Raw genomic sequence first — 68,491 nt, forward strand, 5'->3', positions numbered from 1 at the left:
TATACAGAACTGAAGAAAGACAGACGTGCTCATAAAAATTTGGCAGACAACATAATATACACACAGCGATGATAAATAACGAGAATGAGTGCAATCGCCCAGTTGCCCACCACCCCACCGCCACAAAGCTCCTTCCACAGGGTGCAGAGGTCAGGGTTGGGGATCCATGTCCATGTACAGCTGCCTGCGCGTAAAACGGGGAGGGCTTGTCTCCAGCCCTTGCCTCTGCCCCCACTGCATCTATTCAAGGAGGGTGATACCATCCCGCACGGTCCTCCCGTTAGCTGGTGTCATGAGGGGCAGGATCACTGACTATATCGGGGTGCGCGGTGCTGACCAGGTATCCTGCGACGGTACCGGTCACCCGGGTGTTTTATAAAAATTACGGTCGCAGGCTCCCTGGTAGATGCCGTTGACCAGCGCCCACTCTCTAACAACCCGGGTGCCCTGACTGACCGTACCCGATTGCGGGCGCCGGTGTAGATCCCACTCCAGGAGGGTGGGGTATCGGACCCTCACAGCGGTCACCACCCGATCCCACAGGGTAGAGCCTACCCGGATCTTCGGCTGCGGCGCCCGTGGGGCGTTGTTGATCAGACAGACTCCCCGGGGCGCTCGCCTCTTGATCAGAGAGGCTCATGTTGGGGCCCCCCTCATCCCACAGCCGGAGCAGCCCCGCGGCCAGGTGCTCGCAACGTGGGTCCAACTGCTCGGGCCAGTCCACCGGTTTACCGTGGTCCGCCAGGCCTCAAATCCCTCTCTCGTCGGTCCAGCCGGGAATCCTACGCTCGGTGCCTGTACTGGCCATTTTGCCCCTGTTCCAGAACACTTTCCCCACGCAGCGCCAGTGAGGAAACAGATTCTGCAGGTCTCAAAGTCAAGGGCTCTGGGCTCACAGTCTGGGTTGTGAAGGATTTTATTTACAGAAGGCAAACGGGGGAAAATGGCAACGGAAGCAACACGCGCACAACTTACAGTAGTCGGATCAGCAATAAATCAGATTAAATCGCGTGGGGAAAAAGTATACAACCACCCTTGACTTTGTGCAGGCGCGGCTCTTCTGCTTAGGGACAATATCCACACTCCCAACCCTATTCAAAGCACAACTCACGGACAGCAGGGTGGTCCCTCGGAGGCAGCACAAAAGAGAGAGGGTCACGCACACGTGGGCTGCTTTATAGGTCTGGAAGGTCCAGCCCAGGTGATTCACAGGGAAGCCAATGGCTCGGTGCCAGCAGGGTTAAACTGATTACAAAGGCCAATTACCCGAGGCCAAGTACAAGGCTAATTAACGAGGCCAATGGTGAGGTGTGCATTGATGGGCGAGGCGGGGTCAAACCTTGATTGGCAGGTGACCTGTTTCCGGCCAGGTAAATGGGCAGAGCCGTCACGTGACGGTCCCGACCCCCCCCCCCCCCCCAGTCCAGATGCCAACTGCGTTTCATTGGCTTTGTATCTGGAGTCGGCACAATGACAAAGCTGCGTCCGGTCTGATCTAATCACTCAATTCAGACCCAAACAGGAAATGTGCAGGTTTCATTTAAACCCCTCCATGTGTATGAACACTCATTTCTATTCACATTCCTCCAGCCTCACTGGACAGGAAACATCAAGTGAGAAACAGCAGGAGGTGGCCATTCAGCCCCTCTAACCATCAACAAGATGACGGCTGCTCTCCCATCTCAGCCACATGTTTCTGCCCGATCCTCATTTCCTCGATCCCTCCGGTCTCCACACATCTGCCGGCCTCTGTTTTATGTGAGGATGATCACTGAGTCTTCACTGGCCTCTGTGGTGGGGATTTACAGACATTCACCATCCTCGGAGTGGAGACATTTCCCCTCATCTCAGTCCCGGACAGTCCACCCCCTTTTTCAGAGACTGGGATCCCTGGTTCAGCCAGTAATGATGTTGTGCATTTCAATGTGTTCACCTCTCAGTCCTCGATTCTCTAAATGAAAGGGTTATCACATTTGATCTTTCTTCACATGATGACTCCACCACTCCAGGGATCAGTCTGGTGAATCTTTATTGCACTCTCCATAACAAATACTCTCTAACCTCTTTGTTAATCCTCTATGGAATTAATTTCCATCTTCTGCAGCCCCGTGTTGCCCCAACCACTCACCTCCCACCCCCGTCACTATTTCCACCTTCCCACCTCCCCCTCACCTGGATCCACCTCTCACTCCCCAGCTCTTGCCCCATCCCCACCCCTCACCTCTTTTCTCGGACTATTTCCCGTCCACTCTCAGTCCAGAGGGAGGGTCTCGGCCCGAAATGTTGACGGTCCATTTCCCTCCACAGATGCTGCCCGACCCACTGAGTTCCTCCGGCAGTTTGTTCTTTGGTCTGTGTGACCCGTGTTAGTGTGGGGAGCGGGATTTTACACCATATTCCCGGTACAGTCTCAACAAAACACAAATAATTGTCACTTTGCCCGGACCATCGGCCCCGCTTGCAGGGCAACAGTCTGCCGGTGTTTGCCCCCCAATGTGGTGAATCGCCACCACCGTGGGCTCAGACATTTCCACAGATGAGCCCCTCCTGTCCCCACCGGGACAAACATCCTGTCCGCCCCCTCTCTCCCCGTCTTCATCCTCTCCCTCCCCGGGGAACCGGCATCAAACCGACGGGCCGAGCGGTCTCCTCCTACCTCTCAGCGACACATCAGACTCCGGCCGCAGGAGACGCTTCACAAACGCCCCAACTTCCCTCGGAGGGAAATGGAAATAAATCAGAAAGCGGACATTTACTTTGACGGTTGTCCCGCCGTGACGGAAAGTTCGGGAGACGGAGTCAGCGGGGGTAACGCCCTCTCGGCTGGTCCGCCTCCACTATTGGTTGTAACCAGTGATTGACATCGTTTCGCACCAATGGGAATGGCGGAGCTCCAGACTCCTCTGTTGACAACGATGGGGGAGGGGCTGGTCACGTGATTAGTAGCCCAGCCGTTAAACCGACCAAGCTCGAGCTCACCAGCGCGCGGGGACGTAAGACACCGCGCACGTGCTGACAGATCCCGGTGTGGAGGACCCATGTGTGACGTCAGGCGCGTGGGTGCGCCTGTGTGACGTCACCTGTGGGGGAGGGCTCGTATTTAAAAACACCTGAATGGACGTTTCTTATGATTTCGGTGGGACAACAACATTAATCACGGGTTTCATCACTGAATCCAGTGTTGTGAGATGTAAAGTCCCCTGTTATGTGTCCGGCTGTGCCGTGTTGTTGGTGGAGTGGGCAGCCTGGTGTTTGTCTCGATTCGGGTCACAACACCAGAATTGCCAGCGGGGTCCACACACAGTGTATTAGTCAACAGAAAACCTCTCGTCCCTGCAGTCTCTGTCTCCTGGTAAACTCAACACCCTGACAATGTGGACCATAGACACCCCTTCCTCTCAGAATCAGGGGATCACTCAGACAGCTGATCACTGAGAGGAATTATATTTATTGGTCATTAAAGTTCACCCAGATTCGTGTGGACGGATTTGATGTGGAGTTCGGGGTGTCACAGTGAAAGGGCCGGACGGCCGAACTCTCTCCGTTGTCCAAACATCCTTCCAGGTGAGGCGACACTGCACCTGTGAATCTGTGAATATATATATGAATAGGGCTTCTTACAATGTCAAGCACTAAACCAAGATGAAAGAAATTTATGAATTCCAGAGCTCCACAGAAATGTAGTGATAGTTAAGACATTAACAAGATTATAGCCTATCACTGCATTTCAGTGTGTAACTGGTACAATAAAACATATAATACTTAATTTAATAATATGACACGGTTGCACTCACTAATTATCACAAAATATAATTAGCAAATAAAGTAACGTTGTTTGCTTAGAAGCCATAGGGTTGTTGGTGAAAAAATTTTACTTTTGTATTAGCGAGTTCTATGTCAATGCATCGGATGACAGATTTACGAGTGAAGTCGAATATTGAAAGGAAAGGACAGAGAGGTCGTGGAGGGCTATCATCTAGTTATCACAACGCCATAAATACAACTTAAGTATACCAACGATGGGCTTGCTCTGCGGCTTGAGATACTAAACAGAAGAACGGCACTTTATTCACAAAATCCTCATAGCCCACAGTGACTGTGCACTGATCCCAGCAATGGAACCCGCCACTGCAGCCCCACAGTGCACTGTGTACAGATTGCAAAACTACGAAAGAGTATGTGAATAGCCTCCCCTCCCCCAACTCCGCTCTTTCTGCGTCACCAGCAGACTGGGACATCTCACGTCTCGCTGCCTCCGCCAGGCCATTAAACTGTGAAGAACTGTGGTCAGGGACTGATTTCTGGGGTACTCCAAACGATACCTCCTTCCGGTCTGAAAACGACCCACTCATCCGACCACACACAACCGGCAGTTTATCGGTCTCCAAAGAGAAAACCTAATCAGGTACTCCTGAGGGTCAATACCATTGCTGGCTCCTAGTTTACCACCGTCAAATGCCAGGAGGGACATAATAATCAGAAAGTCTCCAGTCAGAGCCGTGTAAATAAAATGTGATCTTAGTAGGTGTGTGGCACATGCTCAGAATGCAAAGGAGACAGACAAACTGAGCCAAGTCACAGACTGAGGAAGGGGAGGAATGATCCATTTTGATACCGAGAGGGAAGCAGAACGTTTCTTATTGTGCCTGATGCCGGAACTGTAGCTAGTTAGAAGATGAAATCTTGTTCCTCCAAATTGTTTTGAGTTGTGACAGTGTTTTACCAGAAGGCACCATGGAGACTAAAATTATCTCAGTTGAAATGTCCTTCACCCACTGACGTGCTTTGTAAACTTTTAGCAGTGTAGAAAAGTCAAAGGATTTGTGTATGGGAATCACAGCCACAACAGGTACTTACTGTCTCTAGTGAGTTCACAATAAATAGAGGCCACATTTCTGTCGAGAGTGAGCAAAGAGTTTTACTCAATCTTCACAGCTGCTGCAACACCAGAAACTTCACATCAGGGAAGAAGTTCAAATTAGCTCCGTGTTAAATGTTTAACCATCACGGTGACTGAAGGCAGCTGCAGGTTCATGAGGGACTGTTACTGTCAGAATCTGCAGTTCTTGCGGCTGCTCATCGCACCCAGGACTGAACCCTGGTCACTGAGCATTGGAGGAGTTCGTTCTGCTGATAATTTGCCTGAAAGTAGACTGATGTTTAATGTTGTGGATCTGTGAAAGATAAATCAGTTCTGTATCAAATCCCGTGTCTCAGGTACTTACTGTCTCTACCACACTCACAATGTACACCAGAGAGGCCACTCGGCCCATCTGGTACCTGCCCATGTTTCTGTTCCATATCAGTATTTTAAAATCCATCCCTGCCGTTCCCCTCTCACTCTCCCTGTGATGACAGATTGCAGCTAGTCACCACTCCGTGCGATAGGAGACTTCCCTTGAATTTCATAGAATCATAGAAATCAATAGCACAGTACAGGCTGTTCGGCCCACAGTGTTGTGCCGACCATGTAACCTACTCTCGAAAGAGCCTAGAATTACCGTCGCACATAGCTCTCTATTTTTCTAAGCTCCACGTACCTATCTAAGCTCTTAAAAGACTCCATTACATCCACCTCCACCACCGTCACCGGTAGTGCAGTGCATTCCATACGCCCACCGCTCTGACTTCTGTCTTGCAACTACTTCCAAACACCTTAACGCTCTGCGCCCGAGTGTTCGTCATTTCAGTCCAGGGAAAAAAAGCAACTGGCTATTCCACGACCAATGCCTCTCATGATTTTATACACCTGTACGAATTCCCTGCATGATTTTCACCAGTTTGAATCAGATGATGAGCTCACTGTAGCTTTGACATTCCCCAGGACTCTGGACTAAAGAGGTTAAATTCCTTCTCCGCTGCTCTTTTCAACATTTCGTGTCATTTTCAGTAATTACAAAGACAGCTGGGTTGTTGCAATGCACCTCTGAAGTCCGACAGCAGACTAGCGAGTGAATGTTCGATGGAGCAGGGTCAGAAACTAGAGTTGACATCCTGAGTCAGGGCTTTGGGGCTCCAAAAGGAAATGGGGCCTATCATTTACAAGGACGAGGAGGAAGTGAATCAGACCGGCAGGATGTGGCTACAAATGAAGGATCAGAAACATCTGGAAACTGGTTGACTGAAAAAAATGTGGTTAAATTCTGCAAATTACTGGTGGAAATCAACAGATCAGACAGCAAATGTGGAGAGGAATAAATAGACAACGATTAGGCCGAGCTCCTTCAGAACGCCTAGACTGTGTGCTCTTCTGCTTAGTTGCTGCCTGAACTGCAGAGTTGCTTCAGCATTTTGTGTGTGTGCGTCTCTGCATTTCCAGTAACAGCAGAACCTCTTGTGTTTTATATCTATATTTGTAAAGGATTGTACTTTGGCATTAGATACACGTTGATATTGAGTATATTGTTCATGGGAGCCGCTTTCTGCGTTAAAACAGTTGCTGAGTATTCTATATACACAAAAAAACTGAGGTGGACATGGAACTAGTGCTTGCAGAAACTATTAATGGCACCGGGATTACCCATAAGGCCCTGCGCTAAAAATTTCGCCGGCACTGAAGCATTGATTAAATGCGCAGGCGTCAAGGTTGATGACGTTTGAATATCAGGCATGCGCGTAGTACACAAAGGCTCGGGATCACGGCTCCAGGATCGGGCGCAGGTAAGCGAGAATCTCGGGGCGATGTTGTGACTCCGGACTCCGTGACCCGCAATCCCGGGACAGTCCTGCTCTCTTCCCTCTCTCTCAGCCCCACCATCCGTACACGGGCCCCGGGGAGCTTCCGGCTGATGAGGGAATGGGAACCGATGGGTCTCTCAGACAGAGCTGAGCTCCAGCTGTCTAAATGCAAGGATCGGGAACTCGGAGAAAGGGAACAAAATCTTTTACATCAGCTGTTGTGAAAATCACCTTTGTTCTGCCTCCAGTCACAAACCAGAGAAAATCTGCAGATGCTGGAAATCCGAGCAACACACACAAATTGCTGGAGGAACTCAGCATTAGTACTCTTTTCCATAGATGCTGCCTGGCCTGCTGAGTTCCTCCAGCATTTTGTGTCTGTTGCTTGTTCCACCCCCTCTTGTTCTGGACTTTTCTACCCGTGAGAACATGTTTTGACCCACTCTCTCTGGGTACATAATGATATCAAACACCTTTGCCCTGGGCAACAAGTAGCTTTCACATCACAAATGTGCCAGACTCCAATGAGACAGACTACTGCCCTTCCGTTCATATTCATTGGCATTGCCATCACTGAGTTCACCACCGTCAGTCACCTGGGGGAGGGTTCAGGGGAAATATTTGTGTACAATACAGAAACTGGTGTTACCTGTGTGTATTGTGATGATGCAAAAGTTGCTGGAGAATTTACAAGTGGGAAGAAGTAGAGTGATATTTGGAAATCTGACTTTTTCAAGCATCATTTAGCAAGAGAAACACATATGGACAATGTGCAAAGGTTCTGGTGAAAAAAATCCATCATTACCCATTACAGGCCTGCTACATAGGTTGTGTGTGAGAGTGCAGATGACCTCGATTGAACCCAAAGGAGATCAAACTTCTTACTGACAGTGATATGCTAGCTGTTGAAAGGAATACCCCTCTATATAAAATTCACAGTGCACATGTTGTCACTGGGTAAAAGAATGTACAGTACAAGATTTATGTGCACACCGGTCATTACAAATTAGAGGGGACATTGGTGGGAAGGTGGGGAGACCTCCAGTATCCCTGATGCCCTCACCTACAAGATTTACATCCAGCTGCAGCTTGTAGCCCTGCATTTTAAGGAGCTGGAACTTGAAATGGATGAATTTTGGATCAGCTGGGCATTGGAGGGGGTGATAGATATGACATGAAGAGAGGTGAGTTACACCCAAGGTGCAGGACACAGGAAACTGGGTGAGTCAGGAAGGGGAATGAGGTTAAATAGCCATCGCAAAGTACTCTTGTTGCTATCCCACACAACAGCCGGTGGACCACTTTTGAAACTTTTGGGGGGAATTACCTGGCAGAGGAAAGTCAAAGGGGTGATAGGGGATTCATTAGTGGAACAGAGCAAGAGGGGACCAATATCCTAGTGATAAGGCTTGCTAGTGCTAGAGTTGGGAGAGTGGGGTGATGTGGTTAAAATAAGTTGTAGGGGGAATGGGAGACAGAATGACAGAACAGATAGTGGAGAGGGTGAATTGAATTGACTTTATTACATACATCCTTCATATACATGAGGAGTAGAAATCTTTACGTTACGTCTCCATCCAAATGTGCAATGTGTAATTTATAGTCATTTATAATAAATAGTTTGTACATAGGACAGTCAATATAACATAAAAATGCAATTGTATCAGCATGAATTAATCGGTCTGATGGCCTGGTGGAAGATGATGTCCCGGAGCCTGTTGGTCCTTTTGCTGTGGTACCGTTTCCTGGATGGTAGCAGCAGGAACAGTTTGTGGTTGTGGTGAATTGCGTCCCCAATATCCTTCGGGCCCTTTTTACACACCTGTCTCTGTAAATGTCCTGAATAGTGGGAAGTTCACATCTACAGATGTGCTGGGCTGTCCGCACCACACTCTGCAGGTTCCTGCGATTAAGGGAAGTACAGTTCCCATACCAGGCAGTGATGCAGCCAGTCAGGATACTCTCAATTGTGTCCTTGTAGAAATTTCTGAGGATTTGGGTCCCCATCCCAAACTTCTTCAACCATCTGAGTTGAAAGAGGTGCTGTTGTACTCTTTTCACAACACAGCCGGTATGTACAGACCATGTGAGATCCTTGGTGATGTTTATGCCGAGGAACTTAAAACTGTTCACCCCCTCAACCCCAGATCCATTGATTTCAATAGGGGTTAGCCGGTCTCCATTTCTCCTGTCATCCACAATCAGCCCCTTTGTTTTTGTGACAATGAGGGAGAGTTTGTTTTCTTGACACTAGTCAGATGTTGTTCAGACCTCAGATAGATTCAGCAATCAAATGGTTGAGCATGGTGCGATGAATGTGCTGAGCTGTGTATATCACAATGCAAGAAGCATCGCAGGAAAGCCAGATGAGCTCAGGACAGGGAATTATGATATTGTAGCCGTTATTGGGACTTGGTTGCACCGAACAGTCTGAGGGATTTAGAGGAACCAATTTGTAGAGAGATGGCAGACCCTGCCAAGAAACAAAGGTTGATTCAGTAAGTGATTTTATCTTTCCATATATTGACTGGGACTCCCATATTGTAAAGGGACTAGATGGGGTAGAGTTTGTCAAATGTGCCCTTAATCAGTACGTAGAATTCCTGATGTAGAAGTGTTCCTAAGCTGTTAGGAAATGATCCAGGGCTGGTGACAGAAATTAGTGATCATAATGCCATGAGATTCAAAGTAAGTATGGGAAAAGAGAGGTCTGGACCATGCGTTGAGGTTCTAAATTGGAGAAAGGTCAATTTTGATGGTATCAGAAAGGATCTGACAAGTGTGGTTTGGGACAGGCTGTTTTCTGGCAAAGGAGTACTTGGTAAGTGGGAGGCCTTCAGAAGTGAAGTTTTGAGGGTGTCTAGTTTGTATATGCCTGCCAAAATAAAAGTTGAAAGGTAACTGATGCAGGGAACCTTGGTTTTCAAGAGATATTGAGGCCCCGGATATTTTGTTCCCCTAAATGCCTGAGACTGTCGGGTGCCACCAAGACTCATTAATGACTACAATGTCATAATTCCACACCCTATGCTCATCTGACTTTTTTTTTAAGTCATCTTCTGTTGGTTTCTAAAAGTTTCCTAATAGTTTTTGCTCTTTTGTTTGCCCTCTCTTTGGCTTTTATGTTGGCTTTGGCTTCTCATTTTAGCCACGGTTGTGTCCTCCTGCCTTTCCAATGCTTCCACTTCTTTCGGATGTATCGATCACTCAGCTCCTGAATTGCTCCCAGAAACTCCAGCCATTGCTGCTCCATTGTCACTCCTACCTTTTCCCTTCCAGACAAGTTTGGCCAGCTTCTCTGTCATAGGAACATGGAGGACTTCCGTACAGAAACAGGCTATTTGGCCCATCTAGTTAATGCTGAAAAAACATTTAATCTGTAACGCAACTATCTGCACCGGGACCATCGCCCTCCATACCCCTGTCATCCAGGCTCCCATCCAAACTTCTCTTAATTGTGAAAAAGAGCTCATATTCACCACTTGTGCTGACATCTCATTCCATACTCTCACGAGCTTTTCCACATGTTCCCATTAAATTTTCACCTTCCCTACGTACCCATGACCTCTGGTTGTCATCCCACCCAATCTCAGTGGAAAAAGCTGCTTGCATTCACCCTATCTATACCCTCATAATTTTGTATACTTCCAACAAATCCTCAAAGCAATGTATAATTTCCTTGTTCATGATTAGAGCCTTTTTGAGGTGTATAAGATGATGAGGGGCATTGATCACGTGGATAGCCAGAGGTTTTTCCCCAAGGTTGAAATGGCTAACATGAGGGAGCATAGTTTTAAGGTGCTTGGAAATAGATACTGGGAGATGTCAGGGGTAAGTTTTATTACACAGAGAGTGGTGGGTGCGTGGAATGCACTGCCAGCAGTGGTGGTCGAGGCAGATACAAGATGGTCTATTAACAGCCTCTTTGATAGGTACATGGAGCTTAGCAAAATAGAGGTCTATGTACTAGGGAAATTCTAGGCAGTTTCCAGAGTAAGTTACATGGTTGGCAGAATATTGTGGGCTGAATGGCCTGGAATATGCTGTAGATTTCTATGTTCTATGTTGAACAGCGAAATAACTTTGGCTATCCTACAATCCTCTGATAATCCCCTGTCACTAAGGATGATTTAATTATCTCTGCTAGGGCCCCGACAATTTTTGCACTTGCCTCCCATAGGGTTTGAGGGAGCACCTTATCATGCCCCGGAGATTTATCCACCCTAATCTGCCTCAGGATGGCAAACATCTCCTCTTCTTTATTCTGTACAGGGTCCACGATTTTAATGCCGCTTTTCCACACTCCTGCAGACCCTGTGTCCATCTCCTGAGTAAATGGGATGAAAAATATATTTGAGATCTCCCCCATCTGCTTTGCTTCCACACGTGGATTGCAATTCTGGTCTTCCAGAGGACCAACTTTATGCCTTGCAATCCTTTTGCTCTTAAGCTATTTCCAGAATCCCTGAGGATTATCCTTCATCTTTTCTGTGAGGGGAATCTTATGCTTTCTTTTAGCCATCCTGATTTATTTCTTATGTGTTCTCTTGCATTTCTTATACTCCATAAGAACCTACCTGCCTATCCCTGTTCTGCAACTCCATTTTGTGCTTCACCAGGGTCTCAATATCTCTTGAAAACCGAGGTTCTCTACAGTTTCTATCTTTACCTTTTATTCTGACAGGCACATACCCGCCTTGTACTTTCAAAATTTTGCTTTGAAGGCCTCCCATTTAATAGGCAAACCTTTGCCATAAAGCAGCCTGTCCCAGTCCACAGTTGCCAGATCCTAGTATCTAAATTCCAGCTGTTGATCCATGCCCTGAACACATTCGCCTTTCCTACGCTGCTCCTTGTATTGAAATGTACAGGGCTCAGCATATTCACTGCACCATGCTCAACTTTTTCATTCCTGTCTTTGTCTGAGGTCTGAACAACAACTGTCTCCACAACCCCTCCACTATCTGTTCTGTTATTCAGGCTCCCATTCCCCCTGCAACTTTAGTTTAACCCCCCTTACCCCCACCTCACACCATGCAGCTCTATCAGCCCTTTGTGCTTCATCTCCCAGATCAATAAAAAAGAGGTGCATACCAGGTACAGGCAGACTGGAACAAATGGGATACTTATGAAGTACAGGAAATTCAAGTGAACACTTATGAAAGAAATAAAAGAAGGCATGAGGTTGCCCCAGCAGACAAGGTGAAGGAGAATCCTCGGGGATTCTGCAGATATGTTTAGAGCAGAAAGATTGCAAAGGAATAAATTAATCCTCTGGAAGATCAGAATGGTAATCCATATGAGGAGACTAAATAGATGTGGGAGATTTTTTTCTGCATCTGTATTTACACAGGAGATGGACACAGAGTCTATAGAAGTGAGGCAAAGCAGCATCAACTTCATGGACCCTGTACAGATTACAGAGATGGAGGTGTTTGCTGTCTGAAGGCAAATTAGCGTGGATCAATCCCCAGGGCCTGACAAGTTGTTCCCTGGGACTCTGCGGCAGACAGGTGCAGAAATTGTCGGGGCCCAAGCACAGATATTTAAATAATCGTTTGTGACAGGTGAGGTACTGGAGGATTGGAGAACAGCCAATGTTGTTCCACTGTTCAAGAAAGGCTCTAAAAATAAACTAGAAATTATACGTTGGTGAGCCCATCAGTAGTGGGAAAGTTATTGGAATGTGTGTGCAGGAGCCAGATATAGAAGTATTTGGATTGATGTGGACTGATTAAGGATAGGCAGCATGGCTTTGTGCACGGTAGGTCATGTCTAACCAATCTTATAGAGTCTCTCGAGGGAGTTATCAGGAAATTGGATGAAGGCAAGGCAGTGGATGTTGTCTACATGGACCTTAGCAAAAGCACTTGACAAAGTCTCATATGGGAGGCTGGTCAAGAAGGTTTAGTCACTCAGCATTCAAGATGAGATAGTAAATTGGATGAGTCACTGTCTTTGGGAGAAGCCAGTGTGTGGCAGTAGATGGTTGCCTCTCTGACCGGAGGCCTGTGACTAGCGGTGTGCCACAGGGATCAGAGCTGGATCTGTTGTTGTTTGTCGTCTGTATCAGTAATCTGAATGTTAACATGGTTAGCTGGATCAGCAAATTTGTGGATGACACCAAGATTGGGGTGTAGTGGACAGCGAGGAAGACTGTCATGGCTTGCAGTGCAATCTGGATCAGCTAGAATAATGGGTTAAGAAATGCAAAATGGAATTTAATGGAGACAAGTGTGAGGTGTTGCATTTTGGTGGGACCAAGGTCTTACACAGTGAGTGGTCAGGCACTGAGGAGTGCTGTAGAAGGAAGGGATCTGGGAATACATGCCCATAATTCACTGAAAGTGGTGTCACAGTTAAATAGGGACAGAAAGAAAGACTTAGGCAAATTGGCCTTCATCAACCAAAGTACTGAGTACAGGAGACGGATGTTTTGTTGACATTGTACAAGACAATGGTGAGGCCTAATTTGGAGTATTGTGTGCAGTTTTGGTCACCAACGTGCAGGAAAGATGTAAGAGATGTTGAAAGAGTTCAGAGAAAATTCACAAGGATGTTGCCAGGTCTGGAGGACTTGGGTGAAAGGGAAAGGTGGAACAGGTCAGGACTTTATTCCTTGGAACGTAGAAGATTGAGTGGAGATTTGATGGAGTATATGACAATTATGAGGGATATAGATAAGGTAAATGCAAGCTGGCTTTTACCACTGAGATTGGGTGGTACTACAACCAGAGGCCATGGGTTAAGGGTGAAAGGTGAGATGTTAGGCGCACATGAGGGGAAACTTCTTCACACAGACGGTCATCCGGGTGTGGAATGAGCAGCCAGCACAAGTGGTGCATGAGAGCTCAATTTCAACATTTAAGAGGTTTGCATAGGTACCTGGATGGTAGGGGTATGGGAGTGGGTAGTTTAAATAGTTCAGCACAAACCAGATGGTCCAAAGGGCCTGTTTCTGTGTTGTAATTTTCTGTGACTGTGACAAGAACCTGAAATAATACAAAAATTCACTCCAAGTCCTTTTAACAGCTGTGCAGACCAACCATTCATCTCAGCAGGAATTGTTTATATGACATTAAAACTGTGGCACTTTAAGTTAATAATACATAAAAGAAAATCCCAGATGCATGTCAAGAAAGACTATTTGCGTGAGACTGTTTCAGTTACTGTGGGGCCAGGCACCCATGCTGCTCAGCAGGAACAGGGAATAATACCAATGGAGAGAGTCAAACTGAGCCAAGTCACAGATTGGAGACGGCAGAAATGCCCCATTCTGATAGAGACAGGAAGAGCATCAGGGAATTGATGGTCATTCCAGATACCAGCACTGTGCCCAGTCAGAAGATGATTTCTCTCTCCAACTTGGGTTGAACCTCACTGTAACTGTGTGATACCAGATCAAACCATGGCAACTCAAGTAATCTCTTCTGAAATGTTGTCCTACACCGACTGATGGATTTTGTAAATCTTCTTACAGGTTAAAAACGAGAAGGAATTTGTCTCCAGGAATCTCAAACACAACACGCCAGTTTTGCTGTCTCTGTCTGGATATTTAAGAAGTGGAGCAAGGGATTCAATCGGCCATCCTTCCAGCTCAGACTGTGGGGAGGGATTCACTCGATCATCTGACGGACTGGCACTCCCGTCATTTTACACAGTGGGAATGGATTCAGTCGGTTATCTCAATTCAAGGTACATCAGCAAGTTCACACCGGACAAGGCCATTCATCTGTTCTGTGTGTGAGAAGGAATTCAGTCAGTCTTCCCACCCTTGGACTCACCAATCAGTTCACACTGGGCAGAGGCTGGTCATCTGCTGAATTTCTGGGAAAGGATTCACTTAGTTATCTGACCTAATGGCTCACCAGCGAGTTCACACTGGGGAGAAACCGTTCACCTGCTCAGTCTGTGAGAAGAGATTCACTCACTCTTACACCCTACAGAGACACCAGCGAGTTCACACTGGGGAGAAACCATTCACCTGCTTAGAATGTGGGAAAGGATTCACTCAGTCATCCCACCTACAGAGACATCAGCGTGTTCACACTGGGGAGAAGCCGTTCACTTGCTCAGTCTGTGGGAAGGGATTCCCTCAGTCATCCACCCTACAGAGACATCAGCAAGTTCACACTGGGGAGAAGCCGTTCACCTGCTCAGTCTGTGGGAAGGGATTCACTCAATCATCCAACCTACAGAGTCATCAGCGAGTTCACACTGGGGAGAAGCCGTTCACCTGCTCAGAATGTGGGAAGAGATTCCCTCAGTTATCCCACCTACAGAGTCATCAGCTAGTTCACACTGGGGAGAAGCCGTTCACCTGCTCAGTCTGTGGGAAGAGATTCACTCACTCATCCAACCTACAGACACATCAGCGAGTTCACACTGGGGAGAAGCCGTTCACCTGCTCAGTCTGTGGGAAGGGATTCACTCAGTTGTCCCAACTACAGAGTCATCAGCGAGTTTACACTGGGGAGAAGCCGTTCACCTGCTCAGAATGTGGGAAAGGATTCACTCAGTCATTCAAACTACTGGCACACCAGTCAGTTCACAGTGGGGAGTGGCCATTCACCTGCTCAGAATGTGGGAAAGGATTCACTCAGTCGTCCAAACTAATGGCACACCAATCAGTTCACACTGGAGAGAGGCCATTCACCTGTTCAGACTGTGGGAAGGGTTTCACTTGGTCATCCGACCTACAGAGTCATCAGCGAGTTCACACTGGGGAGAAACTGTTCACCTGCTCAGACTGTGGGAAGGGATTCACTAGGTCATCCTACCTACAGAGACATCAGCAAGTTCACACTGGGGAGAAGCCGTTCACCTGCTTAGAATGTGGGAAGGGATTCACTCAGTCATCCCACCTACAGAGTCATCAGCGAGTTCACACTGGGGAGAAGCCGTTCACCTGCTTAGAATGTGGGAAGGGATTCACTCAGTCATCCACCCTACAGAGACATCAGCAAGTTCACACTGGGGAGAAGCCGTTCACCTGCTCAGTTTGTGGGAAGAGATTCACTCAGTCATCCACCCTACAGAATCATCAGCGAGTTCACACTGGGGAGAAGCCGTTCACCTGCTCAGAATGTGAGCAAGGATTCACTCAGTCATCCCACCTATTGGCACACCAGTCAGTTCACAATGGGGAGTGGCCATTGTTATGAATCCCTAGATTTTGTTTGCTGTGGACTGTCATTTTGAGAGAGAGAGAAAGAGTAAGAATGGAAATCAGTCTGACTTGCATCTTGTTCACATCACTCACAGCTTGTTTAGTTTTAACCGAGGACACAGACACTCAGAGTCAGACGGAGATGAAGGAGGAAAAATGGAAGGATCGGAACAAGGGAACCAGTGGCCAAGGGTCACTGTTTCGAACTTTCCTCTGCCCACAAGGGTGGGTCAATTATTGATTCAACATACGTTGAATGTGTGGTTGTCACCTCATTTGATCCATAGGAGTGGATCTGATTTGGGGTATCCTGTGAAGACCACTTATGTGTTAACCCTTGCCTGGGTGTGGTGTGGAAATTCACTTGAAGACGATACCCCTTGTGAAAAGTCACTTTTGGTGATAATTTGTATGTGGATTTGGAACAACGATGGATAAAATCTACAGCGACTGTTCTCTCGTTTTACCACCATGGATGCTGTGGAATTCAACGTTATTGCCTTCTCTCAACATTTACCCTGGATTGCAAATATCCCTCTCTCCTCAACTATTCTGTGGTTGAACTGAACTTTCATAGTTTACCATCTGAACACTCCAAGCCTTGAGTTATATTTACCCACATATATACACATAACAGTGTTCACTTTTGTTTAGGACTCATTTCTAAAGCGTTACAGGGACAAAATTGGGGCCTGCATCCGATATAGGAAAAGATTTGGAGGCGTATAGATTAATTATCGATTTCATTGGAGAAATCCCTTTTGATTTATTTGTGTGTGGAAAATCAGCAGCAATGGATGTTGATAGATTTCTGGAAGCACCAACCTCTGAGGCATTAAAGGACACCAGAAGGATTGAATTGTTGAGTATTGCTAAAAGGTTAAAACTTGCTAAGGTGAAATCGACAATGAGGAGGTCACAGATGCAGAGGATAATAGCTGAACATTATGTATATGAGGGTGTGTTTAAAGTGGAGGAGTTGGAGGTGTTTCCTGAAAGTAAACCTAGTGAGCTTGGGCTCCCGTACAAGTTAGAAAAATTAAAGATGGAGGCTGTGGAAAGGCAGAGGCAGGTTGAGGCTGCAAAGGCAGGAAAACAGAGAGAAGAGGCAGAAAAACAGGAAGGAAGCAGAAAGACAGAGGCTGTTCGAGCTGGAAAAGATAGAGAGATTGCAGCAAAGGGGTCTAGCGTTAGACTCTGGCGATAAGTTTGAGGCCAGTCGGGAAGTTAAATTGGTACCTCCATTTGACGAGGCAGAGGTTGATAAATACTTTCAGTATTTTGAGAAGGTTGCTCAGGGTTTAAAATGGCCAAAAGAGGGTTGGCCTATTCTCTTACAAAGAGTAATTAAGGGGAAGGCTCAGCAAGCCTATTCTGCTTTGACAGTTGATGAAGCAGCTGATTATGACATGGGAAATAGGCTGTGCTCAAAGCTTACGAGTTGGTCCCAGAAGCATACAGGCAAAAGTTTAGAAATTTGAGGAAATCTGTGAACAGGACTAATATGGAATTTGCTTATGAGAAGTTTGTGTATTTTGACCGCTGGTGCACATATAAAAATGTAAATGATGATTTTAACAGCTTGAAAGAGTTGGTTTTAATTGACGAATTCAAAATGTGTGTCCCTGATGACATAAAGATGTAATTAAATGAAAAGGATGCTGCCACTTTGCAGGAGTCTGCTAGATTAGCAGATAAGTTTGCTTTAACTCATAAGGTTAAGTTCACCCAGAATAAGAGCTTCCAAAAGAGTAGCAGGGATAACCAGGGTAAACCAGAAATTAAAGCTGGGACTAGTGACGAGACTAAGGATGAAGGGAAGCAGTTGAAGGAGAAATATTCTGGTCTTCCTTGTTACTATTGTAAGAAAGCTGGTCATATGGTGGCTAATTGTTCTGTCCTGAAGAAGAAAAAGGAAAAGGAGGCAGTCCCACATGCCTGTGATCAGTATGTTGAAGCACCTATAAACCCACAGGGTTCTGAACATTCTGTTGAGGCTCAGTTAAGGACTGAGAGGTCTGACTGAGTTAAGAAGGGATTCGATCATTTTATGTCAGATGGGTTTGTATTAGTAATGGAAGGGTCAACACCGCTACCAGTGAAAATTCTTCGAGATACTGGGACTTCTCAGTCACTTATATTAGTTCGGTGATGAGACTGACACTGGTGAGGTAAATCTTATTAAAGGCATTGGGGGCAGCATTGTTTCTGTGCCATTGCACAAGGTAACTTTACAGTCAGGGTTTGTTTCGGGACCTGTTAGGATCGGATTATGCTCCAGTTTACCGGTGGAAGCTGTTATTTTGCTGTTAGGGAATGACCTGGCAGATGGTAAAGTTGTTCCTGCAGTGCAGTTGACAACTAAGCCAACCACTGACGACCCACAGATGGATTTTAACATTTGTCACAGTAACTCAAAGTATGGCTAAAATGTCTGCCAATGCAGACGGTTCTGTGCAGCATGATTCTGATACCTCTGATTGCCAAAATCAGGTTGACCAGGATTCAGGTTATGATGACTTGTCAGGAACCTTTCAGCCTTCATTGTTCCAACAGGATTCAGGTAGTAAGTCTGATGAGAAAGATTTATCCCTGTCTAGGAAGGAGTTTATAGCAGAACAGAACCGAGACCCTGAGATTGAAGCTTTATAAGAAACATCTCTCTCAGATGATGAGATTAAGAAAATGTCAGTAGGGTATTATCTCAAGGATGGAGTGTTAATGAGGAAGTGGAGGCCACCTGCTATACCTGCGAGTGAGGAATGGACAATTATTCACCAAGTTGTAGTTCCTGAATTTTATTGGACTGAAATTTTAACTTTGGCCCACAGTATGCCCTTAGGTGGCCATTTTGGAGAGAATAAAACTGTAAACAGGATTATGAGAGAATTTTTCTGGCCTAATTTGAGGAAAGATGTTGTGACCTTTTGCAGATCCTGTCACACTTGTCAAGTTGTGGGTAAACCTAATGAGGTCACCCCAGTGACCCCACTCCGGCCTATACCTGCATTCGGAGAACCCTGTTCCAAATTTATAGTGGATTGTGTTGGCCCATTGCCAAAGACTAAAGCTGTCCATCAGTATTTGCTAACTATTATGTGTACTGCATCCAGATTCCCAGAGGCAATACCTCTCAGAAATATTAAAGCTAAAACTGGCGAAGGCTCTAACAAGTTTTTTACTTTATTTGGTTTGCCTTAAGAAATCTAGTCTGATCAAGGAAGTAATTTTACATCTGGATTATTCCAGCAGGTAGTTTATGAACTGGGAGCTAAACAAATTACATCGTCTGCGTACCATCCAGAATCACAAGGGGCTTTAGAAAGATTTCATTCTACCCTCAAAACAATGATTAAGACATACTGTGTTGAAAATGAAAAAAAAACGGGATGAAGGAATACATTTGATTTTGTTCACCGTAAAGGCTGATTTATACTTGTGCATTCGGGATACGCTGTATCCTACACCATAGGCCTGATTTAATTTTTGCGTAGCCCTACGCCGTAGCGAGCATGCGTAGTTGTGTCTGCATCGCTCTGCACTTCACCACCAAAACGCAAGTTGGCGGTGGGGTTTCTCTGACACTGTTGAGCTTCTTCGTGAGAGACATGGACGAGTAAATGCATTTCAAATATTTTCGGATGTCGGCAGGTAGATTTGACGATTTGGTTCATTGTCTCCAACCATTTATTTTGCATCAGTGTACAGACATGGCGGAGAAAAGCAACCGGAAATGCAATGCTACCAAGCGAACCAATCACAGTTGTTGCGGTCTGCATCGCCGCGACGCGTGAGTTACTTTTTTGAGGAGGTTCACGTTACCCTGTGGCGTAGGGTACAGCGTGGGGACGGCGTAGGGTACATAGTGCCTATGGCGTACACTTGACGCACAAGTATAAATCAGGCTTAAGAGAGTTGGTACAGGAATCACTGGGCTTTAGTCCATTTGAACTTGTATTTGGTCATAGAGTGAGGGGACCTTTGACCTTGTTAAAGGAACAGTGGATTGATGGGGATGTATATGTTAACTTGTTAGACTGTGTTTTGAAGTTCAAAAATAAACTACACCAGGCCTGTAGTCTAGCGAGACAAAACTTAGATTTCTCAAAACAAAGTGAAGTGTTGGTTTGATAAGCGGACCAAAACAAAAGAAAATACAAGGTGGGGGATAATGTGCTTGCCTTATCTCCAATGTTGATGATTCTACTTCAAGCGAAATTCAATGGACTGTATGAAATAGTCTCTCAAATTAATGATGTGAATTATGTTATTAAAACACATGACTGACGTAAACTAACACAGGTGGTACACATCAATATGATAAAGCCTTATTCTGGCAAGCAGGCACCATCGGTGAGTGTTGTCAAACATATAAATTTGACAGCCCTGAGAATGAAACAATTGACTCGTCTGAGACTTTTCACAAGCCAAACATGGTCCCAGTTAGGCTAATGAACTCGGTCGTTCTCAAAAACGTGGACAACAAGTTGGCTCATCTGCAGCCAAAGCAACAACAACAGCTGAAGGAATTAATTCTGAGTTTTAAAGTTTTATTTCCCAATGTTCCCAAGCAAACCACGGTCGCAGTACATGACGTAGATATTGGTCAAGCCAAACCGATTAAACAACACCCATATCGCATGAATGTAGAAAAGTGTAAATTGGCTGAGCAAGAAATTTAATATATGCTGAAAATGGTATTATCAGGCCTTCAACATCAAATTGGAGCTCACCCTGCGTTATTGTGCCCAAACTTGACGGTAGTGTTAGATTTTGCACTGATTATAGGAAGGTAAATGCAGTAACAAAAACAGATGCCTATCCTATCCCTAGGGTGGATGATTGCATTGATAAGGTTGGAAAAGGTAATTTCTTACAAAGATTGATCTGTTGAAAGGGTGTGGTGTGTTCCATTGACGGACTGAGGTAGAGAAATTTCTGCATTTGTGACACCTTCTGGGTTGTATGAATACAATGTTTCGCCATTTGGAATGAAATATGCTCCAGGAACGTTCCAGAGAATGATTAATTCTGTAATTCAAGGGTTAGGACACACAGATACCTATATTGATGACTTAGTCACAGGGAGTGACACTTGGGAAGAGCATATCTGTGTAGTAGAAGAGCTGTTTGACAGGCTTTCCAGGGTCAGCCTTACAGTTGACTTAGCTAAGAGTGAATTTGGCCATGCCACTGTGATCTGTCTTGGCTGTGTTGTAGGTCAAGGCAAGTTGGCTCCTGTGCAGGCAAAATTCAGGCAATTTCTGAAGTTCCTATTCCGACTGTGTGACGAAGGCCCGTCACTGATTACAGATGTTTCATGGCACACTCGGTAAAACACTCAAAGTGTCATCCACACACATTATTCCCCTCTGTTATTGTGGTGAGTGCACGCGTCACAATAAATCAACAGTCACAATTTTACACTCATCCCCAGCAGTAATAGGTATGAAAAAAAGAAACACACTATGTCACAGTTTTATTATCTCAGGTAAATTTATTCATATTCATCTTTCCAGTAAGTGTTTTGCTGAAGTGTCATGGTAATCTGACGTTTCTCTCCTCCACAGTCACTGGGTCTGAAACAGAGCTGCTGCATAGAGCTGTCTTATATAGAGGCAGCAGCAACCTGCACAGGTGTGCTGATGGTGGAGGATACCATCTTTACCTGGGACAAGGGTTATGTTACCTAATTACTCATCTTGTGGTAAAGTTTTGGGGTTTATACAAGTTATTTAACCGGGAAATGGTGAATCCTGTGATGAAGTATATGTGTTTATTGTGAGAACTGGTGGTAGAGTTTCAGATTGTGTGAAATGGAAGATAATTGAGTTAATTAGCTTTTGGTTAGTCTCGGGGGATTGGCTTAGCTGTTATAAGCCTCAGGTTACCAAGGCTTTGGGTCATTTTTTTTTCTGTTTAGTCTGAGGGTGGCTGTTAACCAGACAAGTGACAATTGCAAGCTGTGTGTGTGTGTATATATATATATATATATATATATATATATATATAATATAGTATTTTTTTAAAAAAAATTTCTTGTTTTCATGTGGACATCCAAGTTTTTGTTTCTCCACTATTTTTGTAAATAAAAGCACCACAATCTATTTTTGCCACTCAAGCCATCTTGTTATTTTTCTTAGACAGTTGACCCACAGTTTTTGTGACAGACTGGTAAGAAGGCTCTTGGAAGGTTTCTGGGAATGGTTGGATATTATCGTAAGTTGTGTAAGAACTTTCCTGATATCGCTCTTCCTCTGACTAATCTCCTGAAGAAGGGTGAAAAGTTTGTTTGGACCGAGACTTGTCAGGAAGCATTTGATCAATTGAAAGTTATTATTTGGGATTAGGCCAATCAATGTAGTGTCATCAGCAAATTTAATTAACAGATTGGAGCTGTGGGTGGTGACACAAGTCATGGGTGCACAGAGAGTAAAGGAGGGGGCCAAGGATTCAAGCCTGTGGGGCATGTGTGCTGAGGGTCAAAGAGACAGAGGTGAGGGATCCCTCTCTTACCACCTGCCAGCCATCTGACAGGAAGTCCAGGATCCAGCTACACAAGGCAGGGTGAAGGCCCAGGTCTCTGAGCTTCTTGTCGATACTTCACAACTTCGTATGGCTAAAGCTCTGCCCATGACTGCAAGGAACTGCAGAGAACTTTGGTCTCATCTGGAAACATCATAGAAACAAGCCTCCCCTCTATGGACTCTTCCTACACTTCCCCTGCCTCGGGAAAGCAGGCCTTGTACTCAAAGATGCCCACAACTTTGGACATTATTGCTGCAAACCCAAACCTCCATCGGGGAAGAGATGCAAAAGCCTTAAAGCGCGTACCACCAGGCTCATGGACAGCTTCCTGTCTGCAGTTCTAGGCCAAATTAATGGTCTCCAGTCCAATAAAATGGACTCGACCTCACAATGTAACTCGACGTGACCCTGCCCCATATGTCTATCTGCACTGCACTTTCTCTGCAGCTGTAGCTCAGTACATGATAAGTCCCCATTTTAATTGTGTGGAAATATTAGACAGACTGAGCTTCTGCTTTGGAACCACAGAGGGAAAGTTAACTGAACTGATGAACACCAATAAATAGAAAAGGCTTCAATCTCGCATTACGATCTGCGGTAACTGGGATCAGGTGACCGGTGGTGGGTCTCCCAGACCAATTATCAGAATCAGGTTTAATAGCACTGGCTGATCTTATGTAATTTGTTGTCTCTACAGCAGCAACAGAATTTAATTCATAACAATAGATTTTTACCTTTGATTTAAAATAAGAATATACATATTAAATAGTTAAATTATATAAGTAATACAAAATAAAATTAAAATGTAATACTGTAAACTACTTTAATTGTGTGGAACTATTTGACTGACTGGGTTGTTGCTTTGGAAATTCTGGAGTGAAGCTGAACTAAACTGTACACATTTATGAAAAGCTCAGATAAATACAAAAGGCTAAGTTCTCATATGAATGGGTCAGACACCCAGAAACATTGGCTGCCCTTCAGCAGGTAAAAACAGTGGAATGAGGCCTAGTCCCAGGCCTCGGCCCAGTAGTTATGGTCTGAGGTCTGGGACTTGGTGAGAGTAAGCATTTGGCACGGGCTAGAAGGGCCGAGATGGCCTGTTTCCGTGCTGTAATTGTTATGTGGTAATATGGAAACATGCTGAAAATATTGCAGAATAAAACATTGTCCACCCACAACGAGAGGACATGACAGATCCGGATCTCACTGCCTTGTCTGAACGGGCGAAAGATGAAGTTACACGTACACTCCAGCAGTGACCGGCAGATGCTGCAGATCTGCAGGAAAACGTGAACAGGAAACGGGATCATGTGCTGGTGGAGGGTCTCCCACCTGATCCGGTGACTCTGCTCTTCGCCCCTCACACGCTGCCCGAACCATCCGCCACATTTCCCACATCATTCCATATTTACACCAGATACATTTTTACTTCTTCCCTCCAAATCGTCCCTGTCCCTTTCCCTCCACCCCAAGGTCACAGAGTCACGGGCTCGATTCCCATCCTCGTCCAACACACAATTCAGACCCAAACCGGAAATGTGCAGGTTTCATTTAAATCCGTCCATGTTTGTAAACACTCATTTCTATTCACATTCCTCCAGCCTCACTGGACAGGAACACTGAAACATCAAGTGAGAAACAGGAGGTGGCCATTCAGCTCCTCTAAGATGATGGCTGCTCTCCCATCTCAGCCACATGTTTCTGCCCGATCCTCATTTCCTCGATACTTTCGGTCTCCACACATCTGCCGGCCTCTGTTTTATGTGAGGACAATCACTGAGTCTTCACCACCCTCTGTGGTGGGGATTTACAGACATTCACCACCCTTGGAGAGGAGACATTTCCCCTCATCTCAGTCCTGGACAGTCCACCCCCTTTTTCAGAGACTGGGATCCCTGGTTCAGCCGGTAATGATGTTGTGCATTTCAATGTGTTCACCTCTCAGTCCTCGATTCTCTAAATGAAAGGGTTATCGCATTTGATCTTTCTTCATATGATGACCCCACCACTCCATATTCCTGCCTTCCTCCTGTTATCCTGATGCTAGCTCCCAAGAAGAAATTAATCTCTGCATGAATACACTCAATGACAGCCTCCATCACCATCTGTGGCCACTAATTCCACTGACGAGTCACCCATCTTCATCGCGGTTTGAAAGGGAAGCTTCTTTATTCTGAGGCTGTGCTGTCAGATGACAGACTCTCTAATTAGTGGAAACATCCTCTCCATGTCCAGTGTATCCAATCTTTCCAGTATTCAGTAAGTTTACCACCATCTCCCACAACTCCACTGAACACAGGGCTAACAAATGCTCCTCATACATAAAGCCCATCATTCCTGAGATTATTTGTGAATCTTGTTAGCAGCAAATGTACTGAAAGCATCTCCAGGAATAACAGGCAGATTGGTATCAGAATAATTGACAGGGAAGAAACTGTGTTTTTTCAGTGTTCAGCTATCACTGAACGAGCGCCTGTGCACAGGTCCATTTCCAGGACACTTTAACCATTCCAGGGTGAATTTAATAAAACGAACCCGGAATTACTATAAACACTCAGCAAGTGAGGAGCAACTGTGGGGAGAGGAACAAAATTAACAATTCAGGTCCACAACCTTTCGTCAGAATGACTTCAAACATTTTCCGTTTTTAGTACAGATCCCCAGCTTCTTGAGCTTCTGTCGAATTTCCACTGCCTGATAGACAGGTGACAGTGAGGAGGAATTTCTAAACACAGATTGAGCCCTGAAACCTCGGGTCCATTTTTACTGTTGTAAACACAGAACAGCCCTTTTAATCACCGCCTCTCCCTGTGAGGATGGAATGGGAACTTGTTCTCTCCTCAGATTAACAGTCATTGCTTCGAATCCAACTCCAGCACCAAACATCTGATCCCAGAACAGGAATATTCACTTATGACCCCACAAACCCAGGCAGCGTGAACCCTGGGTCCATTTTACCTTGGTAAGCAACTGTGAACCAACATCACAGGCAAGGCCACACAGCTGAATCTGCCACTTACCCACCCCGAGAATCTCAAACATCATCCCCGCGTCTCACACGGTAATTTGCCACAACCAATATCCAGCCACCCGACTGGAAACATCTGCTTCATTGAGGAAGGGGGAACAACCAGGGCTCAGTCTGGTGAATCTTCATTGCACTCTCTATAACAAATACTCTCTAATCTCTTTGTTAATCCTCTATGGAATTAATTTCCATCTTCTGCAGCCCCGTGTTGCCCCAACCACTCACCTCCCACCCCCGTCACTATTTCCACCTTCCCACCTCCCCCTCACCTGGATCCACCTCTCACTCCCCAGCTCTTGCCCCATCCCCACCCCTCACCTCTTTTCTCGGACTATTTCCCGTCCACTCTCAGTCCAGAGGGAGGGTCTCGGCCCGAAATGTTGACGGTCCATTTCCCTCCACAGATGCTGCCCGACCCACTGAGTTCCTCCGGCAGTTTGTTCTTTGGTCTGTGTGACCCGTGTTAGTGTGGGGAGCGGGATTTTACACCATATTCCCGGTACAGTCTCAACAAAACACAAATAATTGTCACTTTGCCCGGACCATTGGCCCCGCTTGCAGGGCAACAGTCTGCCGGTGTTTGCCCCCCAATGTGGTGAATCGCCACCACCGTGGGCTCAGACATTTCCACAGATGAGCCCCTCCTGTCCCCACCGGGACAAACATCCTGTCCGCCCCCTCTCTCACCGTCTTCATCCTCTCCCTCCCCGGGGAACCGGCATCAAACCGACGGGCCGAGCGGTCTCCTCCTACCTCTCAGCGACACATCAGACTCCGGCCGCAGGAGACGCTTCACAAACGCCCCAACTTCCCTCGGAGGGAAATGGAAATAAATCAGAAAGCGGACATTTACTTTGACGGTTGTCCCGCCGTGACGGAAAGTTCGGGAGACGGTGTCAGCGGGGGTAACGCCCTCTCGGCTGGTCCGCCTCTTCTATTGGCTGGAAGCAGTGATTGACATCGCTTCTCACCAATGGGAATAGCGCAGCGCGTGACTCCTCTGTTGACAGCGGTGGGGGAGGGGCTGGTCACGTGATTAGTAGCCCAGCCGTTAAACCGACCAAGCTCGAGCTCACCAGCGCGCGGGGCACAAAAGGCCCCGGATGATCGGTTGAGGTGAGAAGGGATCTCCGGGTTGGGGGTCTCACCGGGCGGCGTTTTCAACACCGACTTCGGGTAGTTGCTGTGACTCCGGACTCCGTGACCCGCAATCCCGGGACAGTCCTGCTCTCTTCCCTCTCTCTCAGCCCCACCATCCGTACACGGGCCCCGGGGAGCTTCCGGCTGATGAGGGAATGGGAACCGATGGGTCTCTCAGACAGAGCTGAGCTCCAGCTGTCTAAATGCAAGGATCGGGAACTCGGAGAAAGGGAACAAAATCTTTTACATCAGCTGTTGTGAAAATCACCTTTGTTCTGCCTCCAGTCACAAACAAGAGAAAATCTGCAGATGCTGGAAATCCGAGCAACACACACAAATTGCTGGAGGAACTCAGCATTAGTACTCTTTTCCATAGATGCTGCCTGGCCTGCTGAGTTCCTCCAGCATTTTGTGTCTGTTGCTTGTTCCACCCCCTCTTGTTCTGGACTTTTCTACCCGTGAGAACATGTTTTGTCCCACTCTCTCTGGGTACATAATGATATCAAACACCTTGTCCAGGGCAACAAGTAGCTTTCACATCACAAATGTGCCAGACTCCAATGAGACAGACTACTGCCCTTCCCTTCATATTCATTGGCATTGCCATCACTGAGTTCACCACCGTCAGTCACCTGGGGGAGGGTTCAGGGGAAATATTTATGTACAATACAGAAACTGGTGTTACCTGTGTGTATTGTGGTGATGCAAAAGTTGCTGGAGAATTTGAAAGTGGGAGGAAGTGGAGTGATAGTTTGAAATCTGACTTTTTAAAGCGTCATTTAGCAAGCAAATCAGATATGGACAATGTGCAAAAGCTCTGGTGAGAAAATACTTCATTCCCCGTTACAGGCCTGCTACATAGGTTGTGTGAGAGTGCAGATGAAGTCGATCGAGCCCAGAGGAGATCAAAGTTCTTACTGACAGTGATTTGCTGGCTGTTAAAATGAATACCTCTCTATCTAAAGTCATAGATATGACATGAAGAGAGGTGAGTTGCACCCAAGGTGTAGGACACAAGAAACTGGGTGAGAGTCAGGAAGGGGAATGAGGTTAAATCGCCATCGCAGAGTAATCTTGTGTCCATCCCACACAACAACAGGTGGATCCACTTTAGAAACTGTTGGGGGGATTACCTGGCAGAGGAAAGTCAAAGGGGTGATAGGGGATTTGTTAGTGAGGGGAACAGAACAAGAGGGGACTAATATCCCAGTGGTGAGGCTCGCTAGTGCTAGTGTGGGGAGAGAGGGTGATGTGGTTAAAATAAGTTGTAGGGGGAAATGGGAACCAGAATGACAGAACAGATAGTGGGGAGGGTGAATTGAATTGAATTGACTTTATTACATACATCCTTCCTGTACGTGAGGAGTAGAAATCTTTACATCTCTGTCTGAATGTGCAATGTGTAATTTATAGTTGTTTATAATAAATAGTTTGTACATACGGCAGTCAATATAACATAGAAATGCAATTGTATCAGCATGAATTAATCAGTCTGATGGCCTGGTGGAAGATGATGTCCCGGAGCCTGTTGGTCCTTTTGCTGTTGTACCGTTTCCTGGATGGTAGCAGCAGGAACAGTTTGTGGTTGTGGTGAATTGGGTCCCCAATATCCTTTGGGCCCTTTTTACCCCCCTGTCTCTGTAAATGTCCTGAATAGTGGGAAGTTCACATCTACAGATGTGCTGGGCTGTCCGCACCACTCTCTGCAGGTTCCTGCGATTAAGGGAAGTACAGTTCCCATACCAGGCAGTGATGCAGCCAGTCAGGATGCTCTCAATTGTGTTCCTGTACAAAGTTCTTAGGATTTGGGACCCCATCCCAAGCTTCTTCAGCCGTCTGAGGTGAGCAAGGTGCTGTGTGCTCTTTTCACAACACAGCCGGTATGTACAGACCATGTGAGATCCTCGGTGATGTTTATGCCAAGGATCTTGAAGCTGTTCACCGTCTCAACCCCAGATCCACTGATGCCAATAGGGGTGAGCCTGTCTCCATTCCTCCTGTCGTCCACAATCAGCTCCTTTGTTTTTTTAGATTAGATTAGATTCAACTTTATTGTCAGTGTGCCAAGTACAGATACAAAGCCAATGAAATGCAGTTAGCATCTGACCAGAAATGCAAAGAATAGTGTTATTTACAAAATAACTGAGAATAAAAAGTAAGTACTACAGCACACAAATATAAAAGTACGGAGACAGTACAATACGGATGCAATACTGCTTAGTGCTGTGATGTGAGGTTCAGCAGCATCACAGCCTCAGGGAAGAAGCTCTTCCTGTGCCTGCTGGTGCGGGAGCGGAGGCTCCTGTAGTGCCTAGCAGATGGGAGGAGAGTAAAAAGTCCATGGTTAGGGTGAGATGCATCCTTGATAATGCGTTTCGCCCTTCCCAGGCAGTGTTTATGGTAGATGTTCTCAATGGTGGACAATTAGGTGCTGATAATCCGCTGGGCAGTTTTCACCACACAGTGGAGTGCTTTGTAGTCCGAAATGGGACAATTGCCATACATCTCAGGATTGCTACCTGTGCTAGGTGCCAGTGAGGGTAGGAATAGGATGCTCTGGAGGAGGAACAAGTGGCTGAGGAACTGGTGTAGGGGGCAGGGTTTCAGATTTCAGGATCATTGGGACCTCTTCTGGGGCAGGTGGGACCTGTACAAGAGAGACGGGTTACACTTGAACCACAGGGGGACCAATATCCTTTCAGGGAGGTTTGTTAGTGCTATTGGGGAGGCTTTAAACTAGATTTGCAGGGGAGTGGGAACCAGAGTGCCAGAGCTGACAGTGTGGCTGGGGTGAAAATAAATGATGTTGAAAGTTTAAGCAAATCTGCTGATATAAAGGTTGTGAGTGGTGGTAAAAATCTTCTGAGGTGTATATATTTCAATGCTAGGAGTATTGTGGGGAAGGCGGATAAGTTGAGGGCGTGGATTGACACGTGGAATTATGACGTTGTAGCAATTAGTGAAACTTGGCTGCAGGAGGGGCAGGACTGGCAGCTTAATATTCCAGGGTTCCGATATTTCAAATCTGATCGAGGCAGAGGAATGAAAGGTGGGGGAGTAGCATTGCTTGTTAGGGAAAATATTACAGCAGTGCCCAGGCAGGACAAATTAGAGGGCTTGTCTACTGAGTCCTTATGGGTGGAGCTGAGAAACAGGAAAGGTATAGCCACATTAGTGGGATTGTATTACTGACCACCCAATAGTCAACGAGACTTGGAAGAGCAAATCTGCAGAGAGATAGCAGGCAACTGCAGGAAACATAAAGTTGTGGTGGTAGGGGATTTTAATTTTCCATACATTGATTGGGACTCCCATACTGTTAGGGGTCTAGATGGTTTAGAGTTTGTAAAATGTGTTCAGGAAAGTTTTCTAAATCAATATATAGAGGGACCAACTAGAGGGGATGCAATATTGGATCTCCTGTTAGGAAACGAATTACGGCAAGTGACAGAAGTCTGTGTAGGGGAGCACTTTGGTTCCAGTGATCATAACACCATTAGTTTCAATTTGATCATGGACAAGAATAGATCTGGTCCTAGGGTTGAGGTTCTGAACTGAATGAAGGCCAAATTTGAAGAAATGAGAAAGGATCTAAAAAGTGTGGATTGGGACAGGTTGTTCTCTGGCAAAGATGTGATTGGTAGGTGGGACGCCTTCAAAGGGGAAAGTTTGAGAGTGCAGAGTTTGTCTGTTCCTGTCAGGATTAAAGGCAAATTGAATAGGAATAAGGAACCTTGGTTCTCAAGGGATATTGCAACTCTGATAAAGAAGAAGAAGGAGTTGTATGAAATGTATAGGAAACAGGGGGTAAATCAGGTGCTTGAGGAGTATAAGAAGTGCAAGAAAATACTTAAGAAAGAAATCAGGAGGGCTAAAAGGAGACATGAGATTGCCTTGGCAGTCAAAGTGAAGGATAATCCAAAGAGCTTTTACAAGTATATTAAGAGCAAAAGGATTGTAAGGGATAAAATTGGTCCTCTTGAAGATCAGAGTGGTTGGCTTTGTGCGGAACCAAAGGAAATGGGGGAGATCTTAAATAGGTTTTTTGCGTCTGTATTTACTAAGGAAACTGGCATGAAATCTATGGAATTGAGGGAATCAAGTAGTGAGACCATGGAAACTGTACAGATTGAAAAGGAGGAGGTGCTTGCTGTCTTGAGGAAAATTAAAGTGGATAAATCCCCAGGACCTGACAGGGTGTTCCCTCGGACCTTGAAGGAGACTAGTGTTGAAATTGCGGGGGCCCTGGCAGAAATATTTAAAATGTCGCTGTCTGCAGGTGAGGTGCTGGAGGATTGGAGAGTGGCTCATGTTGTTCCGTTGTTTAAAAAAGGATCGAAAAGTTATCCGGGAAATTATAGGCCGGTGAGTTTAACGTCAGTAGTAGGTAAGTTATTGGAGGGAGTACTAAGAGACAGAATCTACAAGCATTTGGATAGACAGGGGCTTATTAGGGAGAGTCAACATGGCTTTGTGCATGGTAAGTCATGTTTGACCAATCTGTTGGAGTTTTTCGAGGAGGTTACCAGGAAAGTGGATGAAGGGAAGGCAGTGGATATTGCCTACATGAACTTCAGTAAGGCCTTTGACAAGGTCCCGCATGGGAGGTTAGTTAGGAAAATTCAGTCACTAGGTATACATGGAGAGGTGGTAAATTGGATTAGACATTGGCTCGATGGAAGAAGCCAGAGAGTGGTGGTAGAGAGTTGCTTCTCTGAGTGGAGGCCTGTGACTACTGGTGTGCCACAGGGATCAGTGCTGGGTCCATTGTTATTTGTCATCTATATCAATGATCTGGATGATAATGTGGTAAATTGGATCAGCAAGTTTGCTGATGATACAAAGACTGGAGGTGTAATAGACAGTGAGGAAGGTTTTCAGAGCCTGCAGAGGGACTTGGACCAGCTGGAAAAATGGACTGAAAAATGGCAGATGGAGTTTAATACTGACAAGTGTGAGGTATTGCATGTTGGAAGGACAAACCAACGTAGAACATACAGGGTTAATGGTAAGGCACTGAGGAGTGCAGTGGAACAGAGGGATCTGGGAATACAGATACAAAATTCCCTAAAAGTGTCGTCACAGGTAGATAGGGTCGTAAAGAGAGCTTTTGGTACATTGGCCTATTAATCAAAGTATTGAGTATAAGAACTGGAATGTTATGATGAGGTTGTATAAGGCATTGGTGAGGCTGAATCTGGAGTATTGTGTTCAGTTTTGGTCACCAAATTACAGGAAGGATATAAATAAGGTTGAAAGAGTGCAGAGAAGGTTTACAAGGATGTAGTCGGGACTTGAGAAACTCAGTTACAGAGAAAGGTTGAATAGGTTAGGACTTTATTCCCTGGAGCGTAGAAGAATGAGGGGAGATTTGATAGAGGTATATAAAATTATGATGGGTATAAGATAGAGTGAATGCAAGCAGGCTTTTTCCACTGAGGCAAGGGAAGAAAAAAACCAGAGGACATGGGTTAAGGGTGAGGGGTGAAAGTTTAAAGGGAACATTAGGGGGGGCTTCTTCACACAGAGATTGGTGGGTGTATGGAATGAGCTGCCGGACGAGGTGGTAAATGTGGGTTCTTTTTTTAACATTTATGAATAAATTGGACAGATACATGGATGGGAGGTGTATGGAGGGATATGGTCCGTGCGCAGGTCAGTGGGACTAGGCAGAAAATGGTTTGGCACAGCCAAGAGGGGCCAAAGGGCCTGTTTCTGTGCTGTACTTTCTGTGGTTTCTATGGTTTAACACTGAGATGCAGTTGGTGAGTATGCTCTCAATGGTACAGTGGTAAAAGTCTGTCATATCCTGGGACAGAGGTGAGCTTTATTGATGCTCCGCAGGAAGTAAAGACGCTGTTGCGCCTTTTTGATCAAGATGGAGGAGTTCAGGGACCAGGTGAGATCCTCGAAAATGTGGACACCAAGGAATTTGAAGCTTGATACACGATCCACTACAGTTCCGTTGATGTAGATTGGGAGTGTGGCTCCTAGCATGCCTGAAGTCCACAATGATCTTGGTCTTCTGGGTGTTAAAGGCCAGATCATTGTTGGCACACCACGCAGCCAAGTGCTGGACCTCATCCCTGTAGGCTGTCTCGTCATCCCCTCTGATCTGGCCAACCACCATGGTGGCCTCTGCGAACTTGATTATGGAGTTAGAACCATGTACAGGAACGCAGTCATAGGTGAAGAGGGAGTACAGAAGAGGGCTCAGCACACAGCCTTGAGGCACGCCGGTGTTCAGGGTGAGAGTGGAGGAGGAGAGGTTATCTAACTGATTGGGGTCTGTTAGTCAGAAAGTCCAAGGTCCAATTGTAGATGGATGAGCTGATAGCAAGCTGGCGAAGTTTGGTGATCAGCTTGAAGGGGCTTACAGAATTGAATGCCGAACTAAAGTCAATGAACAGCATTCTGACGTAAGAGTTGGGGCTGTCCAGGTGGGTCAGGGCAGAGTGAAGTGCCGTGGAGATGGTGTCCTCTGTTGACATGTTGGTGCGATAGGCAGATTGATGGGGGTCCAGGATAGTGGGCAGACAGGATTTCAGATGTGACAGAACCAGTCTCTCAAAGCACTTTGCAATGATGGGGGTGAGTGCAACTGGGCGGAAATCATTCAGGCTCGTGGCAGTGGAATGCTTCGGCACTGGCACGATGGTGGTGATCTTGAAGCTTGTGGGGGACAACACCCTGGGCCAGGGACAGATTAAAAATGTCTGTGAAGACCCCGGCCAACTGTCCTGCACAGACTCTGACCACACGGCCAGGTATTGCATCCGGACCAGCTGCCTTCCGTACATTCACCCTGCTCAGGGTCCACAAACATCGGAGGTGGAAAGTGAGAGAGACAGTTCACCAGGTGGGAGATCCGCTTTGAGGGTGACCTCCTTGTTCCCTCGATCAAAGCGAGCGTAGAAGTAATTGAGCTCATCAGGGAGGGTAGCAGAGCTGGAAGGGGGCACAGTACTAGGAGGTTTGAAGTCTGTAATGACCTGTATGCTATGCCACATGGGCTGGGGGTCAGAGGAGTTGAAATGCTCCTCGATTCTCTGTTTGTAAATGTGTTTAGCCTGAGAGATTCCCCTCCTCAGGTTGGCCCTGGCTGAGCTGTAAGCCTCCTGGTCTCCAGACCTGAAGGCTGAATCTCTGGCTTTGAGCAGGAGGTGAACCTCTCTGTTCATCCATGGTTTCTGACTGGGGAAAACTTTTATTTGTTTTAGTGATGTCTCTCTATCTACACACTTGTTGATGTGCTCAAGGACAGAGTTGGTTTATAAATCAATGTTAATCTGAGAGTCTGTGGTGGCATGGGCAGCAAACGTGCTCCAGTCTGTGTGCTGGAATTGGTGCTGAAGAGCAGAGTCAGCCCCCTCCAGCCAGATCTTAATAGTCTTCATTGTGGGTTTCACACGTTTAGTGACCGGGCTATACTTGGGAAGCAGAAACAATGAAAGACGGTCGGACTTTCCCAGGTGGGGGAGGGTAGTGAGTTTGCAAGCATCAGCCACATTTGTGTACACATGATCTGAGGTTTTATTCCACGTGGTGGTGCATAATACATTTTGGTAAAATCTTGGAAGCACGGTACGTAGGTTACAATGATTAAAGTCCCCAGCGACAGTCAAAGCTCCATCTGGATGCAATGTCTGCAGCTTGCTAATAGCAGCACTGAGGTCTTTCATGGCTACTTTAGCATTAGCATCCAGTGGAACATAAACTGCGACAGCAATGATGCATGTTTTGTGACAATGAGGGGAGGTTGTTTTCTTGACACCAGTCAGATGTTGTTCAGACACCAGATACAGTCAGCAATCAAATGGTTGTGCCTGGAGCCTTCTCCTCCCCACCCTCCCGCCACCTTCTTTATTGGGCCTCTGCCCCTACCCTCTTCAGTCCTGACGAAGGGTTATGGCCCGAAATGTTAACTGATCATTTCCACGGATGCTGCCCGACCTGCTGAGTACCTCCAGCGTGTTGTGAATGGTGCGATGAATGTGCTGAGCTGTGTATATCACAATGCAAGAAGCATCGCAGGAAAGCCAGATGAGCTCAGGACAGGGAATTATGATATTGTAGCCATTACTGGGATTTGGTTGCACCCAACATCTGAGGGATTTAGAGGGACAAATTTGTAGAGAGATCGCAGACCATGCCAAGGAACAAAAGTTGATTCAGTAAATGATTTTAACTTTCCATGTATTGACTGTGAATCCCATACTGTAAAAGGACAAGATGGGGTGTAGGTTGTCAAATGTGCCCTTAATCAGTACGTAGAATTCCCGATGCAGAAGTGTGCAATGATCTGTTAGGAAATGATACGGGGCTGGTGACAGAAATTAGTGACCATAATGCCATGAAATTCAGGATAAATATGGGAAAAGAGAGGTCTGGACCATGGGTTGAGATTCTAAATTGGAGAAAGGTCAATTTTAATGGTATCAGAAAGGATCTAACAAGTGTGGTTTGGGACAGGCTGTTTCCTGGCAAAGGAGTACTTGGTAAGTGGGAGGCCTTCAGAAGTGAAATTTTGAGGGTGTAGGGATTGTATGTGCCTACCAAAATAAAAGTTGAAAGGTAACTGGTGCAGGGTACCTTGGTTTTCAAGAGATATTGAGGCCCTGGATATTTTGTTCCCCTAAATGCCTCAGACTGTTGGGTGATACCAAGACTCACTAATGACTACATTATCATAATTCCACCGCCTGAGCCCATCTGACTTTTTTTTTTAGTCATCATCTGTTGGTTTCTAAAAGCTTCCCAGTCGTTTTTGCTCTTTTGTTTGCCCTCTCTTTGGCTTTTATGTTGGCTTTGGCTTCTCATTTCATCCACAGTTGTGTCTTCCTGCATTTCCAATGCTTCCACTTCTTTGGGATGTATCTATCACTCAGCTCCCGAATTGCTCCCAGAAACTCCAGCCATTGCTGCTCCATTGTCACTCCTACCTTTTCCCTTCCAAACAAGTTTAGCCAGCTTCTCTGTCATAGAAATATGGAGAGGTTCAGTACGGAAACAGGGTATTTGGCCCATCTAGTCAATGCCGAAAAAAACATTTAAGGTCTCTACTGCAAATACCTGCACTGGGACTTTCGCCTTCAGATGCCTGCCATCCAGGCTCCCATCCAAACTTCTTTTAAATGGTGAAACCGAGCTCATATTCACCACTTGAGTTGACATCTCATTCCACACTCTCACGACCATTTCAGTAAAGAGCTTTTCCAAATGTTCCTGTTAAATTTTCACCTTCTCCACTTACCCATGACCTCTGGTTGTCATCCCACCCAACCTCAGTGGAAAAAGCTGCTTGCATTTACCCTATCTATACCCTCATAATTTTGTATACTTCCAACAAATCCTCAAAGCAATGTATAATTTCCTTCTTTATGTTTAGAGCCTTTTTTAGGTGTATAAGCTAATGAGGGGCATTGATCATGTGGATAGCCAGAGGATTCTTTCCCAGGGCTGAAATGGCTAACACAATTGGGCATAGTTTTAAGGTGCTTTGAAATAGATACCGAGGGGATGTCAGGGGTAAGTTCTTTACACAGAGAGTGGTGGCTGCGTGGAATGCACTGCCAGCTATTTGTGTGAGAGTGTTTCAGTTACTGTGGGGCCTGGAACCCATGCAGCTCAGTGGGAACGGAATAATGCCAATGGAGAGAGTCAAACTGAGCCAGGTCACAGATTGGAGATGGCAGAAATGCCACATTCTTAGAGAGACAGGAAGAGCATCAGAGAATTTGGTGGTCATTCCAGATACCAGCACTGTGCCCAGTTAGAAGATGATTTCTCTCTCCACCTTGGGTTGAACTTCACTGTAACAGTGTGAAGTCAGTTCACAGCTTGACAACTCAAGGGATCTCATCTGAAATGTTGTCCTACACCCATTGATGGATTTTGTAAATATTTTTACAGGTTAAAAATGACAAGGAATTTGTCTACGGGAATCTCGAACACAACACGACAGTTTTGCTGTCTCTGTACAGATATTTAAGAAGTGGAGCAAGGGATTCACTCGATCATCCTTCCTGCTCCAACTGTGGGGAGGGATTCACTTGGTCATCTCAACTGAAGGTACATCAGCAAGTTTACACTGGGACAAGGTCATTCAACTGTTCTGTGTGTGAGAAGGGATTCAGTCGGTCTTCCCACCTGTGGACACACCAGTTAGTTGGGCAAATTGCTAGTCATCTGCTGAATTTGTAGGGAAGGATTCACTTGTTCATCTGACCTAATGGCTCACCAGCGAGTTCACACTGGAGACCGGCTGTTCACCTGCTTGGACTGTGGGAAGGGATTCACTGAATCATATAAGCTACTGAGACACTGGTCAGTTCACACTGGGGAGCAGCCGTTCACGTGCTCAGACTGTGGGAAGGGATTCCCTTGTTTCTCTAAACTGAAGGTACATCAGCAAGTTCACACTGGGGAGCGGCTGTTCACCTGCTTGGACTGTGGGAAGGGATTCACTGAATCATATAAGCTACTGAGACACCAGTCAGTTCACACTGGAGAGCAGCCGTTCACGTGCTCAGACTGTGGGAAGGGATTCACTGAATCATTTAACCTACGGATACACTGGTCAGTTCACACTGGCGGGAGGGCGTTCACGTGCTCAGACTGCAGGAAGGGATTCACTCGCTCATCCCAACTGAAGGTGCATCAGCGAGTTCACACTGGGGAGAGGCCATTCACCTGCTCAGTCTGTGGGAAGGGATTTACTCTGTCATCTCGGTTACTGAGACACCAGTCAGTTCACACCTGGGAGTGGCCGTTCACCTGCTCAGACTGTGGGAAGGGATTCACTCTGTCATCTGCACTGAAGGTACATCAGCGAGTTCACACTGGAGAGAGGCGATTCACCTGCTCAGACTGTGGGAAGGGATTCACTCGATCATTCCAACTGAAGGTACATCAGCGAGTTCACACTGGAGAGAGGCCGTTCACTTGCTCAGTGTGTGGGAAGGGATTCACTTGCTCATCCCTACTGAAGGTACATCAGCGAGTTCACACTGGAGAGAGGCCGTTCACCTGCTCAGACTGTGGGAAGGGATTCACTTCGTCATTTAATCTGAAGGTACATCAGCGAGTTCACACTGGAGAGAGGCCGTTCACTTGCTCAGACTGTGGGAAGGGTTTCACTTACTCATCTCAACTGAACATACATCAGCGAGTTCACACTGGGGAGTGGCCGTTCACCTGCTCAGACTGTGGGAGGGGATTCACTCGTTCATCTCAACTGAAGGTACATCGGCGAGTTCACACTGGGGAGAGGCCGTTCACCTGCTCAGACTGTGGGAAGGGATTCATTCAGTCATCTGAACTGAAGGTACATCAGCGAGTTCACACTGGAGAGAAGCCGTTCACCTGCTCAGACTGTGGGAAGGGTTTCACTTACTCATCTCAACTGAACATACATCAGCGAGTTCACACTGGAGAGAGGCCGTTCACCTGCTCAGACTGTGGGAGGGGTTTCACTCGTTCATCTCAACTGAAGGTACATCGGCGAGTTCACACTGGAGAGAAGCCGTTCACCTGCTCGGACTGTGGGAAGGGATTCACTTGCTCATCTCAACTGAACATACATCAGCGAGTTCACACTGGAGAGAGGCCGTTCACCTGCTCAGACTGTGGGAAGGGATTCACTCGTTCATCTCAACTGAAGGTACATCAGCGAGTTCACACTGGAGAGAGGCCGTTCACCTGCTCAGTCTGTGGGAAGGGATTCACTCAGTCATTTAATCTGAAGGTACATCAGCGAGTTCACACTGGAGAGAGGCCATTCATCTGTTCAGACTGTGGGAAGGGATTCATTCAGTCATCTGAACTGAAGGTACATCAGCGAGTTCACACTGGAGAGAGGCCGTTCACCTGCTCAGACTGTGGGAAGGGATTCACTTGCTCATCTCAACTGAACATACATCAGCGAGTTCACACTGGAGAGAGGCCGTTCACCTGCTCAGACTGTGGGAAGGGATTCACTTTGTCCTCTCAACTACTGAGTCACCAGCAAGTTCACACTGGAGAGAGGCCATTCACCTGCTCAGTGTGTGGGAAGGGATTCACTTGGTTGTCTCATCTTCAGAGACACCAGCATGTTCACACAGGGGAGAGGTAGTTCACCTGCTCAGTGTGTGGGAAGAGTTTCATTCGGTCATCCAACCTGCAGAGACACCAGCGAGTTCACACTGGGTAGAGGCTGATCTGCTGCTCAGACTTTGGGAAGAGATTCTCTCAGCCATCGCCACCAAATGTCCATCATTGAGTTCACAATGGGGAGAGGCCGTTCACCTGCTGTGAATGTGTGAAGCAATTCGCTCAGTCATCTAACCATATTTAACTCTCACTTCAGCTAGCAGCTTAATATAGGGGGTGATAGCCCCCAGCCCGGCCAAACTTAAGAAATCTCGTTTGGGTGGATGCTGCACGATGTGACCCCCATTACAAATCAGTACCCTGAAATAACAAACGGTACATAATATACGATTAAACAATTGGGCTTTGTAGTTATTACTTTGACTATAGAGTTAGTAAAGAAAAAATAAAGGAAAATGGCCCACTCTCTCCATTCATGTCTTCTCACCTCTCCCCAGCAAAAGACCGCAAAAATCTCTCTTCCAGACTCACAAGAAAGAACAACATTTCTCCCATTGGATAGCCCTGCACTTCAAAACCCTGTTGTCTCTAGTCGTAACGTAAACATTGCTGCTACAGAGAAACAGTAACCTCAGCAGTGATACATTACAGAGAGGCCATTACATTAACACTGAAACCTCACAGCATGTTACAGTTGTGACACATTACTGGGTTCACAATAGACAATAGGTGCAGGAATAGGCCATTTGGCTCTTCGAGCCAGCACTGCCATTCACTGTGATCATGGCTGATCATCCACAATCAGTACCCCGTTCCTGCCTTATCCCCATAATCTTTGACTCCGCTATCTTTAAGAGCTCTATCCATCTCTTTCTTGAAAGCATCCAGAGACTTGGCCTCCACAGCCTTCTGGTGCAGTGCATTCCATATATCCACCACTCTCTGGGTGAAAAAATGTTTCCTCAACTCCGTTCCCGTTCTAAATGGCTTACCCCTTATTCTTAAACTGTGGCCTCTGGTTCTGGACTCACCCATCAGCGGGAACATGCTTCCTGCCTCCAGTGTGTCCAATCCCTTAATAATCTTATATGTTTCAATAAGATCCCCTCTCAGCCTTCTAAATTCCAGTGTATACAAGCCCAGTCGCTCCAATCTTTCGACATATGACAGTCCCGCCATCCCGGGAATTAACCTTGCGAACTTGCGCTGCACTCCTTCAATAGCAAGAATGTCCTTCCTCAAATTTGGAGACAAAAATTGCACACAGTACTCCAGGTGTGGTCTCACCAGTACCCTGTACAGCTGCAGAAGGACTTCTTTGCTCCTATACTCAATTCCCCTTGTTATGAAGGCCAGCATGCCATTAGCTTTCTTCACAGCCTGCTGTACTTGCATGCTTGCTTTCAGTGACTGATGTACAAGAACACCTGGATTTCGTTGTACTTCCCTTTTTCTTAAATTGATTCCATTTAGATAATAATCTGCCTTCCTGTTCTCACCACAAAAGTGGATAACCTCACATTTGTCCATATTAAACTGCATCTGCCATGCATCCGCCCACTCACCCAGCCTGTCAAAGTCACCCTGCATTCTCATAACATCCTCCTCACATTTCACACTGCCACCCAGCTTTGTGTCATCGGCAAATTTGCTAATGTTACTTTTAATCCGTTCATCTAAATCATTAATATACATTGTAAACAGCTGCGGTCCCAGCTCTGAACGTTGTGGAACCCCACTGGTCACCGCCTGCCATTCCGAAAGGGACCCGTTAATCGCTACTCTTTGTTTTCTATCAGCCAGCCAATTTTTAATCCATGTCAGTACTCTGCCCCCAATACCATGTGCCCTAATTTTGCCCACTAATCTCCTATGTGGGACTTCATCAAAGGCTTTCTGAAGCTCCAGGTACACTATATCCACTGGCTCTCCCTCGTCCATTTTCATACTTACATCCTCAAAAAATTCCAGAAGATTAGTCAAGCACGATTTCTGCACTGGGGAGAAAGTTTCAATAAGCTGCATGCTGGATATTTGTCCATCACCGTTGCTGAATGCAATTTTGAGAGTGACTGTCGGTGCTGAACTCTACAATTATTGCTGATGCTCACCACACCCAGTTCTGCACCCTGGTCACTGAGCATGGGAGGAGGTTCTTCTGCTGCATATTCACCTTTATTGGGACTGGAGTTTAACGTGGACTGGAGTGGAGAGCGGCCAGTGAAGGAGTGGAGCTTTGAGGCTTTGGCTCGAGAGATTTCAGCGAGCAGAGGCAGAGGATGAGCTTGCTCCCAGTAAGGTAAGGCCGGGAAAGTTTATTTAATTAATTAACTTAGGAGTTAGTAATGGAGGCAGTAGATAGGGCAGTCCAGTGCTCCGATTGTAGGATGTGGGAAGTCAGGGACAGGACAATTGTCTCCGATATCTACACCTGCAAGAGGTGCATCCAGCTGCAGCTCCTGTCAAATCGGATCATTCGGGGGGCAGAGGCAGTAATAGATCAGAGTTTCAGGGAGACAGTCACCCCTAAAAGTCAGGAGACAGGTAGCTGGGTGACTGTCAGGAGAGGGAAGGGGAATAGACAGAAAGAGCAGAGCACCCCTGTGGCCGTTCCCATCAACAATAAGTATACTGTTTTGGATACTGTTGGTGGGGACGACCTACACCTACCAGGGACAAATTGTAGTGGTCACGTCTCTGGCACCGAGACTGGACCCTCAGCTCAGAAAGGAAGGAGTGAAAAGAGGAGAGCAGTAGTGATAGGGGATTCGATAGTTAAGGGGACAGTTAAGAGGTTTTGTGGGAAAGATATAGAATCCCAGTCTGTTGCCTCCCTGGTGCCAGGGTCCGCGATATCTCGGATGGAGTTCTCGGTATTCTCAGGAGAGAGGGTGAGCAGCCAGATGTCCTGGTCCACGTGGGGACCAATGACATAGATGGGAGTACGGATGAGGTCCTGAAGAAGGAATATAGGGAGTTAGGGGAAAAAGTGAAAAAGCAGGACCTCAAGGGTGGTAATCTCAGGATTGCTTCCTGTGCCGCGAGACAGAGAGGGTGGGAACAGGAAGTCGTGGCAGTTGAATGTGTGGCTGAAGAGTTGGTGCAGGGGGCAGGGGTTCAGATTTCTGGAGCATTGGGATCTTCTCTGGGGAAGGTCTGACCTGTACAACAAGGACGGGCTGCACCTGAACTGGAAAGGGACCAATACCTTGGTGGGCAGGTTTGTTAGAGCTGTTGGGGAGGGTTTAAACTAGATTGTCAGGGGGGGTGGGAATCAGAATGTGAGTGCAGAGATGAGGGTAGAAGGACAAGGGCATGATGCTGTGTGTTCTGAGTTGCTGAGGAAGGACAGGCAGGGACAAAACATACATGTAGCCAGTTCAAGGGGTTGAAATGTGTCTATTCCAACGCTAGGAGTATTAGGAATAAAGGGGATGAACTTAGAGAATGGATCAGTACGTGGAACTATGACGTTGTGGCCATTACTGAAACTTGGCTGGAGGAAGGGCAGGATTGGCTGATGCAGGTACTGGGGTTTAGGTGTTTTACAAGGATTAGGATGGGAGGTAGAAAAGGGGGGAGTAGCATTACTGGTCGGGGATAGTATCACACCTGTAGAAAGGGAGGACGCTGCAGAGGGAGTGTCCACTGAGTCGGTGTGGGTGGAAGTCAGAAATAGGAAGGGATCAATCACTGTGCCGGGAGTGGTCTATAGGCCCCCAAATAGCCCTCGGGACACCGAGGAACAGATAAGCAGGCAGATTTTTGAATGGTGCAGGAAATACAGGGTTGTAGTTATGGGTGATTTCAACTTCCCTCATATTGACTGGCACCTCTTGACTGCAAGGGGGATAGATGGGGCTGAATTTGTCAGGTGTATTCAAGAAGGATTCCTGACACAGTATGTGGACTGGCCGATGAGAGGACAGGCCATTCTGGATCTAGTTCTCGGTAATGAACCTGGTCAGGTGGCAGACATCTTGGTGGGGGAGCATTTTGGTGAGAGTGACCACAACTCCCTTAGCTTCAGCATAGCTATGGAAAAGGATAAAAACAGACAAAATGGGAAAGTGCTTAACTGGGGAAGGGCTAACTATGAATGGATGAGGCAGGAACTAGCGAGAGTAAATTGGAAACAGGTGTTCAAAGGTGCAAGCACAGGAGTAATGTGGAGGAAGTTTAGGAACCACTTGTGCTGGGTTCAGGATAGGTTTGTCCCACTGAGGTAAGGAAAAAATGGTAGGAAAAGGGAACCGTGGCTGACAAAACACGCGAGGCAACTCGTCAAGCGGAAGAAGGAAGCATATGTTAGATATAAGAAGCAGTCAGAGCCCTGTTGGTCACTTTTCGATTGCTCCTACCCTGTTTACTTAATTGTCTCTACCAGTCTTTTTTTTTGAAACCTTATTATAATACTTCAATACTGCTTTACTATGGCTGGGAAAAGAACCAGAGCATTTGCAAAAGAAAGAGAAACAGAAGATGAATCCCCAGTCACTTTGGATTCAATCAGTGACTTCCTTAAATCGCAGAAATAGGAATTCTCTGAGGAGTTTCAATGGCTTAACAGCAAATTGGATACAATTCAACAAACTTTATTTGAGCATGAGAACCAAATTCAGGAGAATACTGTGAAGCTAATGACACTTGAAGAGGACATTGAAGATACAATTAAACTCTGCAAAGAGTTATCTTTATCCAGTGATAAAATGCTGAAAAGGATCATCAGTCTCGAAAACAGGAACAGGAGAAATAACTTGCAAATCCTGGGTCTTGAAGAATCAGTTGAAGGCGCTGACCGTTCGAAGTCTTTGCAAACTTTCTGAAGCAGATTTTCCCAGCTTTATTCACTTCTGAGCCGAAGCTCAATCGAGCTTTTCGCTCTCCGACTTTGAAGCCGTTGTCCTCAGCGGCGAAACCCAGATCGGTCGGACTAACCTTTCAGGAGTTTCATATTAAGGGCCTTTTAATTTGCCATACCCGGCGACAAGGAATGATTGATTTCCAAAGTTACATGGTTAGATTTGTGGAAGACTATTCACCTGAAATTTTGACTGATTGCATGAAATATAAAGAAGTTATGTTGGAATTTTATAATGAAGGATATAAACCATCCCTTCGGTTCCCCGCTCATCTGAGTATTGTTTTGAAGAACGGATTGTGAAAAAGAATAAAGTCAGTTGAAGATGCAAAAGATTTTCTGAAGGATGAAGTCTAAAACTGTTATACTTCTTATTTGATCAAGTTTTTTCTTCTGTTAATATGAATTTAAAATAAGGTTTCATTAAGCTTACATTTGGCTGTTCATATATTGTCTTTTGTTTTTTTTGATACTACTTTATTTTATCCCTTTTTGAGGCTTTATTTTAATACAGCTTTTTTGGATTTGTTTAAAGTGACCTTTTCATATTTTCGAATACTGAGTTCTTTTGCTTTTTATGTTGTGTATTGATAGGGACATAATGACCTTGCAAGACTGGAGTTTTTTCTGTCAACAGGATTTTTTTGGGGCCGGTACTTAGTTCTTAGCTCACTGACTGTCTATTGGTCAGCTTTCTCGCTTTGGATGGGGGAGGGCGTAGGGCCTATTTCTCTCTGGGAGCTGTGTTGGGTTGAATATATAATTGTTTGAGATTCCTGCGCCCTAAGGACAAAGAGTTTTCATTCTTCTCACATGTTTATCATTCTTATTCTCAAATTGATTACTTTTTTATTGACTCGTCTAATTCCATCTGTAATCGACTGCAAATATGACATTATCGCCATTTCAGATCATGCTCCAGTGAAACTTTCTATCAAGTTAATGGATACCACTTGTACTAATAGGCAATGGTGATTTAATTCCAATTTGCTTCAAGACCTGTACTTTGTTAAATTTATGAAGGAACAGATTGATTTCTTTTTTTCCAACTAACATTACGGAAGAAATTTCCAAAGGCACAGTTTGGGATGCTTTTAAAGCTTATATCTGCGGACAGATTATTTCTTTTTCTGTTGGTTTAAACAAACATATTAAGAATGAAACATTTTTGTTGGTTGATAAAATTAAAGAAATTGATAAGAAATATTCTATTGCTCCTAGTAAGGAGCTCTACAAACAGAGAGTCGAACTTCAAATGGAACATAACTTATTATTAACATCCTCAATTGAAAATCAATTAATGAAAACTAGAAATAAGTTCTATATTCATAGTGATAAATTGGGTAAATTATTAGCTAATCAATTGAAAACTACTTCAGTTAAATGTCAAATTATCCAGATTCGTAAACATGATGACACTTTGACAGTTGATCATGACGAGATAAACAAAACTTTTGAAGAATTTTATATTTCTTTATACAATTCTGATTTTCCTCATGACTCTAACACTATGCATGATATTTTAAGGAAATTGAACTTTCCAAAATTATCACACAAAGAATGTTCAACATTAGAAACTCCGATGACAGATGAAGAAATAACAATGAATTCTGGCAAAATACCTGGTCCTGATGGTTTTACAGTGGAATTTTTAAAGTTTTTTTTCCTCTATTCTCTCTCCTTGGTCATCTAGAATATTTAAAGAAGCAATCAGATTAGGTAAATTACCACAATCATTTTATGAAGCTTCTATTTCTTTAATTCTTAAAAAGAATAAAGATCCTACTGATTGTGCATCATACAGACCGATATCGCTTTTGAATGTAGACTCCAATTTTTTTTCTAAAATATTAGTGACTAGGTTAGAAAAGGTACTACCTCAAATTATCTCTGTGGACCAAACAGGATTTATTCAAAATCATTATTCATTTTCTTAATATTAGGAGGTTAATGAATATTGCTTATACTCCTTCATTTAACACTCTGGAATGTATTATTTCATTAGCTGCTGAGAAGGCTTTCGACAGAGTTGAATGGCCATATTTAGTTACTGTGTTTGAGAAATGTAATTTTAGTCCGATATTTATATCTTGGATTAAATTGATATATCATTCCCCTGTAGCTTCTGTTTGTAGTAACAATCAAAGATCTTCCTTTTTTTGTTTATCTCGGGGTACTAGGCAGGGATGTTCATTATTATTTGATATTGCCCTTGAACCTTTAGCAATTGCCATCCCAGACTCACCTAACATTTTTGGTATTACCCATGGAAATGAAATGCAGGAGTTATCATTATATGCAGATGATTTGTTATTATGTATCTCTAATCCTGGAAAATCTATTCCTGTTACTTTATTCTTGTTGGCTCAGTTTAGTAATTTTTCTGGTTACAAATTTAAGCTTAATAAGAATGAACTATTTCCCTTAAATATGCAGGTTTCTATTGATGGATGTTTACCATTTAAATTGGTTACTGACTCTTTTATATATTTAGGGGTTAAAATTACGAAAAAGCGTAAAGATTTATTTAAAGCTAATTTTTCTACCTTTAATCGATCAGATTAAACTTTTGTTTACTAAATGGTCACCAATGTCTTTATCATTGATCGGTCAGATCAATGTTATCAAGATGATTATTTTGCCTAAGTTTTTATATGTATTTCAAGTGGTGCCAATTTTCATTCCAAAATTATTTTTTGATAATGTTGATTCCAAAATCTCCTCATATATATGGCAGAACAAAAATCCTAGGTTAGGCAAAGGACATTTACAGAAATCTAAAAAGGAGGTGAGGTTTAGCTTTGCTGAATTTTAGATTTTACTATTGGGCAATTAACATTTGATATTTAAATTTTTGGTTATGAGAGTTGGACGCAACTTCAAGTCCACGTTGGGTGAGTCTTGAATGTAATTCTTTACAAGGGTTTTCATTGGGTTCTATTTTAGGGTCTTCGCTTCCCTTTACTCTTTCTAAATTGTATAAACAAATGGATAACCCAATAGTTAAATATACTTGACATATATGGTTTCAATTTGGAATTCTTTTTGGGTTGAATCAATTTACTTTAGCAAGTCCTATTGTATCTAATTTCTTTTTTCAACCCACTACTATAGATTAAGAATATTTGGCTTGGAAAATTAAAAGTAGAGTATGATTTTGTGATTTATTTTCAGATAATTGTTTCACGTCTTTTGAACAACTAATAAATATAATTTGCCTAGATCTCACTTTTTTAGATATTTACAAGTTAGAAATTTTTCTAAAATACTGTTTTTCCTACCTTCCCGAATTTACAAACGTTTGTATATTCAATGGATATTTTGGAAAAACAAAATTAGATTTAAAGCCTCTTCAGAATGGTGTAATAGCAATTATTTATGATATAATTATGAAAATATGTCTAATAAAAATCAGAGTGATTGGGAAAGGGAACTTAAGATTATTGTACCAATTGAAAAATGGGAAAAACATCTTCAATTAGTTAATTCATCTATATGTGCGAAACATGCGTTGATACAGTTTAAAGTAGTAGATAGGGCTCATACGTCTAGGGATAAATTATCTCGTTATTATTCTCATATAAATTCTATCTGTGATAGATGTCACTCTGAGATAGCTTCTCTAACTCAAATGTTTTGGTCATGTCCTTCGTTGAAAAAAATATTGGAAATATATTTTTGATATTATCTCAACTGTTTAGAATATTGACCTACAACCTCACTCTATTACTGCCATTTTTGGGTTACCAATGATAGAATCAAGTCATTTAACCCCTTCAGCTCGTCGGATGATTGCATTTCTTACATTAATGGCTAGAAGATCCATTTTGCTGAATTGGAAAGAGATTAATCCTCCCACCACATTTCATTGATTTTCTCAAACTATGTTGTGTTTAAATTTGAAAAAAAAAATTAGAAGTGTTGTTTATGATCCCTCTATTAAATTCGAAGAAGACTTGGAGGCCATTTATTAAACATTTTCATATGATGTAACTTGACCTTTTCCAAACTTATTTTATTTCTTTGTAATACATGGTGAGAGGAACGGAGTCAACAACACTAATGGTTCCCTTTTTTTAACGATGTTACAAAACAGCCCATGCCTTTTTTTAGTTTAGTTGATTAACATTGTTTATGTTAGTTTTTTTCCGGGATATATTTTTGTTTTTTTTTCTTTTTCATGATTTTTTTATATAGATTTCTTTGTTTTATATTGTTCATCTATATCATGTATGATAGGGAGATTTAATACTCATGTGTCAACTGGGCTTATATTTAACTATGAAAATTACAATGCTGTATTCCCAATAATTTTGTATCAATACTGTGGTATGTTTATTATTATGATACTAATAAAGATTGAAAAAGAGAAAATATATATGATTGTTTGTTTGAATATCTTACTTTATGGTTTGCTTTCTAGTTTTAATAAGTCATGGCCAGATATTTTTAGTTACATGTTGATTAGTATTTAAAATGGTTTGAAATAGTAACCTATTTAATTTGAATGTGAAAGGGCTGAATCACCCCACCAAAAGGAACAAAGTGTTTGCTTATATTCAAAAATTAAAAGCACCTTTTTTTTTTACAAGAAACACACATACGCAGCTGTGATAGCTTACGTTTTTTTTTACTCGGTGGAAGGATATGCAATTCCACTCTTCGTTTAATGCAAAATCATGTGGAGTTTCGATTTTTGTAGGCAATACAATTTCCTTTATTCAGCATAAAGTTGTTTCGGACCCTAATGGTCGATTTGTTATTGTATCGGAGTTCAGACAGTAAATTGATTGTTTTTGCTAATGTTTATGCCCCCAATGTAGATGATCTATGATTTTTTGAAAGTCTATTTTCATTTTTGCCAGATTTGTGTACGTACTCCCTTGTGATGGGAGGAAATTTTAACTGCTGGTTAGATCCAGTATTAGATCGCTCATCTATTAAACCAGCCACACTTAATAAATCAGCTTTGTTTATCCAATCGTTTCTAACTATATGTGGTAGAGTTGATGCTTGGCGATTTCTTCATCCGACGGACAGGGAGTATTTTTTTTCTCTCATGTCCATCATACTTATACTGGGATTGACTTTTTTTATTGGTAGTCAAATGATTCTGTTAGTTCAATCGGTTGAATATAAAGAGATTGCTATCTCTGACCACTCTCCTGTAATTCTATTTTTTAAAGCTTCCTGGTCCTATCCCCATGAGTAGATTTTGGCAATTTAATTTAACTCTGTTATCCGATGAAGATTTTTTAAACATTTATGGAGAATCAAATTACTCTTTATTGTTGAAGAAAATATGTTGGAAAAGACGTCTAGCCTTATCATATGGGATACTTTTAAAGCATACATCTGGGGTCAAATTATTTCTTATATCACAAACATCATTAAAAAAGCTAACAAAGAAAGAAATGAATTAGCCAATCAGTTAAAGCAACTGGACCATAAATATGCTTCAGTTCCTGATCCTGAAACATATAAGAGACGTACTGAAACTAAAACTAAATATGATCTTTTAATGTATCCAATTGAAAGCCAACTTTTAAAAGATAAGATTAGATTATGAGGACACTCAGTCCTCGTTTGTCATTTAGTAATGCATGCATTAAGAAATGATACAATGTTCCTCCAGTATATTACGGAAACACAAGACAGACCAAGACTAAAACTGACAAAAACCACATAATTATAACATAGTTACAACCCTGCAAAACAATACTGTATTTGATAAAGAGCAGACCATGGGCACGGTTAAAAAAAAAGTCTCAAAGTCCCGATAGCCCCATCATTTCACACAGACGGTAGAAGGAAGAAACTCTCCCTGCCATGAACTTCCAGCGCCGCAAACTTGCCGATGCAGCACCCTGGAAGCACCCGACCACAGCCGACTCTGAGTCCATCCGAAAATGTCGAGCCTCCGACCAGCCCTCCGACATCCAGCACCATCTCTGCTGAGTGCTTTGACCCTGGTCCCGGCCGCCAAGCAACAGGCAAAGCCAAGGATTCAGGGCCTTCCCCTCCGGAGATTCTGGATCGCACAGTAGCAGCGGCAGCGAAACAGGCATTTCAGAAGTTACACCAGATGTTCCTCCGTGCTTCTCACATCCGTCTCCATCAAATCAGTATTGTGCACAGCATCCTACTTGACAAATAACAATATTCATCGCTGGAGTGGCCGCTGTGCGCTTCGTCACGCCACCGTCTTCTCTCAGTCAACTTTATATTCACGGAGATAAAACTGGTAAGCTACTGGCTAATCAATTGAAGCCATTTTCAGCCAATCGGCAAATTAAAGAAATACATAAAATTAATGGGGACATGACAACTGACCACCTTGAAATTAATGACACTTTTAGGGAATTTTATTCTAAATTGTATAGTTCTGACTCTGTTAATGATAATATTGCAATGAATAATTTTTAGATCAATTAAATATCCCAAATCTTTCATTAGATCATTGTAGGCAATTGGATCAACCTATTTCCCAGGAGGAAAGTGCTCAGGCTATTTGAGAATTGCATTCTGGGAAATCCCCAGGATCCGCTGGATTCTCTGGAGAGTTTTATAAGGCTTTTTCCTCCTTGCTTATACCACACTTTTGTTCTACCCTTACAGATTCCTTTAAGGCAGGAAGACTACCGCAGTCTTCTTACGAAGCTTCCATTTCGCTCATTCTCAAAAAGAATAAGAATCTTACTGTATGTTCTTTGTATAGACCAATCTCTTTACTCAATTTCGATTCTAAAATTTTATCCAAAGTATTGGCTCGCAGACTTGAAAATATTATATTGTAGCTGTGTGCTACACACAGCGCTAAAAATAACCACACGTAGTCGGTGAGTTAGAGTTGTGATAAAAGAGATTTATTCAAACTTCGCGGCCTGCTTTAAAGCCTTCCTGTTCCCGCCCTCCCTGGGTGGGACTGCTGTGGGGAATGCACAATCACAGACCCTTAACGCGCACGGGATTTCCCCCCTGCTGCTGAAGATGGCCTGGCGCCCTTTTTGGGGCCGGCCTCTCTGCCAGCGCGCGCCGGTTCATGTGTGCTAGAAAGTGGGTCACCACGTAACCACCCCCCGCCCCCAGAACCGGCGATACCTCCCCCAATGTCCACAGTCTGGATCGGCCTCTGTTTGGGAGGTCTGCCCCTGCGCCGCGGTGCCTGAGCCTGGACCAGCTGCGCCAAGTCCACATGGGCCGGTTTGAGTCGGTCCACCGTGAAAACCTCCTCTCTCCCCCCAATGTCCAGCACGAACGTGGACCCGTTGTTCCTGATCACCTTAAAAGGCCCCTCGTAGGGCCGCTGTAGCGGTGCCCGGTGTCCGCCCCGTCGTACAAAAAGAAACTTACAGTTCTGCAGGTCTTTGGGTACGCAGGTCGGGCTCTGTCCGTGCTGTGAAGTGGGGATGGGGGCCAGGTTACTGAGACGCTCCCGTAGTCAGACCAGGACTGCTGTGGGTTCTTCCTCTTGCCCCCTTGGGGCTGGTATGAACTCTCCTGGGACGACCAGGGGTGCGCCGTACACCAACTTGGCCGACGAGGTGTGCAGATCCTCCTTGGGCGCCGAGCGAATTCTGAGCAGGACCCAGGGAAGTTCGTCCACCCAGTTAGGCCCCTCCAAGACGGCCATGAGAGCCGACTTCAGGTGATGGTGGAAGGTATTTGTGTGGTGTAGCTGCGATCCTAAAAGGCTGGCCATAGCCGACCACAGGCTGGAGGTGAACTGGGCTCCCCTGTCGGAGGTAATGTGGGCAGGTACCCCGAAGCGGGCTACCCAGGTTGCGATCAGTGCTCGGGCGCAGGATTCGGAGGTGGTGTCGGTGAGCGGGACTGCCTCTGGCCATCTCGTGAACCAGTCTATCATAATTAGGAGGTACCGCGCTCCTCGTGATACTGGCAGGGGCCCCACGATATCCACATGAATGTGGTGGAACCTCCAGCGGGTGGGTTCGAACCGCTGCAGCGGAGCCTTGGTGTGCCGCTGCACCTTGGCCGTTTGGCACTGCATGCACATTTTGGCCCATTCACTGACCTGTTTACGCAGTCCATGCCACACGAACCTGTTGGCGACCAGCCGGACGGTTGTCCTGATGGAGGGATGCGCTAAGTTGTGAATGGATTCGGAAACCTGCCGGCGCCAGGCTGCTGGGACGATGGGGCGGGGTTGGCCGGTAGCTACGTAACACAGTAGGGTCCTCTCACCTGGGCCTACGGGGAGGTCTTGGAGCTGTAAACCGGAGACTGCAGTCCTGTAACTGGGGATCTCAGCGTCTGCCTGCTGTGCCTCTGCCAGCGCTGCATAGTCCACCCCCTGGGACAGGGCCTGTATGGTAGGTCTGGATAGTGCGTCCGCCACGATGTTGTCCTTTCCCGGACATGCCGGATGTCCGTCGTATATTCGGAGATGTAGGACAGATGTTGCTGCTGGTGGGAAGACCAGGGGTCGGACACCTTAGTAAACGCAAAGGTAAGCGGTTTGTGGCCTGTGAACGCAGTGAAGGGCCTACCTTCTAAGAAATATCTGAAATGCCGGATTGCCAGGTATAGTGTCAATAGCTCCCGGTTGAAAGCACTGTATTTGAGTTCGGGTGGTCGTAGGTGTTTGCTGAAGAATGCCAGGGGTTGCCAGCGACTCTCGATGAGTTGTTCCAGCACTCCACCAACTGCTGTGTTGGATGCGTCCACCGTGAGGGCAGTAGGAACGTCCGTTCTGGGGTGCACTAGCATCGCGGCGTTTGCTAAGGGTTCTTTGGTTTTAACAAAAGCGGCTGCGGCCTCTTTATCCCAGGTAATGTCCTTGCCCTTACCCGACATCAGGGTGAACAGGGGGCGCATGATTCGGGCTGCTGAGGGGAGGAAACAGTGGTAGAAATTCACCATACCCATGAAACGTCGACTGTACTTCTTCCTAGAGATGCTGCCTGGCCTGCTGCGTTCACCAGCAACTTTGATGTGTGTTGCTTGAATTTCCAGCATCTGCAGAATTCCTCATGTTTAGGAATGATGGTGCTTAGTTCTCTGAAGGTGGAATCTCATGTGGATAGGGTGGTGAAGAAAGCTTTTGGTTTGCTGACCTTTATAAATCAGAGCATTGAGTATAGGAGTTGGGATGTAATGTTAAAATTGTACAAGGCATTGGTAAGGCCAAATTTGGAGTATTGTGTACAGCTCTGGTCACTGAGTTACAGGAAAGATGTCAACAAAATAGAGAGAATACAGAGGAGATTTACTAGAATGTTACCTGGGTTTCAGCACCTGAGTTACAGAGAAAGGTTGAACAAGTTAGATCTTTATTCTTTGGAGCGTAGAAGGTTGAGGGGGGACTTGATAGAGGTATTTAAAATTATGAAGGGGATAGATAGACTTGACGTGGATAGGCTTTTTCCTTTGGGAGTAGGGGAGATTCAAACAACTGGACATTAGTTGAGAGTTAAGGGGCAAAAGTTCAGGGGTAACACGAGGGGGAACTTCTTTACTCGGAGAGTGGTAGCTGTGTGGAACGAGCTTCCAGTAGAAGTGGTAGAGGCGGGTTCGATTTTGTCATTTAAAAAAAATTCGATCGGTATATGGACAGGAAAGGAACGGAGGGTAGAGGCAGGTAGATGTGACTAAGTGAGAGTAAGCGTTCAGCATGGACTAGAAGGGCCAAGATGGCCTATTTCCGTGCTGTAATTGTTATATGGTTATATGAACTTGCGGGTGTCTCTGCAGGTTGGACAACTGAGTGACTTCCTTCTCAGACTGAGCAGGTGAACGGCCTCTCCCCAGTGTGAACTGACTGGTGTGCTTGTAGGCTAGCTAACCGTGTGAATCCCTTCCCACAGACTGAGCAGGTGAATGGCCTCTCTCCAGTGTGAACTCACTGATGTATCTGCAGATCAGGTGATCGAGTGAATCCCTTCCCACAGACTGAGCAGGCGAATGGCCGCTATGCAGTGTGAACTGACTGGTGTCTCCGTAGGTGAGATGCCTGAGTGAATCCCTTCCCACAGTCTGAGCAGGTGAACGGCCTCTCCCCAGTGTGAACTCTCCGATGCACCTTCAATTGGGATGACTGAGTGAATCCCTTCCCACAGTCTGAGCAGGTGAACGGCCTCTCCCCAGTGTGAACTTGCTGGTGTCTCTGTAGATCAGATGATCGAGTGAATCCCTTCCCACAGACTGAGCAGGTGAACGGCCTCTCCCCAGTGTGAAATCGCTGGTGTTTCAGTAGGTCAGATGACTGAGTGAATCCCTTCCCACAGTCTGTGCAGGTGAACGGCCTCTCTCCAGTGTGAACTCGCTGATGTACCTTCAGATGAGATGATAAATTGAATCCCTTCCCACAGACTGAGCAGGTGAATGGCCTCTCCCCAGTGTGAACTCGCTGATGTACCTTCAGTTTAGATGAGGAAGTGAATCCCTTCCCACAGACTGAGCAGGTGAATGGCCACTCCCCAGTGTGAACTGACTGGTGTTCTTGTAGGTGAGCTGACTGTGTGAATCCCTTCCCACAGTCTGAGCAGGTGAACGGCCTCTGCCCTGTGTGAACTCGCTGATGTATCTGCAGATGAGATGACTGAGTAAATCCCTTCCTACAGACTGAGCAGGTGAATGGCCTCTCCCCAGTGTGAACTCGCTGATGTATCTGCAGATCAGGTGATCGAGTGAATCCCTTCCCACAGTCTGAGCAGGTGAACGGTCTCTCCCCCGTGTGAAGTCTCTGATGCACCGTCAGTTGAGATGACGAAGTGAATCCGTTCCCACAGTCTGAGCAGGTGAACGGCCTCTCCCCAGTGTGAACTCTCTGATGTTCCTTCAGTTGAGATGACGAAGTGAATCCCTTCCCACAGTCTGAGCAGGTGAACGGCCTCTCCCCAGTGTGAACTCGCTGATGTATCTGTAGATCAGATGATCGAGCAAATCCCTTCCCACAGTCTGAGCAGGTGAACGGCCTCTCCCCAGTGTGAACTCGCTGATGTGCTTGTAGGTTAGCTAACTGTGTGAATCCCTTCCCACAGTCCGAGCAGGTGAATGGCCTCTCCCCAGTGTGAATTCGCTGATGTACCTTCAGTTGGGATGATCGAGCGAATCCCTTCCCACAGTCCGAGCAGGTGAATGGCCTCTCCCCAGTGTGAACTCTCTGATGTACCTTCAGGTTAGATGACTGAGTGAATCCCTTCCCGCAGTCTGAGCAGGTGAACGGCCGCTCCCTGGTGTGAACTCGCTGGTGAGCCATTAGGTCAGATAACCGCGTGAATCCTTCCCCACAAATTCAGCAGATGACCAGCCTCTGCTCAGTGTGAACAGACTGGTGTATCCACAGGTGGGATGACCGACTGAATCCCGTCTCACACATAGAACAGGTGAATGGGCTTGTCTCAGTGTAAACTTGCTGATGTACCTTCAGTTGAGATGATGGAGTGAATCCATTCCCACTGTCTGAGCAGGTGAATGGCCTCTCCCCTGTGTAAGATGACAGGCACGTCAGTCGGTCAGATGATCAAATGAATCTCTCCCCACAGTCTGAGCAGGAAGGATGATCGAGTGAATCATTGCTCCACTTCTTAAATATCTGGACAAAGACAGCAAAACTGGCGTTGGCAAAACTGGCGTGTTGTGTTCGAGATTCCCGTAGACAAATTCCTTGTCATTTTTAATCTGTAAAAAGATTTACAAAATCAATCAATGAGTGAAGGACAACATTTCAGATGAGATCACTTGAGTTGCCAAGGTGTGATCTGGCATCACACCGTTACAGTGAGGTTCAACCCAAGTTGGAGAGAGAAATCACCTTCTAACTGGGCACAGTGCTGGTATCTGGAATGACCATCAAATTCTCTGATGCTCTTCCTTTTTTTATAAGAATGGGGCATTTCTGCCATCTCCAATCTGTGACCTGGCTCAGTTTGACTCTCTCCATTGGTATTATTCCCTGTTCCCACTGAGCTGCATAGGTTCCTGGCCCCACAGTAACTGAAACACTCACACACAAATAGCCGGCAGTGCATTCCATGCACCCACCACTCTGTGTGAAAAACTTACCCCTGACATCCCCTCAGTATCTATTTCCAAGCTCCTTAAAACTATGCCCCCTCGTGTTAGCCATTTCAGCCCTGGGAAAAAAACCTCTGGCTCTCCACACGATTAATGCCCCTCATCATCTTATACATCTAAAAAAGGCTCTAAACATAAACAAGGAAATTATACATTGCTTTGAGGATTTGTTAGAAATATACAAAATTATGAGGGTATAGATAGGGTAAATGCGAGCAGCTTTTTCCACTGAGGTTGCGTGGGATGGCCAGAGGTCATGGTTAAGTGGGGAAGGTGAAAATTTAATGGGAATATTTGGAAAAGCTCTTTCCTGCAGTGGTCGTGAGAGTGTGGATTGAGATGTCAGCACAAGTGGTGAATATGAACTCGGTTTCACCATTTCAAAGAAGTTTGGATGGGAGCCTGGATGATAGGGGTATGGAGGGCGATGGTCTCGGTGCAGGTAGTTGCATTAGACCAGCGGTCCCCAACCACCGGGTCGCAAAGCATGTGCTCCCGGGCTACAAGGAAACAATATGATTTGGTGATATGAGTCAGCTGCACCTTTTCTCATTCCCCGTCACGGCCACTGATCAGCCATTACACATGTGAGGTCATGACCCGCGCGTCATCTGTGTCAGCGCGGGAAGGAGATCAACTCCTCGAGCTTGCAAATGACGGCGGGCTGAGAAGTATGTTTGAAATAACATCTCTGTCGGCATTCTGGATCAAAGTCAAGGCTAAATATCCTGAGATAGCCACGAAAGCACTGAAAACGTTGCTTCCATTTCCAACATATCTCTGCGAAGCGGAGTTTTCTCCAATGAATGCAACGAAAACTAAATTGCGGAATAGACTGGACAGGAACTCACTTCGAGTATCGCTGTCTCCCATCATCCCTCGATAGGACCGTGTTGTTGGAGGGAAACAAGCCCAGGGCTCCCACTGATTCAGCGATATTGGTGTGTTCCAATGATCTTATATATTCATACGGGGAAAATATGTGCTGTGTGTTTAAAATCCAAATGTTACTTAAAATGTCATGATGCTATTGACTTACTTATATAACCATATAACAATTACAGCACGGAAACAGGCCATCTCTGCCCTACTAGTCCGTGCCGAATGCTACTCTCACCTAGTCCCGCCGACGTGTACTCAGCTCATAACCCTCCATTCCTTTCCTGTCCATATAGCTATCCAATTTTTCTTTAAATGATAATATCGAACCTGCTTCTGCCACTTCTACTGGAAGTTCATTCATCACTTACTTCAAGCTCCTCTGATAATTGACTTATCACTATATTCATGCGAGGAAAATATGTGCTGTGTGTTTAATATTAAATTCGTTAGATAAACCCTTTTAGAAATGAAATTGGGTGTATTAGCCATTTATTACGTATATTCCAGTCATGATTAACACCGCCCCCCCCCCCCACTCCTGACACTCCGACAGAATCACGAAAAAGGATTTGCAGGAAAAATCGGCAGGTCACGACGCGCATGCGCACTGGTGCCCGCGCAAGGCTTCATGGTCATTGTTGTCTTTCTCTGGGTAAACGCAACGTATTTGACTGCTACTCTTGTCCGTTGGCAACCCTACCCACCACCGCCACCCCACCGGGTCGGCCGCTCCACAAGAATATTGTCAATATTAAACCGGTCCGCAGTGCAAAAAAGGTTGGGGACCCTTGCATTAGACAGCTTAAATGTTTTTTCAGCATTGACCAGATGGGCTAAATAGCCTGTTTCTATACTGAACTTCTCCATGTTTCTATGACACAGAAGCTGGCCAAACTTGTTTGGAAGGGAAAAGTTGGGAGTGACAACGGAGCAGCGATGGCTGGAGTTTCTGGGAGCAATTTGGGAGCTCAGTGATCGATACATCCGAAAGATGTGGAAACATTGGAAAGGCAGGAGGACACAACTGTGGTTGAAATGAGAAGCCAAAGCCAACATAAAAGCCAAAGAGAGGGTAAACAAAAGAGTGAAAACGATTGGGAAGCTTTTAGAAACCAACAGAAGACGAATAAAAAAAAAAGTCCGATGAGCTCAGGGCGTGGAATTATTATATTGTAGTCATTAGTGAGTCTTGGTAGTGCCCAACAGTCTGAGGCATTTAGAGGAACAAAATATCCGGGGCCTCAATATCTCTTGAAAACCAAGGTACCCTGCACCAGTTAACTTTCAACTTTTATTATGCAGGCACATACAAACTCTACACCTTCAAAATTTCACTTCTGAAGGCCTCCCACGTACCGAGTACTCCTTTACCAGAAAACAGCCTGTCCCAAACCACACTTGTCAGATCCTTTCTGATACCATCAAAATTGACCTTTCTCCAATTTAGAGTCTCAACCCATGGTCCAGACCTCCCTTTTTTCCATATTTACTTTGAATCTCATGGCATTATGATCACTAATTTCTGTCACCAGCCCTGGATCATCAGCCTATTGCACACTTCTACATCAGAAATTTTATGTACTGATTAAGGGCACATTTGACAAACTATACCCCATCTAGTCCTCTTACAGTATGGGAGTCCCAGTCAATACATGGAAAGTTAAAATCACTTACTGAATCAACTTTTGTTTCTTGGCATGGTCTGCAATCTCTCTACAAATTTGTTCCTCTAAATCCCTCGGATTGTTGGGTGCAACCAAGTCCCAATAATGGCTACAATATCAGAATTCCCTGTCCTGAGCTCATCTGGTTTTCCTGCGATGCTTCTTGCATTGTGATATACACAGCTCAGCACATTCATCGCACCATTCACAACACGCTGGAGGTACTCAGCAGGTCGGGCAGCATCCGTGGAAATGATCAGTTAACATTTCGGGCCATGACCCTTCATCAGGACTGAAGAGGGTAGGGGCAGAGACCCCATAAAGAAGGTGGCGGGAGGGTGGGGAGGAGAAGGCTCCAGGCTCAACCATTTGATTGCTGACTGTATCTGGTGTCTGAACAACATCTGACTGGTGTCAAGAAAACAACCTCCCCTCATTGTCACAAAACATGCATCATTGCTGTCGCAGTTTATGTTCCACTGGATGCTAATGCTAAAGTAGCCATGAAAGACCTCAGTGCTGCTATTAGCAAGCTGCAGACATTGCATCCAGATGGAGCTTTGACTGTCGCTGGGGACTTTAATCATTGTAACCTACGTACCGTGCTTCCAAGATTTTACCAAAATGTATTATGCACCACCACATGGAATAAAACCTTAGATCATATCTACACAAATGTGGCTGACGCTTACAAACTCACTACCCTCCCCCACCTGGGACAATCTGACCATCTTTCATTGTTTCTGCTTCCCAAGTATAGCCCGGTCATTAAACGTGTGAAACCCACAATGAAGACTATTAAGATCTGGCTGGAGGGGGCTGACTCTGCTCTTCAGCACCAATTCCAGCACACAGACTGGAGCGTGTTTGCTGCCCATGCCACCATAGACTCTCAGATTAACATTGATTTATACACCAACTCTGTCCTTGAGCACATCAACAAGTGTGTAGATAGAGAGACATCACTAAAACAAAGTTTTCCCCAATCAGAAACCATGGATGAACAGAGAGGTTCACCTCCTGCTCAAAGCCAGAGATTCAGCCTTCAGGTCTGGAGACCGGGAGGCTTACAGCTCAGCCAGGGCTAACCTGAGGAGGGAAATCTCTCAGGCTAAACACATTTACAAACAGAGAATCGAGGAGCATTTCAACTCCTCTGACCCCCGGCCCATGTGGCATAGCATACAGGTCATTACAGACTTCAAACCTCCTAGTACTGTGCCCCCTTCCAGCTCTGCTACCCTCCCTGATGAGCTCAATTACTTCTACGCTCGCTTTGATCGAGGGAACAAGGAGGTCACCCTCAAAGCGGATCTCCCACCTGGTGAACTGTCTCTCTCACTTTCCACCTCTGATGTTTGTGCCACCCTGAGCAGGGTGAATGTACGGAAGGCAGCTGGTCCGGATGGAATACCTGGCCGTGTGGTCAGAGTCTGTGCAGGGCAGTTGGCCGGGGACTTCATGGACATTTTTAATCTGTCCCTGGCCCAGGGTGTTGTCCCCACAAGCTTCAAGATCACCACCATCGTGCCAGTGCCGAAGCATTCCACTGCCACGAGCCTGAATGATTTCCGCCCAGTTGCACTCACCCCCATCATTGCAAAGTGCTTTGAGAGACTGGTTCTATCACATCTGAAATCCTGTCTGCCCACTATCCTGGACCCCCATCAATCTGCCTATCGCACCAACATGTCAACAGAGGACACCATCTCCACGGCACTTCACTCTGCCCTGACCCACCTGGACAACCCCAACTCTTACGTCAGAATGAGGTTCATTGACTTTAGTTCAGCATTCAATTCTGTAAGCCCCTTCAAGCTGATCACCAAACTTGGCCAGCTTGCTATCAGCTCATCCATCTACAATTGGACCTTGGACTTTCTGACTAACAGACCCCAATCAGTTAGATAACCTCTCCTCCTCCACTCTCACCCTGAACACCGGCGTGCTTCAAGGCTGTGTGCTGAGCCCTCTTCTGTACTCCCTTTTCACCTATGACTGCATTCCTGTACATGGTTCTAACTCCATAATCAAGTTCGCAGATGACACCATGGTGGTTGGCCTAATCAGAGGGGATGATGAGACGGCCTACAGGGACGAGGTCCAGCACCTGGCCGCGTGGTGTACCAACGACAATCTGGCCCTTAACACCCAGAAGACCAAGATCATTGTGGACTTAAGGCATGCTAGGAGCCACACTCCCAATCTACATCAACGGAACTGTAGTGGAGCGTGTATCAAGCTTCAAATTCCTTGGTGTCCACATTTTCGAGGATCTCACCTGGTCCCTGAGCTCTTCCATCCTGATCAAAAAGTCGCAACAGCGCCTTTACTTCCTGCGGAGCATCAATAAAGCTCTCCTCTGTCCCAGGATATGACAAACTTTTACCACTGTACCATTGAGAGCATACTCACCAACTGCATCTCAGTGTTGTATGGCAATTGTCCCATTTCGGACCACAAAGCGCTCCACCGTGTGGTGAAAACTGCCCAGCGGATTATCGGCACCCAATTGCCCACCATTGAGAACATCTACCATAAACATTGCCTGGGAAGGGCGAAACACATTATCAAGGATGCATCTCACCCTAACCATGGAACTTTTACTCTCCTCCCATCCGGTAGGCACTACAGGAGCCTCCACTCCCGCACCAGCAAGCACAGGAAGAGCTTCTTCCCTGAGGCTGTGACCCTGCTGAACCTCACATCACAGCACTAAGCAGTACTGCACCCGTATTGTACTGTCTCAGTACTTTTATATTTGTGTGCTGTAGTACTTACTTTTTATTCTCAGTTATTTTGTAAATAACACTATTCTTTGCATTTCTGGTCAGATGCTAACTGCATTTCATTGGCTTTGTATCTGTACTCGGCACAATGACGATAAAGTTCAATCCAAACAACAGGAATTCTGCAGATGCTGGAAATTCAAGCAACACACATCAAAGTTGCTGGTGAACGCAACAGGCCAGGTAGCATCTTCAGGAAGACTAGTCCTGACGAAGGGTCTCGGCCTGAAATGTCGACTGCCCCTCTTCCTACAGATGCTGCCTGGCCTGCTGTGTTCACCAACAACTTTGATGAAAGTTGAATCCAATCTAATCTAAAAAAAACAAAGGAGCTGATTGTGGACGACAGGAGGAATGGAGACAGGCTAACCCCGAATGACATCAATGGATCTGGGGTTGAGACGGTGAACTGCTTTAAGATCCTTGGCATAAACATCACCGAGGACCTCACATGGTCTGTACATACCGGCTGTGTTGTGAAAAAAGCACAACAGCGCCTCTTTCACCTCAGACAGTTGAAGAAGTTTGGGATGGAGCCCCAAATCCTAAGAACTTTCTACTGGAACACAACTGAGAGCATCCTGACTGGCTGCATCACTGCCTGGTATGGGAACTGTACTTCCCTTAATCGCAGGAACCTGCAGAGAGTGGTGCAGACAGCCCAGCACATCTGTAGATGTGAACTCCCCACTATTCAGGACATTTACAGAGACAGGTGTGTAGACAATAGACAATAGGTGCAGGAGTAGGCCATTCAGCCCTTCAAGCCAGCACCACCATTCACTGTGATCATGGCTGATCATCCGCAATCAGTACCCGTTTCCTGCCTTCCTCCCATATCCCTTCACTCCGCTATCTTTAAGAGCACGATCCAACTCTTTTTTGAAAGAATCCAGAGAATTGGTCTCCACTGCCTTCTGAGGCAGAGCAATCCACAGAACGATAACCCTCTGTGTGAAAAAGGGCCCAAAGGATATTGGCAACCCAATTCACCACAACCTGTTCCTGCTGCTACCATCCAGGAAACGGTACCACAGCAAAAGGACCAACAGGCTCCGGGACATCATCTTCTACCAGGCCATCAGACTGATTAATTCATGCTGATACAATTGCATTTCTATGTTATATTGACTGCCATATGTACAAACTATTTATTATAAATGACCATAAATTACACATTGCACATTCAGACAGAGATGTAACATAAAGATTTCTACTCCTTATGTATGTGAAGGATGTATGTAATAAAGTCAATACAATTCGTTCACCCTCCCCATCTGTTCTGTCATTCTGGCTCCCATTCCCCCTACAACTTATTTTAACCACATCACCCTCTCCCCACACTAGCACTAGCGAGCCTTACCACTAGGATATTCATCCCCTCTTGTTCTGTTCCCCCAACAGTTTCTAAAGTGGTCCACCTGTTGTTGTGCGGGATGGACACAAGAGTACTCTGCGATGGCTATTTAACCTCATTCCCCTTCCTGACTCTCACCCAGTTTCCTGTGTCCTGCACCTTGGGTGTAACTCACCTCTCTTCATGTCATATCTATCACACTCTCCAACTCCTGGATGATCTGGAAATCATCCATTTCAAGTTCCAACTCCATAAAGTGCAGGGTTACAAGCTGCAGCTGGATGCACATCTTGTAGGTGAGGGTATCAGGGACACTGGAGGTCTCCCCACCTTCCCACCAATGTCCCCTCTAATTTGTAATGACCAGTGTGCACATAAATCTTGTACTGTACATTTTTTTAACCCAGTGACAACATGTGCACAGTGAATTTTATATAGAGAGGTATTTATTTTAACAGCTGGCATATCACTGTCAGTAAGAACTTTGATCTCCTCTGGGTTTGTTTAAGTTCATCTGCACTCTCACACAACCTATGTAGCAGGCCTGTAACAGTTAATGAAGGATTTTCTCACCAGAGCTTTTGCACATTGTCCATATCTGATTCTCTTGCTAAATGACACTTTAAAAAGTCAGAATTCCAAATATCACTCCACTTCGTCCCACTTGTAAATTCTCCAGCAACTTTTGCGTCACCACAATACACACAGGTAACACCAGTTTCTGTATTGTACATAAATATTTCCCCTGAACCCTCCCCCAGGTGACTGACGGTGGTGAACTCAGTGATGGCAATGCCAATGAATATGAAGGGAAGGGCAGTAGTCTGTCTCATTGGAGTCTGGCACATTTGTGATGTGAAAGCTACTTGTTGCCCTGGACAAAGGTGTTTGATATCATTATGTACCCAGAGAGAGTGGGACAAAACATGTTCTCACGGGTAGAAAGTCCAGAACAAGAGGGGGTGGAACAAGCAACAGACACAAAATGCTGGAGGAACTCAGCAGGCCAGGCAGCATCTATGGAAAAGAGTACTAATGCTGAGTTCCTCCAGCAATTTGTGTGTGTTGCTCGGATTTCCAGCATCTGCAGATTTTCTCTTGTTTGTGACTGGAGGCAGAACAAAGGTGATTTTCACAACAGCTGATGTAAAAGATTTTGTTCCCTTTCTCCGAGTTCCCGATCCTTGCATTTAGACAGCTGGAGCTCAGCTCTGTCTGAGAAACCCATCGGTTCCCATTCCCTCATCAGCCGGAAGCTCCCCGGGGCCCGTGTACGGATGGTGGGGCTGAGAGAGAGGGAAGAGAGCAGGACTGTCCCGGGATTGCGGGTCACGGAGTCCGGAGTCACAGCAACTACCCGAAGTCGGTGTTGAAAACGCCGCCCGGTGAGACCCCCAACCCGGAGATCCCTTCTCACCTCAACCGATCATCCGGGGCCTTTTGTGCCCCGCGCGCTGGTGAGCTCGAGCTTGGTCGGTTTAACGGCTGGGCTACTGATCACGTGACCATCCCCTCCCCCACCGCTGTCAACAGAGGAGTCACGCGATGCGCTGTTCCCATTGGTCCGAAGTGATGTCAATCATTGCTTCCAGCCAATAGCGGAGGCGGACCAGCCGAGAGGGCGTTACCCCCGCTGACTCCGTCTCCCGAACTTTCCGTCACGGCGGGACAACCGTCAAAGTAAATGTCCGCTTTCTGATTTATTTCCATTTCCCTCCGAGGGAAGTTGGGGCGTTTGTGAAGCGTCTCCTGCGGCCGGAGTCTGATGTGTCGCTGAGAGGTAGGAGGAGACCGCTCGGCCCGTCGGTTTGATGCCGGTTCCCCGGGGAGGGAGAGGATGAAGACGGTGAGAGAGGGGGCGGACAGGATGTTTGTCCCGGTGGGGACAGGAGGGGCTCATCTGTGGAAATGTCTGAGCCCACGGTGGTGGCGATTCACCACATTGGGGGGCAAACACCGGCAGACTGTTGCCCTGCAAGCGGGGCCGATGGTCCGGGCAAAGTGACAATTATTTGTGTTTTGTTGAGACTGTACCGGGAATATGGTGTAAAATCCCGCTCCCCACACTAACACGGGTCACACAGACCAAAGAACAAACTGCCGGAGGAACTCAGTGGGTCGGGCAGCATCTGTGGAGGGAAATGGACCGTCAACATTTCGGGCCGAGACCCTCCCTCTGGACTGAGAGTGGACGGGAAATAGTCCGAGAAAAGAGGTGAGGGGTGGGGATGGGGCAAGAGCTGGGGAGTGAGAGGTGGATCCAGGTGAGGGGGAGGTGGGAAGGTGGAAATAGTGACGGGGGTGGGAGGTGAGTGGTTGGGGCAACACGGGGCTGCAGAAGATGGAAATTAATTCCATAGAGGATTAACAAAGAGGTTAGAGAGTATTTGTTATAGAGAGTGCAATGAAGATTCACCAGACTGATCCCTGGAATGGTGGGGTCATCATATGAAGAAAGATCAAATGTGATAACCCTTTCATTTAGAGAATCGAGGACTGAGAGGTGAACACATTGAAATGCACAACATCATTACCGGTTGAACCAGGGATCCCAGTCTCTGAAAAAAGGGGTGGACTGTCCGGGACTGAGATGAGGGGAAATGTCTCCACTCCGAGGGTGGTGAATGTCTGTAAATCCCCACCACAGAGGCCGGTGAAGACTCAGTGATTGTCCTCACATAAAACAGAGGCCAGCAGATGTGTGGAGACCGAAAGTATCAAGGAAATGAGGATCGGGCAGAAACATGTGGCTGAGATGGGAGAGCAGCCATCATCTTAGAGGAGCTGAATGGCCACCTCCTGCTGTTTCTCACTTGATGTTTCAGTGTTCCTGTCCAGTGAAGTTGGAGGAATGTGAATAGAAATGAGTGTTTACAAACATGGACGGATTTAAATGAAACCTGCACATTTCCGGTTTGGGTCTGAATTGTGTGTTGGACCGGGATGGGACTCGAGCCCGTGACTCTGTGACCTTGGGGTGGAGGGAAAGGGACAGGGACGATTTGGAGGGAAGAAGTAAAAATGTATCTGGTGTAAATATGGAATGATGTGGGAAATGTGGTGGATGGTTCGGGCAGCGTGTGAGGGGCGAAGAGCAGAGTCACCGGATCAGGTGGGAGACCCTCCACCAGCACATGATCCCGTTTCCTGTTCACGTTTTCCCGCAGATCTGCAGCATCTGCCGGTCACTGCTGGAGTGTACGTGTAACTTCATCTTTCGCCCGTTCAGACAAGGCAGTGAGATCCGGATCTGTCATGTCCTCTCGTTGTGGGTGGACAATGTTTTATTCTGCAATATTTTCAGCATGTTTCCATATAACCACATAACAATTACAGCACGGAAACAGGCCATCTCGGCCCTTCTAGTCCGTGCCGAATGCTTACTCTCACCAAGTCCCAGACCTCAGACCATAACCACTGGGCCAAGGCCTGGGACTAGGCCTCATTCCACTGTTTTTACCTGCTGAAGGGCAGCCAATGTTTCTGGGTGTCTGACCCATTCATATGAGAACTTAGCCTTTTGTATTTATCTGAGCTTTTCATAAATGTGTACAGTTTAGTTCAGCTTCACTCCAGAATTTCCAAAGCAACAACCCAGTCAGTCAAATAGTTCCACACAATTAAAGTAGTTTACAGTATTACATTTTAATTTTATTTTGTATTACTTATATAATTTAACTACTTAATATGTATATTCTTATTTTAAATCAAAGGTAAAAATCTATTGTTATGAATTAAATTCTGTTGCTGCTGTAGAGACAACAAATTACATAAGATCAGCCAGTGCTATTAAACCTGATTCTGATAATTGGTCTGGGAGACCCACCACCGGTCACCTGATCCCAGTTACCGCAGATCGTAATGCGAGATTGAAGCCTTTTCTATTTATTGGTGTTCATCAGTTCAGTTAACTTTCCCTCTGTGGTTCCAAAGCAGAAGCTCAGTCTGTCTAATATTTCCACACAATTAAAATGGGGACTTATCATGTACTGAGCTACAGCTGCAGAGAAAGTGCAGTGCAGATAGACATATGGGGCAGGGTCACGTCGAGTTACATTGTGAGGTCGAGTCCATTTTATTGGACTGGAGACCATTAATTTGGCCTAGAACTGCAGACAGGAAGCTGTCCATGAGCCTGGTGGTACGCGCTTTAAGGCTTTTGCATCTCTTCCCCGATGGAGGTTTGGGTTTGCAGCAATAATGTCCAAAGTTGTGGGCATCTTTGAGTACAAGGCCTGCTTTCCCGAGGCAGGGGAAGTGTAGGAAGAGTCCATAGAGGGGAGGCTTGTTTCTATGATGTTTCCAGATGAGACCAAAGTTCTCTGCAGTTCCTTGCAGTCATGGGCAGAGCTTTAGCCATACGAAGTTGTGAAGTATCGAGAAGAAGCTCAGAGACCTCGGCCTTCACCCTGCCTTGTGTAGCTGGATCCTGGACTTCCTGTCAGATGGCTGGCAGGTGGTAAGAGAGGAATCCCTCACCTCTGTCTCTTTGACCCTCAGCACACATGCCCCACAGGGTTGAATCCTTGGCCCCCTCCTTTACTCTCTGTGCACCCATGACTTGTGTCGCCACCCACAGCTCCAATCTGTTAATTAAATTTGCTGACGACACTATATTGATTGGCCTAATCCCAAATAATAACTTTCAATTGATCAAATGCTTCCTGACAAGTCTCGGTCCAAACAGACTTTTCACCCTTCTTCAGGAGATTAGTCAGAGGAAGAGCGATATCAGCAAAGTTCTTACACAACTTACGATAATATCCAACCATTCCCAGAAACCTTCCAAGAGCCTTCTTACCAGTCTGTCACAAAAACTGTGGGTCAACTGTCTAAGAAAAATAACAAGATGGTTTGAGTCGCAAAAATAGATTGAGGTGCTTTTATTTACAAAGATAGTGGAAAAACAAAAACTTGGATGTCCACATGAAAACAAGAATTTTTAAAAACAAAAAAATACTATACACATACACACACAGCTTGCAATTGTCACCTGTCTGGTTAACAGCCACCCTCAGACTAAACAGAAAAAAAAACGACCCAAAGCCTTGGTAACCTGAGGCTTATAACTGCTAAGCCAATCTCCCTAGACTAACCAAAAGCTAATTAACTCAATTATCTTCCATTTCACACAATCTAAAACTCTACCACCAGTTCTCACAATAAACACATATACTTCATCACAGGATTCACCATTTCCCGGTTAAATAACTTGTATAAACCCCAAAACTTTACCACAAGATGAGTAATTAGGTAACATAACCCTTGTCCCAGGTAAAGATGGTATCCTCCACCATCGGCACACCTGTGCAGGTTGCTGCTGCCTCTATATAAGACAGCTCTATGCAGCAGCTCTGTTTCAGACCCAGTGACTGTGGAGGAGAGAGACGTCAGATTATCATGACACTTCGGCAAAACACTTACTGGAAAGATGAATATGAATAAATTGACCTGAGATAATAAAACTGTGACATAGTGTGTTTCTTTTTTTCATACCTATTACTGCTGGGGATGAGTGTAAAATTGTGACTGTTGATTTATTGTGACGCGTGCACTCACCACAATAACAGAGGGAATAATGTGTGTGGATGACCCTTTGGGTGTTTTACCGAGTGTGCCATGAGACGTCTGTAATCAGTGACGGGCCTTCGTCACACAGTCGGAATAGGAACTTCAGAAATGGCCTGAATTTTGCCTGCACAGAAGCCAACTTGCCTTGACCTACAACACAGCCAAGACAGATCACAGTAGCATGGCCAAATTCACTCTTAGCTAAGTCAACTGTAAGGTTGGCCCTGGAAAGCCTGTCAAACAGCTCTTCTACTACAGACATATGCTCTTCCCAAGTGTCACTCCCTGTGACTAAGTCATCAATATAGGCATCTGTGTGTCCTAACCCTTGAATTACAGGATCAATCATTCTCCGGAATGTTCCTGGAGCATATTTCATTCCAAATGGCGAAACATTATATTCATACAACCCAGAAGGTGTCACAAATGCAGAAATTTCTCTACCTCAGTCCGTCAATGGAACACACCAATACCCTTTCAACAGATCAATCTTTGTAAGAAATTACCTTTTCCAACCTTATCAATGCAATCATCCACCCTAGGGATAGGATAGGCATCTGTTTTTGTTACTGCATTTACCTTCCTATAATTAGTGCAAAATCTAACACTACCATCAAGTTTGGGCACAATAACGCAGGGTGAGCTCCAATCTGATGTTGAAGGCCTAATAATACCACTTTCAGCATATA

The 68,491-nt window shown here is 45.5% G+C and overlaps 2 protein-coding genes across 2 annotated transcripts; one reads left to right on the top strand and one right to left on the bottom strand.

The window, feature by feature from the left end:
• The first annotated feature begins 6,628 nt into the window (after positions 1 to 6,628).
• On the top strand, positions 6,629 to 41,578 carry LOC140208699 (uncharacterized). Its single transcript, XM_072277574.1, is given in 3 exon segments — positions 6,629 to 6,660; positions 14,159 to 15,769; positions 37,170 to 41,578. Coding segments are annotated over 2 exon segments (2,802 nt in total). The 5' UTR covers positions 6,629 to 6,660; positions 14,159 to 14,537; the 3' UTR covers positions 38,740 to 41,578.
• A 3,544-nt stretch (positions 41,579 to 45,122) lies between these two features.
• LOC140208689 (uncharacterized) lies at positions 45,123 to 55,076 on the bottom strand. The gene is made up of 2 exons (XM_072277549.1): positions 50,854 to 55,076; positions 45,123 to 45,189 (listed from the first exon to the last, which is right to left on the bottom strand). Exon 1 carries the CDS (start codon positions 54,719 to 54,721, stop codon positions 53,432 to 53,434), a length of 1,290 nt encoding a protein of 429 aa, XP_072133650.1. The 5' UTR covers positions 54,722 to 55,076; the 3' UTR covers positions 45,123 to 45,189; positions 50,854 to 53,431.
• Positions 55,077 to 68,491: the final 13,415 nt, after the last annotated feature.

Source organism: Mobula birostris, chromosome 13 (genome assembly GCF_030028105.1).
Source record: "Mobula birostris isolate sMobBir1 chromosome 13, sMobBir1.hap1, whole genome shotgun sequence".
NCBI classification, from domain to species: Eukaryota; Metazoa; Chordata; class Chondrichthyes; order Myliobatiformes; family Myliobatidae; genus Mobula; species Mobula birostris.

What these genes read in the sequence shown, in the direction of transcription:
- LOC140208689 (XM_072277549.1), bottom strand. Translation starts at nt 54,721, where the DNA reads ATGGCTCACCAGCGAGTTCACACCAGGGAGCGGCCGTTCACCTGCTCA.